Below are 72,089 nucleotides of genomic sequence, written 5' to 3' on the forward strand. Positions count from 1 at the left end.
CTCTCTCCAGCTCACCCAGCAGCCCCTAGCAGAGAAACCCAAGCTCTGGATCTGAGGACACTCTACCCTACCTGGTACTCTCTTGGGATCAGCAAACATAGATTCTAGCGCCAGGCTGCTTCTGGCAGAGAGATCTGGGCCTGGGATCTGGGATTGAGAACACTCAACCTAACTCTTTCCCGCGCCACCCAGGGACCAGTCAACATAACTCCTCCTGGCAGAGGGAAAGGACAAAGAGGCAGCACACAGGAAAAGTGGACAACGAGTCCTGTGGCCACAGAGTCACAGAGCTGTTAGCCTACCCGAGTACTGCCGCAGTAGGACCAAAACAGAGAGTAGTGAGCAAGGGGAACCCCTGTGCAATCCAACTGGTCCTGCAAGAGAGTGAGTGAGCCTTCTAGGGAGAGTTTGCCCCAGACCCAGGGCCTCTCCACAGAAGCAACCAGACGAGATCCCTGCCACCCACACCCCTAGTGTGAGCATCATAGGGATTCTTGGGATAGCGACCCCAACATTGAAGCCTCTGCCTTACGGATCCACCAGTGTAATCCAGGCAAACAATACCTGGATCTCAGTCAGAACTGTGTAATAGTGGCTTGCAGGCCACTGCAATAGACAGAGAATCCGCACATGCAAACTGCACCCACTAAAAGCACATGCGAATAACACCAGCATCACATTCCTTACTTAGGCAAAACTGAAACCACAGTGCACACTCCCAAACCAGTGAACCTCTCTCATCTTCCTGAAAAAACAGTCCAGAAAACAAAAAGAGAAGATCATAGCCTGAACTACAATCTCAAGGAACAAACAGGGAGGATTATGAATAACCAGATGGCTAGAGGCAGATGTAAGAACACTCCCAACAAAAATCAGGACATAATGTCCTCACCAGCAACCCCACAAAACAATGGACACTTCAATTCACTAGATATACAAGAAAACGACCTCAAAACTATGTTTCTCCAGCTATTAGAGGCCCATAAAGATGAAATGAACAAAGCCCTCAGAAAAATAGCCAAAGAAATCGAGACTAACCAAGAGGAAACAAATCATGCTCTCAGAGAAATGACCACAAAAATTGAGGCAAACGAAGAAGAAATGCACAAAGCTCTCAAAGAAATGTCCACACAAATGAAGGCAAATAAAAAAGAAATAAGCAAAGCTCTCATAGAAATACAGGCAATTATAGCCAAAGAAGTAGAGGCACAATTAGTGATACATAGAGAGGAAACAGACAAAAAAAAATAGAAGCTATCATTGAAAAGCAGGAGTCCACATTCAAACAGATGAAGGAAATGGTGCAAGACATAAAAACAGAATTAGAATCAATAAAGAAAACACAAATAGAGAAAAACCAGGAGCTGGAGAACATAGAGAAAAGATCAGGAACTACAAAGGTAAGCATTACCAACAAAATACAAGAGATGGAAGAAAGAATCTCAGAAGCCGAAGATACACTTGCAGAAATTGACACGTCTCTCAAAGAAAAAATAAAATCAGAAAAGTTCCAAACACAAAACATCCAAGAAATCAAGGACAACATGAAAAGACAAAACCTAAAAATAATAGGAGTAGAAGAAAAAGAAGACATCAGGCTCAAAGGTCTGGAAAATATTTTCAAGAAAATTATAGAAGAAAACTTTCCCAACTTAAAGAAGGAGATGGCCATAAACATACAAGAGGCCTACAGAACACCAAGTAGACTAGACCAGAAAAGAAATTCTTCATGTCACATCATAGTCAAAACACTGAACCTACAGAACAAAGAAAAAATTCTAAAAGCAGCAAGGGAAAAAGGCCAAGTAACATATGAAGGTAAACCTATCAGAATCACACCAGATTTTTCAACAGAAACTATGAAAGCCAGAAGGGCCTGGACAGAAATCATACAGCCATTAAGGGACCACAGATTTCAACCCAGACTACTATACCCAGCAAAACTTTCAATCAACATAGACGGAGAATTCAAAATATTCCAAGACAAAACTAAATTTAAACAATATCTACATAGTAACCCAGCTCTACAGAGGTTACTAGAAGGGAAACTCCAAACCAAAGAAAACAACTACATCAAAGGAAAAGGAGGAAATACATACCTACACACACACACAAAAAAAAAATCTCAGTGATACCACTAACCCCACATCTAAAGTAAGTAACAATTGTTGGTCACTAGTTTCTATCAACATCAATGGACTCAACTCCCCAATACAAAGACACACACTAACAGATTGGTTGTGGAAACAGGATCCATCATTCTGTTGCATCCAAGAAACACACCTATGTAACAAAGATAAACACTACCTCAGAGTAAAGGGCTGGAAAAATGTTTTTCAAGCAAATGGTTTCAGAAAACAAATGGGAGTAGCCATCCTACTATCTAATAAAATAGACTTTCAACCCAAGTTAATCAAAAAAGATAAGGACGGCCACTATATTCTTATCAAAGGAAAAATCCACCAAGAGGACATCAAAATTTCGAATATTTATGCCCCAAATACAAGAGCACCTACATTTGTAAATGAAACAATATTAAAGCTTAAATCACACATTGATCCTAATACCTTAATAGTGGGAGACTTCAACACTCCACTCTCACCAAGGGACAGATCAACTAGTCAGAAAACAAATAGGGAAATAAAAACACTTACAGAGACCCTAAATCAAATGGACCTAATAGATGTCTACGGATCTTTTCATCCAAACTCAAAAGAGTATACCTTATTTCAGCACAGCATGGAACCTTCTCCAAAATAGACCATATAGTTGGTCATAAAGCAAGACTCAACAGATACAAAAAGATTGAAATAATCCCTTGTATTCTATCTAACCACCATGGACTAAAGCTGGACCTCAACAACAACAGAAATAACAAACAGCCTACACGCACATGGAAACTGAACAACTTGTTACTCAATGACAGCTGGGTTAAGGAAGAAATAAAGAAAGAAATTAAAGACTTCCTAAAATTCAATGAAAATGAAGGCACAACATACCCAAATTTATGAGACACATTGAAAGCAGTGCTCAGGGGAAAATTTATAGCACTAAGTGCCTGCAAGAAGAAATTTGTAACATCACATACAAACAACTTAATGGCCCAACTGAAAACCCTAGAAAAAAAAAGAAGCAGATACACCCAAGAGGAGCAGAAGGCTGGAAATAATCAAACTCAGGGATGAAATCAATCAATTAGAAACAAATAAAACTATTCAAAGAATCAATGAAACAAAAAGCTGGTTCTTTGAGAAATTCAACAAGATAGACAAACCCTTAGCCAAACTAACTAAAAGCAGAGAGAATTTATCCAAATCAACAAAATCAGAGATGAAAAGGGTGACATAACTACAGACACTGAGGAAATTCAAACAATCATTAGGTCATACTACAAAAGCCTATATGACACAAAATTTGAAAACCTAAATGAAATGGACAATTTTCTTGATAGATTCCATCTTCCAACATTAAGTCAAGATCACGTAGAAAGACTGAACAGCCCTGTATCCCTCAAGAAAATTGAAGCAGTCATTCACTGTCTCCCCTCCAAAAAAAGCCCTGGGCCAGATGGTGTCAGTGCCTAATTCTACCAGACCTTCAAAGAAGTGCTCACACCAATTCTCCTCAAACTATTCCACAAAATAGAAACAGAAGGTACATTACCAAACTCATTCTATGAAGCAACAGTCACCCTGATACCTAAACCACACAAAGACCCAACAAAAAAAGAGAACTTCAGACCTCTCTTATGAACGTTGATGCAAAAATACTCAATAAAATACTTGCAAACCGAATACAAGAACACATCAAAGATATCATCCACCACGACCAAGTAAGCTGCATCCTAGGCATGCAAGGGTGGTTCAACATACAGAAATCCATCAATGTAATCCACCACATAAACAATCAGAAGGAGAAACACCACATGATCATCTCCTTAGATGCTGAAAAGCATTTGACAAAGTCCAACACCCATTCATGTTTAAAGTCTTGGAGAGATCAGGGATACAAGGCACATATCTAAACATAGTAAAGGCAATATACAGCAAGCCTATAGCCAACATCAAACTCAATGGAGAGAAACTTAAATCAATCCCACTGAAATCAGGGACAAGACAAGGCTGCCCACTCCCGCCATACCTCTTCAACATAGTACTTGAAGTCCTAGCCAGAGCAATAAGACAACTAAAGGAGATCAAGGGGATATAAATCGGAAAGGAAGAGGTCAAAGTGTCACTATTCACAGATGATATGATAGTATATATGAGCGACCCAAAAAGTCAACCAGAGAACTCTTCCAGCTGCTGAACACCTTCAGCAAAGTGGCAGAATACAAAATCAACTCAAAAAAATCAGAAGCCCTCCTGTATACCAAAGACAAAAGGCCGGAGAAAGAAATTAAGGAAACAACACCTTTCACAATATCCACTAATAACATAAAGTACCTTGGGTTGACATTAACCAAGCAAGTGAAAGACCTGTTTGAGAAAAACTTCAAGTCTCTGAAGAAAGAAATTGAAGAAGATCTCAGAAGATGGAAAGATCTCCCGTGCTCATGGATTGGTAGGATTAACATTGTGAAAATGGCCATCCTGCCAAAAGCAATCTACAGATTCAATGCAATTCCCATCAAAATACCAACTCAATTCTTTACAGACCTTGAAAAAAAGATTCTCAGCTTCATATGGAGAAACAAAAAACCCAGAATCTCCAAAACAATCCTGTACAACAACATATCATCTGGAGGTATTTCCATCCCAGATCTCAAGTTGTACTACAGAGCAATAGTAATAAAAACTGCATGGTATTGGCATAAAAACAGAAAGGAGGATCAATGGAACCGCATAGAAGACCCAGAAATAAACCCACACACCTATGAATACTCGATTTTTGACAAAGAATCTAAAACCATTCAATGGAAAAAAAGACAGCATCTTCAACAAATGGTGCTGGTCCAACTGGATGTCCACATGCAGAAAAATGAAAATTGATCTATATTTATCACCCTGCACAAAACTAAAGTCAAAGTGGATCAAAGACCTCAGCATAAAACCAGATACTCTAAATCTGTTAGAAGAAAAAGTGGGGAACAGCCTAGAACTCATTGGCACAGGAGACAACTTCCTGAACAGAACACCAACAGCACAGGCTCTAAGAGCAACAATCAATAAATGGGACCTCATGAAACTGAAAAGCTTCTGTAAAGCAAAGGACACTGTCATCAAAACAAAACGACTGCCTACAGTTTCGGAAAGAATCTTCACCAACCCTTTATCAGACAGAGGACTAATATCGAGTATATACAAAGAACTAAAGAAACTGAAAAGCAGCAAATCAAGTAATCCAATTAAAAAATGGAGAACAGAGCTAAATAGAGAATTCTTGACAGAGGAATATCGAATGGCATCGAAACACTTAAAGAAATGCTCATCCTCATTAGCCATCAGGGAAATGCAAATCAAAACGACCCTGAGATATCACCTTACACCCATCAGAATGGCCAAGATGAAAAACTCAAGGGACAACACATGCTGGAGAGGTTGTGGAGAAAGGGGAACCCTCCTCCACTGCTGGTGGGAATGTAAACTGGTACAACCACTCTGGAAATCTATCTGGTGCTTTCTAAGACAATTAGGAATAGTGCTTCCTCAAGACCCAGCCAGACCACTGCTAGGCATATACCCAGAGTTTGCTCAAGTACACAAAAGGGATATTTGCTCAACCATGTTTATAGCAGCTTTATTTGTAATAGCCAGAACCTGGAAACAACCCAGATGTCCATCAACAGAGGAATGGGTACAGAAATTGTGGTATTTTTACACAATGGAATACTACTCAGCAATCAAAAAGGAGGAAATCATGAAATTTGCAGGCAAATGGTGGGATCTAGAAAAGATCATCTTGAGTGAAATATCCCAGAAGGAGAAAGACAAACATGGTATATACTCATTTATATAGACCTATAAGATATGATAAACATAATGAAATCTGTAAACCTAAAAAGATAATAAAGAGAGCAGACATGGGGTAAGATTATCAATCCTCGTTTAGAAAGACAGATGGGATGTGCATTGAATGTATGACAGGAGTCTACTGAGCACATTTGAAAGACTCTCACTAGCAGTGTTTTCAAAGCAAAGACTCATTACCAAACCTTTGGCAGAGTACAGAGAATCTTAAGAAAGAAGGGGAGTTAGTCTGATGAGGAAAGGATAGGAGCTCCACAAGGACCAAATATATCTGGGCGCAGGGTCTTTTCTGAGACTGACATTCAACGAAGGACCATGTATGGATATAACCTAGAACCTCTGCTCAGATGTAGCCTGTGGTAGCTCAGTAACCAATTGGTTTCCCATAGTGAGGGGAACAAGGATTATTTCTAACAGGAACTCAATGACTGGCTCTTTGGCCTCCCCACCCCCCCAAGGGAGGAACAGTCCTGTTAGGCCACAGAGGAGAGCTTTGCAGCCAGTCCTGAAGATACCTGATAAAACAGGATCTGATGATTCGGAGGAGGTTCCCCCTATCAGTGGACTTGGAAAGTGGCACGGTGGAGATGAGGGAGGGAGGGAGGGAATGAGGGATCGGGACACGGCTTGGATACAGAGTTAATAAAATGTAACTGATAAGAAAAAAATAAAATTCAGAAAATAAAAAATAAAAAATAAAATAAAATACAAAAAAGAAAAAATAAAAAACAAACAAACAACAACAACAAAACATCAAAATAACTAAAACCATCCTGTACAACAAAAGAACTTCTGGAGATATCTCCATCCCTGATACTAACTTGTGCTATACAGCAACAGCAATAAAATATGGGGTGTTCCTGGCATAGAAACAGACAGGAGGATCAATTGAATTGAATTGAAGTTGCAGAAATGAACCCACACATCCAAGAACACCTGATTTTTTTTACAAAGAATCCAAAACCATACAATGGAAAAAAGACAGCATGTTCAACAAAACATGCTGGTCTAACTAGATGTCTACATGTAGAAAAATGTGAATGGACCAATCCTTATCTTCCTGCAAAAAACTCAAGTCCAAGTGGATCAAAAACCTCAACATAAAACCAGACTCTAAGATCAAACATCAATTAAGGGACCTCATGAAACTGAAAAGCTTCTGTAAAACAAAAGTCCTGGTTATGTAAAACAAGGAAATGGCAGCCTACAGACTGACTGGGAAATGATCTTCACCAACCCTTCATCTAAAAGAGGGCTAATATCCATAATATATAAAGAACTCAAGAAACTAAACACCAACAAACCAAGTAATTTAATTAAAAATAGGATCAGAGTTAAACAGAGAAGTCTCATCAAAGAATTTCAAATTGAAGAGAAACACTTAAAGAAATATTCAATGTCTTTAGCCATGATTGACATACAAATCAAAATGACAGATTCTTTCTCCCACCCAGCAGAATGCAGAAGAGCAAAAACTCAAGTGACAACACATGTTGGAGAGAATTGCAGAAATGGGAACCTTCTTCCATTGCTGTTGGAAATGTAAGCTTGTACAACCACTTTGGAAATCAGTCTAGCACTTACTCAGAAAACTTGGTAGTGCTATCTCAAGACTCAGCTATACCACTCCTGAGCATATCTGAAAGATACTCCATCATAAAACAAGGACATTTGCTCAAGTATGTTCATAGCAGCTTTATTCATGATAGCTAAAATATGGAAACAACTATGATGCTCCTCAGTGGAAGAACCAATTTAGAAATTGTGGTATTTATACAACAGAATACTCAGCAATTAAAAACAAAGAAATCATGAAATTTTTAGGCAAATGGGTGGAACTAGAAAAGATCATCATGAGTGAGATAACCCAGAAGCAGAAAGACAACCATGGTATCTATTTATAAGTGGATATTAGTTGTAAAATATAGGACATGCATACTAAAATTGACAGACCTAAAGAAGCTAAACAAGGAAGGCCTGAGGGATGATGCTTAATTCTCATTCAGAAGGTGCAACAAGATAGCCCCCAGAAGTGGTAGGAGAGAGGGAACATGATGGTAGCCTACCACAAATGTCCTCTAAATAACTCCACCCAGCATGGATTGAGTCAGAGGCAGAGACTCATATCTAAATTTTTGACAGAACATAGGGAGTATTATGGCAAAAGAGGGATACAGAAAGATCCGGAGCAGAGAGGAACCCCACAAGGAGACCAACAAAGCCAATATATATATATCTGGGCCTAGGGGAGATTGCAGAGACAGATGTAGCAACCGAAGACCATGCACAGAGAAGACCTAGATTTCCTGCACAGATGCAACCCACAGACAGCTCAGTCTCCATGTGAGTGCCCTAGTAAGGGGAGAAGACACAGTCTCAGACATGAACTTGGTTTCCTGCTTCTTGATCACTTCTCCCAGTTGGGGTAACCTAGCCAGCCCACAGAGAAGAGAATCCAGGCAATCCTGGTGGGACCTGGTAGGCTAGGGTCAGACAGTAGGGAATGAGGACTTCCCCTATCAGTGCACTAGGGAAGAGGAATTGGGGAGGAAGAGGGATGGAGTGTGGGACCTGGGGGAGATGAAGGTGGAGGCTATAACTATGATAGAAAGTGCATAAATTGTAAATAGCAATAATAATACACAGCAAAAAAGCTTTGAAACTGTCACATGAATTTGAAGGAACACAAAACTTCCTATAACCGGGACTTAGTTAATAGATTGTGAGAAAATCTTTAGGTTTGTCCATTATTTCCTAAAAACCTATGATGAGCTATATGGCAGTGACAATAGAAGAAAACACAAAAATCAGTTATTATGTCGTAACTGTAGAGTAAGATTATTTATGTGTTTGTGTCTGTGTATGTGCGTGTGTGTGTGTCAGTGTGTGTTGGACCCTGACTTCTTGTATGACTCTCAGTAACACTTGCCTCTGAGTGTTTGCACACATAAATTGCACTTTGAGTTTAGTCTGGACCTAGCTGTCCTGCCTGTAATTGACAGAATATGACAAGAATGATTTGATGCCACTTCCGACATTTGAGTAAAACACATTTGGCTTTTATTCTTGGATCTGTTCTCACTGATTCTGCTGAAGCCAGCTGCTCTGCTCTGAAACATCCTGTGCAGGGGCCCAAATGGCAAGGAACTGAAAGCAACATCCATCAACAGCCACCGAAGAATTAAAGCCTTTATTCTACCATTGAGACATTAATCTGATCAACTACCCCAGAGAGTTTGGAAGTGAATTTTTGTCCCCATCTTCTGGATATCACAGTGAAAGATCAAATCTTGATTAGAGCCTTGTGGGGAATCTTTAACTAGAAGGATTGACCTGCAACAGGTCTCCTGATTACAAACTCTGTGAAATAACGCACTGCTAAATTCTGGAGGTTTCTATAATGTAGTTTGTGATTGATAAGATAATAATATGGATGATGTTTTATTTTTGGAAAATATTATACATTCTGTGATATTACAATATTATCTGTTTTGCTGTTCCATGGCCTATGTAATTGAATAAACAAGAGCAAAAACACTTTATTTTTTAATTTTAATTTTAACTTTTTTTACAATTTATTCATTATATGTCCAGATTGAAGACTCCTCCCTCAACTCGTCCCAGTTTCACCTTCCCTCTCTCTTTCTCCCTATCCCTTGCTCCTATTCCACTGAAAGTGGGAATTCTCCTCTGCCATCTGCCCATAGCTTGTCAAGTCACATCAGGATGGCCCGGATTCTCTTCCACTCTCCCTTTTTGATGCAGCCTTACCAGACCACAGAGGAAGAGGATCCAGGCAAAACAAACAAACAACAAACAAAACTTTAAAAAAATCGTAACACATATAATCTGAAAGAAGATATACTCAGTCATCATAGGGTGAGCAATCAAGCCTTGTATTCCAGTTTAATTCATTGCCAATTTCTGCATTTGAACCATGTGGACTGGGGTGTAGGTCAGTGACAGAATGTCTGTCTAACGTGAATAAGGCCATAGCTTTATACTCAGCACCAGAAAATCAAATGGAGTAAAAGGGTGTAGTTAAGACTGAAATTGTTAAATGCCCAGTGGAAAATTAAGAGTCTCTTAGATTTTCCCCACAGATATTTATTTTGGATTTACCTATTTTTAAGTTTTGCTTAAGAGCGATTTCCAGTCTTTCTGAAGGAGAATGTTTAGAATGTCAGAATAAAAATAAAAGTGTGAAATGCACATCCAGAGTCTCGCATTTTCAACTTTAAAACACATGCTTTAAACAGTGATGCAAACACAAGCCAACAAAAGGGGTGCGAGCTAGTGGGATGATGAGCAAATAGACGGACCTTTTCCCTTCTATGTTTCAAGATTACTGGTATGAGAAACACTGACTCTCCCAACTGTGACGGCTTCTCAAACATGTGTTCACCAGTCTTCCTCTATAGAGTACTCATAAAAAAGTAGCTTTGTTAGGCTATTGCATTAGAACTGATTTTAAATTCTATGCTGCTGCTCTTCTGAACGGAAAATATACCTGTAAAAGATCACTTTTTTTGCAAGCCTTTGTAAATGATCTAGTACATAATGAGTTCTTATGATTTTTTGTTTTATGTTATAATTTAATTAAATTACTTCCCTCTTCTGCTTTTCCTTTCAACACCCCTCATGGGTTTCCTGATTTTTTTTTCAAATTTATATCTTCTTTTTTTCAACATTGTTAAATACATACACACATATTTATATACATATGTGTGTTATATATGTATGTATGTATATCCACCCACCAGACAAAGACCATTACAGGAAAACATAACCAACCAAAGCATAGAATTGTGGAGTGGAGTCCCAATAGATGCATGTACAAAATACTTCTGCACATGCCCTGCCAGGGGGAAATTTTTCCAAAATCACTCAATAGAGTACATGTTAGAAACAGCCCCCACCCCTCCATTCTCCAGACAATTCATATTAAGACCAAGGAGCCCATTGTCTACATATGTGCAGGGGGCCCAGATCCACATCATGCGTGCTCCTTAGATGATGTCTTAATCTCTTAAAGGCCCCATGGGAATGGGTTAGTTGTCTCTGTTGGTCTTCTTGTGAGCTTCTTGCTCCCTCCAGGCCCTTTCATCTTTCCCCCAACACCTCCACAGGACCCCGGGAGCTCTACCCTATGCTTGGGTGCAAGTGCCAGCATCTCCATGGATCTCATGCTGGCTGGAGCCTCCCAAACTACGTTAAGTTAGTCTGTCAGAAAGTATAGCAGAGCTACCCCAGTCCGAATGGCTAAGATCAAAAACTCAAGCCACAACACATGCTGGTAAGGATATAGAGAAAGGGAAACACTCCTCCATTGCTGGTGGGAACACAAACTTATTCAACCTCCGTGGAAAACAATGTGTTTCTTTCTCAGAAAAGTGGGAATAGCTCTACCTCAAGACCCAGCTATACACTCTTGCACATATACTCAAAAGATGTTCTTCCATACAACAAGGACATTTACTCAACTATGTTTGTAGTTGCTTTATTCATAATAGCCAGAAACTGGAAGCAACTGAGATGTCCCTCATTAGAAAAATAGATACAGAAATTATGGTACATTTACACAGTGGAATAGTACTTAGCTATTAAAAACAAAGAAATCATAAAACCTGCAGGCAAATCGATGGAACTAGAAAAGATCATCCTGAGTGAGGCAACTCAGACCCAAAATTACACACATGGTATGTACTTATTTATAAGCAGATATCAGACCTGTAGTACAGGATAACCATTCTACAGTCCACAGACCCAAAGAATTATTGTAGTACATTCTTCCAGTGGAGGCAAAAACAGCCAAAAAAAAAAAAAAAAGCAGCTACCTTAAGATAAGATTATAAGGAAGAACAAATGAGTGTGTATGTGTATGTGTACATGTGGGTTACATCCTTTTTCATGTCTCTAGTTAAACACAATATCTCATCTTCCTTTTTGTTTCTCTCCAAATATAGAATATGAATCTCACATAGCAAGAATAATATTTATATTAAAGAGCTGAAGGAATTACATTGGATAAGAGCAATTACTACAGTGGTAAAGGCCACCATTCAGTTCCCAGCATGCTCATCTCATGTCTTCCAAGTGCCTGTAAGTCCAGTTTGAAGAATCTATTACCCTGTTCTGGCCTCAGAAGGCACTTGCATAGACAAGGGCATACTTGCCACTATACAGATAAATAAATCTTCCCAGAGACTTATACTCAAACCAAGGACTATCCGTGGAGATAATGTAGAACCCTGACAATGCAGCCACTTCTGATGAGAACTGATAGACTAAGATCAGAAAGAAGGAGAGCAGGACCTTCCCTATCAGTAGACTTGGGGAGGGGCATGCATGCAGAAAGTGGGGGAGGGTGGGACCGGGAGGGGAGGGGGGAGGGGCTTATGGGGGGATACAAAATGAATAAACTGTAATTAATAAAAGTTAAATTAAAAATGTTTTAAGATGTACATTCATTAAATAATAGAACATTTAAACAGTACCTGTGGACATCTTCAAGATGATGGGTGATGGCTTAGTTCCTTTACATCATTATACTCTAATTCTTAGTCATTAATTATTCTGAGTTCCATAATTTTACTACTTAAATTCAAATTACTCACTCAATGCTATTCTCACTATACAAATAATATTACATTTGTAATATGAATACTTACAAGATCCTGATAAAGTCACTTACGATAGTTCAACATAATATTTCATAATATTACAGGAATAAGTTGGTTTTAAAATTAAAGTTTTGGCATATTTTTAAAATTTTATAAAACATGATGACACTAGTTTTCCAAAATGTGCTGATCAAATGTACATATTTTAAGTCAAATCATTCCTTTCTATCTCCAAGTATATGTTCTTCAGTTAGATATTTGGCAAAAAGATTTTTTAGAAGATTTACATTGAAATCATAATAAAATGGATTTCACAGTGGAAAAAAAATCCTCAGTATGGCTTGTTAAGAATACTATATCTCTTCCATCTTGGATGTTGACACATCCTGGGTGTATCACACCTTGGATGTTGATACCTTCTATGTACTCCTGAAAATCAGCATGATTCCTCAAAAGGAATCTTAATGACATAGTGCTCTTTCAGGTATTACATCTGAGGTGCTTTCAAATGAAAAGGCACATACCATTTTGGTAGGAAGTAACTCAAATATGCTTAAGTATTTATCTTATGCTTTTTAGGAACATTGTAGATAAAAAGCTTTGAACTAACTTAGAAAAACTTCATGGCAGTCATAAAAGAATTGAAAATAGAGAAGTTTTGCACCAGCTCTACTTTCTCTGTTACCAAACTTTCTTCACCTATCTGCTAAATATTCTACTTTCTTTAATTTAGAGGTGGATTATTAATTTTGAGGACCTAAAGCTAAGTTATGGCATAGTCAGTATTAATAATATTCCCTTCCTTTGAAAAGAAGCAAGAATTTTTCCATAAATTTCCAAAGCTGGAAGGTGAAATGTCACTGTGTTTCAGAAATATTTAATATTCATCCAATTTCCTTTTCTTGTTACAGATTTTACAAGCTACTTGATTTCTCTTCTAACTATTGTACATATGTTAATTGCATCACTCTGGCTTCAGGTTTATATACATATTTCTTAAATGCATTTTTCACATTAGCATTGTATGAATGCTTTATATATTAAATAAGTTTTAGACTTAAACTTTTTGAATGAAACATTAGTTTGTCAAAAAATAAAAAATCCTGATCCATCAGAAATTGTTATTAAAATCATCAAGATGAGCTGAGTAAGAAAGACTACAAATAGCTTCAAAATGCAAGCGAATTGTAAAACAATAAAGCAAATTCATTGAAGGAGGAAATAAGGCTAAAGAATAAAAGAGAATACCATATGGGATGGTATTACAAGTATAAAATACAAATGATGTCAAGAATATCTTAGCTACAAAAATAAAGGAGAAATGACCAAGATTAATGACAGGCTTTGATAGGTGTTTTGTGAAGCACATAAATAATAACTCGTCAACTATAATAAGAAAAATGAAAACATATAATGACCATTATAAAACAGAATATAGACATTTTATAGGTAATATTCAACACTCAGACAAATCTTAAACATGTCTTTCAGTGAGAAGGAAACTGAATTCTTAAGGATAAATCTGAGATAGAATGAAGAAAACCATGAATACAATTGGTAAATAATCAGCTGAACAGACATAATACTAATGGAAAAACAACAAATATACATAAACTTAAATGCAAAAACAAAATAGATTTGAAATTATATGCAGCAATTAAATGTAGAAATAAACAGAAGGGCTGGAAAGATGGCTCCGAGGTTAAGAGCATTGACTGCTCCTCCAAAGGTCCTGAGTTCAATTCCCAGTAACCACATGGTGGGTCACAACCACCTATAATGAGATCTGGTGCCTTCTTCTGGCATGCAGGCATGATAGTGTATAAATTATAAATAAATAAATCTTAAAAAAAAGAAATAAACAGAAAACACCCTGTATAGATATTTCTTTGTAGGCTTTACTGATCAACTGAGTATCTTTTACTTTTTAGTAATATCCCTAAGTCTAAGATTAAATGTAATGTTTCTGTGATTCTGAGGTAAAGAGAAGAGAAAATGAAGTGAATAACTTTATTCAAATAAAGATAAACATGTGTGACCTGGACAATTTTATCTTATTTTGAACCAAGTATAAACATTGTAGTCTGACAACTTCTAATTTTCTTTTTCACTGTAAATGTAAAATCTATCCCACAAGGTAAACTTAAACAAACAGAAAAATGTTATTTTTTGAACACCTAATTGTCAAAGTAGTTAAAAACAGATAATATCCAAATTAAAAGTTGTGTGGAAAATAGGAGATAAACATCAGATAAAATATTTTTGCGTTACAAAAAAAGCTGCTATGGACATGGTTGAGCAAATGTCCTTAATGTGTACTTGAGCCTCTTTTGGATATATGCCTAGGAGTTGTATAGCTAGATCTTGAGGAAGCGCTATTCCTAGTTGTCTGAGAAATCGCCAGATTGATTTCCAGAGTGGTTTTACCAGTTTACATTCCCACCAGCAGTGGAGGAGGGATCCCCTTTCTTCACAACCTCTCTAGCATATGTTGTCACTTGAGGTTTTGATCTTGGCCATTCTGATGTGTGTAAGGTGAAATCTCACAGTCATTTTGATTTGCATTTCCCTGATGGCTAATGACATTGAGCATTTCTTTAAGTGTTTCTCTACCATTAATAGCCAGAAGCTGGAAACAACCCAGATGCCCCTCAACTGAAGAATGGATACAAAAATTGTGGTATATCTACACAATAGAATATTACTCAGCAATGAAAAACAAGGAAATGATGAAATTTGCAGGTAAATGGTGGGACCGGGAAAGTATCATCCTGAGTGAGCTGTCCCAGAAGCAGAAAGACACACACAGTATATACTCACTCATACAGACATATAATATAGGATAAACCTACTAAAATCTGTACACCTAAAGAAACTAATCAAGGGGAAGACTCTGGCTAAAATGCTCAATCCCCACTCTGAAAGGCAAAGAGGATGGACACCAGAAGAAGGAGAAAACAGGAAACAAGTCAGGAGCCTCCCACAGAGGGTCTCTGAAAGGCTCTGCCCTGCAGACTATCAAAGCAGATGTTGAGACTTGTGGCCAAACTTTGGGCAGAATGCAGGGAGCCTTTTTTTAATATTATTATTATTATTATTATTATTATTATTATTAATTACACTTTATTCATTTTTTACCCCCCTATAAGCCCCTCCATCCTCCCCTCCCAATACTGCCCTTCCTCCCCTTTCTGTATACATGCCCCTCCCCAAGTCCACTGATAGGGGAGGTCTTCCTCTCCTTCTTTCTGATCTTAGACTATCAGTTCTCATCAGAAGTGGCTGCATTGTCATCTTCTGTGGCCTGGTAAGGCTGCTCCCTCCTCAGGGGGAGGTGATCAAAGAGCAGGGCAATCAGCAGGGAATCTTTTGAAAGAAGTCGGAAATAGTAAGATCTGGAGAGGACAGGAGCTCCACAAGGAGAGCAACAGAACCAAAAAATTTGAGCACAGGGTTCTTTCCTGAGACTCATATTCCAACCAAATACCATGAATGGAGATAACCTAGAACCCCCGCACAGATGTAGCCCATGTCAGTTCAGTGTCCAAGTGCTTTCCATAGTAATAGGAACAGGGACTGCTTCTGACATGAACTGATTGGCCTGCTCTTTGATCACCTCCCCCTGAGGGGGGAGCGGCCTTACCATGCCATAGAGGAAGACAATGCATCCACTCCTGATGATACCTAGCAGACTAGGTTCAGAAGGAAGAAAAAGAAACCCTCCCCTACCAATGGACTTGGGGAGGGGCTTGCATGGAGAAGGGGGAGGAAGGTAGGAATTGGGAGGGGAGGAAGGAGGGAACTAGAGGGGGGATACAAAGTAAATAAAGTATAATTAAAAAATATTTAACAAAAAGACCAAAAAAAAAAAAAAACAAGGTAAAAAATATTTGTGTTTTCTTTTTTAATTTAAATCTTATTTTTTATATTAACTACAGTTTATTCACTTTGTATCTCAGCTGTAGCCCCTTCCCTCATTCTCTCCCAATTCCACTCCCCCTTCCTCATCTCCTCCTATGCCCCTCTCCAAGTCTACTGATAGAGAAGGTCCTCCTCCTCTTCCCTCTGGCCATACTCTATGAGGTCTCATCAGGATTGTCAGCGTTGTCTTTCTCTGTGGCCTGGTGATGCTGCTCATCAGAGGGAGGTGATCAAAGAGGCAGCCATTGAGTTCATGTCAGAGACAGTCCCTGTTCCCCTTACTAAGCTACCCACTTGGAGACTGAGCTGCTATGGACTACATCTATGCAGGGGTTCTAGGTTATCTCCATGAATGGTCCCTGGTTGGAGTATCAGTTTCAGAAAAGTCCCCTGTGCCTAGATTTTTTGCTTTTGTTGCTCTCCTTATGGAGCTCCAGTCCCCTTTAGGTATTTCTATCTCCCCCTTCTTTCACAAGATTTTCCTAACTCTGCCGAAAGTTTGGCTATGAGTCTCAGCATCTGCTTTGATACCCTTGGGTAGAGTCTTTCAGAAGCCCTCTGTGGTAGGCTCCTTTCCTGTCCCTGTTTTCTCCCTCTTCCAGTATCCATCCCATTTGCCTTTCTGAGTAAGGATTGTTCATCTTACCCAGGGTTCTTCTTGCTTAGCTTCTTTAGGTGTACAGATTTTAGTATGTTTATCCTTTGTTATATGTCTAATATCCACTTATAAGTGAATATATACCATGTGCAGTCTTTACAACTTCTGTTATTAATAGCAATGGGGTGATAAGTTATCAGTAATATGTAAAGAAGAAGAAAGCACTGCTGTTGTACAATGGTCTCAGGCGAACTGCAATTGGCTTGCTTGGTGAGATCACTTGTTTTCATTCTGGCTCAAGGTTTTCATTTCATTTTGCTTTGGTAACAAAATGTTTTAAAAAGTTGAAAAAGATATGGTAGGAAGGAAAGAGAGAAAAGGAGAATGAGGAAGAGAGAGAAAGATAAATCAATATAAGAAAATGAACAAACATAATAACAGGATTTTGAATGATAGAGAACTGTGATTTCTGAGTGAAAAATTCTTAATATCACTAGTAATAAGAGGACAGCAAATTACAGTCAGAAATAATTTTCCACCCAGAAACTGGCAGTATTTAAGTCTGACAGAAAATTGTTTTGACAAAGATATGGAGCAAATACATTTTTTATAACCCACTAGAGGGAATTTAAATGGATATATCCAATTTGAAGGGTAATTTGACAATGTCTAGAAATTTGACAATGTATGTACTCTAAGACCCAACAATTTCTCCCTAGAGGAGTAATCACATAGATGTACACAAGAGGCTATACGACAAAAATTGCTTGTTGTAGAAAAAAGAAAAGCTAGCAACAATATATATTTCTATAATGTGGAAAGAATGTGTGTTTGTGTACATATACTTACATGGAATAACCAAATTCCCAAACCTCTTACTCCTTGCTCTATTTACCAATATGAGAACAGCTGAATAAACTGAGAGTTTGGGAAGGTTCTTTGGATAACAACTTTCTAGTAATTTGAACTGGATTCCTCTCCCAGCTAGGGGAGTACAGCAATTGAGGTTGCCAGTCACCAAAGAATAAAATCTATGGCCGACTCTATTGACACCTTTAGGAAGATATCTGAGATAAGCAATGCAAGATGACTCTTTAATTTCAACCTCAGCTTTCTCTACTTCAACATTAAAAGCACTGATCCAATTTAAACTCAAGTATTTATGGCGAAACTATACATTTTAACATTTTAAAATTAAAATATGACTGCATCATTTCCCCCCTTCTTGTTTATCCTTCTCATGGGCAACTTGATCTCTTTTAAGTTCATGCCTCTTTTCCTTTAATTGTTGAGATGATAGATGGGTAGATGAGAGATAGATAGCTGATAGATACATGATAGATAAATAGATATGTAGATAAAAGATATAAATATAGGTGCATATGTGCGTGTGTGAATGTGTGTGTACTTGTACATGCATGCTTATGTGTTTGTGATTTCAGTGTTCACAACTTCGCGTGATAGTAGACCACTGGTCTCCTCCCTGTGGAAGACTATTTCTCCTGCTCTCAACATTCTTTAGTTTCCTATAATGTTTTATGTAAGGCTATGGCCCTGTGAGATTTCCCCTTTCTGTGCTGGCACGTCTAAAGAGATTGTCCTTGTTTATGTCTTGTTTCGGCACTCATTTTGTTGAGACTTCATAGTTAAAACTTCTCTGAGACCTAGACAACTACCCAGGGTTAATGAAGCCATAGACCTTGGAGTAGAACCTACAAAGGCTACTGTACTGTCAGTGTAATTCCTAACTGCTGTGGCTTTCAAAACTAATTTAATTGTTGAATTTTTGAGATTACTCTATAATTACCACTTCACTTTCGTACTTCCAAACCCTATTTCAAATACTGCTCCTTGCTTTTTTTCCTTTTTTCCAAATTTGTGCTAGCATGTGTACCCTGCAGGTAATCAACACCTCAAACATACCAAGTTCTAAAGAGATAATTTGTATCACCAATGTGTGTATCAGTAAATAATAAAGTGCAGATGTATGTGTTTACTGATTTTCTAAGAAAGTATAATGATACAAAATGGCCATAAGTTATAGTAATAATTAAAATATGAAAAAAGGGAAGTACAACCAACGAATAGAAAATAGACTCTAATAGAACAATGTAGAAAAATCCTGGGACATTATGACTTTTCAAGGGGGTTTTCTCACTGTGCTTGTACTTAAGGTTTTGGAATATTTCATGGTAGTTAGCCAAAACTTTAGGGATAAAGTAAAATGCTTATTCTAAATCTTTATTACTGTATGTGGTACAAACCCCAGATATTAATCAGTGATATCTTATGAATAAATTATCAATTGAAATAATAGGCAAATAAAACATCTTTAAAATTAGACCATAGGTAACCAACAATAAAGATTGTATTATTATATTACTACTTTAAAGCTTAAATGGGAAGCTCAGAAAAGGTGAATAAATTTTATTACAAATTTAATATTTATAACTGTACAAGAATTTTAAGCCAGCAACATGGCTGCTCTGGCAAGGGATTACATCTGAAGACCTTCTAGGTCAGTGTGATCCAGCTGGAATGCAGACAACATTCTGAATTAGAGTATGATATGACTGGAATTCAGACACACCTTTAGTACACACCTTTAATCCCTAACAATGAAGGCAGGGTTATTTTATAGAAAGAATGAGGCATATTTCAAAGAAAGTTTGGACAGAGTTAGAGATAGGATAGACCCAGCTCTCAGGAGAACAAGGCAGGAAAGTGAAGCTATGTAAGAGCAGTGTAGTGAGAAAAAGGATAGTAGTGGTAGTGGTAGGGTGTGGCCATTTTACTGGCACAGTTTTATCAAAGATATTTTACAGACAGAACAACCTAAAGAATGAGAGTAAGCCAGAAGATTAAAACATATTGCCAGAGTCAGTTTGAGGCCAAGAACAACAATCCAGTCAGAAGCTGAGAGAGGAGCCAGATTGAATCAATGATCCTGGAGAGGAGTTGTTGAAACAACCAGTGAGAGTTCAGCAAGAGGTAAAAAGGGTAAACTTAATCAGCAGTAAGTCCTGGAGGCTGAAACATTCTAGGTTTAAGTTAACAGACAAAGGCCGGGAGTTGAAGCTTTTAAGGTTTGGATTTACAATTATTAGATTGGAGAAAGGCCCAATACTTCCAGGCCTAAGGCTAAGATAGTTAGAACAAAGATAGAAATTATCTGGACTCAGCTCAACCACTGTATTTACACATACAAAATCAGTGGGTATGGCCCTCATCTCATCCCTTCATATGAGGCAATAAAAACACATATAACATGTTTTGAAACATAATGTCATCATATTATATAATATAAACTGATTCCATTAATATAGTGATTTCTGTTTAGAAATGGAGCTTAGTAACAGAAAAAATATTAAGAATTCTGTCACTATTTTCTTCTAACAATGAAGTTTTATAGATGGCATTCTAAACAACTTATAACTGAGCTTATGCACCATATGGATGCTGCCGTGTTAAATAAGGTTATTTTGATAACAACTAGAGCACAACACATGGCTTCCTCTAATTCAGACCACAGAAGAAAAAGAAAATATTATTGCATGTGCTCTAAGTGAGAGACCAAAAGATTAAAAATTAGCAGCTATTATTAATTAAGGCCTGAACAAGGTAGATAAAGAAGTACAGTAATGCCCTGAGGGGAAGGGCCTCCTCACTGCATTCTTTCCCCACCCACTAGAGAGACAGTTGCTAGGAAACTGGCCCATCCCTCTAGGGAAGGAAACCAGATCATTAATGGTCTGGGAACCTTCCTATAGTCAATCAATTCAAAATGTAGCATTTTGACCAATAGATGCTTGCCAGGCAGGAATCGCCCCTGCCTTTGGCATGCTGGGATGGACCAGAATCTTTAAATCACCCAACTAACCTTGGCAAGGCGCTCAGCTCCCAGGGCTTTGGTGGTGGGGGGTGTGGGCCCAAGCTGCAGCTTGTAATTTACAATAAAAAGAACTTCATGTATTTACAGAGGAGTCTGTTTATTCCTGGTCTTTTGGGGTTTGTGAACTGGGCAGAACATAAGAAAGCTGCAGACATGGATAGTAGCAGGAGACATACCTCCATATTACAATACATATATCCCCAACACATACATAAAGGTGCTGCTGAATGGTTAATTTTTGACTTTGAGCAAGAGCTAGATTTACAAGAGTAATGGCTCAGTGGCTTACAGGGTCCTGATTGCTTTTGATTGACAGACATCAGTTATTTTATTCAACTACTTAAAATTTTACCAAAAGAAAGTTGTTTTCTTTTAAGGTGTTATTTGTGAAGCTTCAATAATGTTTACATTGTGAAAATTCCCTGACAGGAACTTCCTCATTCCCAGTCTATTAAAACATGGCTGTTCATTAAAACATAGGCTGTTCTCGTGTCTCCATAACTGAACAGCGAGTATTATCTTCAGAAGAATTAGAGGTCTGGAATTCAGAATTTTCTGTTAGTTAAACATGGGTGACACGCAGATGCTTCTGCAATATATCCTCTGTTATTCAGAGAGCCATAATTAATTGTGATTTAATTAGAAGTTTTTCTCTGACTGGTCTAGGAGCCTTGATGAAACTGCTGATGGTTCAAATTGGAAGCCCTGTTAAAGCATACTGTAAATTTGGAGTTTCTGAGTCCTAGAAAAAGGAAAGTGGCCAGATAGGATGAAAAATCAGTATATATATATCTCCTATGTACATATATGGGAGCAACCATGATGACCAAGATTAGATAATGATTTTACCATCACAACACTCAAAACTCTTTTTATTGTTTGTTTTTGTTCTAAGAATGCTTGGCACATCTCATGGTAGTTTGGGATTTTGTTGCACATATCTTGATATGTTGATATTAAAACAACATTTTTTTAAAATCACCTTACAGGTTCAGTTTTTTACACTGAACAATACATTACATCCAGCCAGCTCTGAAAAAAAACTACTGTAAGCTGATTCTACTGTTTCTCTCTTGTTAAAAGCTCCTGGGTTGAAATTGTTACGTAAATTGTGCATTATGAGGATAACCTTTGGGAAATAATAGAGGTTCATAAGTTCCCACTAGGCATGTTCAGATAAGTGAGAAAAAAGTCAGGCAGTATTAGGAAGCACTATCAAGTTTTTGTTTTTTTTTTTTTTAAGTTTTAGCCAGAAACATATATAAAGTATATAGTCTATACAAAATGTGATTTGGCAAAAAAAAAGTATGGAAATTATATGTTCCTGTCTAGAGAAGAGGAGAAAGAAGAGAAAGGCAAAAATCCCTATCTTTATACATAACTGAGAATTTTAAAAGGTGATAAAGAAAAGATTAAAGTGCAGTTTCATAAACTGACCAGAAGGAAGGTGAATGTGGCTGTCCCCTGAAAGAGTCAAAACTTCTAATAAATGAAAAGAAGGTAAAAATGCTCTGAGATCAGATGAGCAGATTTTGATGGGCATCTTAGCTTAGATCTCCACAAAATATGTTTCAAGTTGGATCTATTTAATTGTCCAAATAATTCTGATTAAGCATTGAAGATTGCCATATTCCAGAGCATAGAACACATTAAAGGGTCTTATTAGATGAATAGGGAAGCTTCAACCATGGTCAAGCCCGTCTAAATGAAGATTTAAAAAGTTGGCCATAAGACATTAAAGCCTAGCAGCCCAGGATGCTTGGCATAACAAAACTGTGTTGCCCATTGCAAAGAAAACAGGGATGCAAAGCCTGCTGTGTCACTGGAGCATAGAATGGCAACCAAGGAAAGATCTTCTATGTTACCTTATTACTAAGTGTTAATATGTTATATATTGCCAGGAATGGTAGCATAATGCCAACAGTCAAGTCTGTACCCCACAGAGGCATATGCCAAATTTCCTTAAAATAAATATATTGCTATAAATTGCTTAAGAATGTATTTCATAGTAAATAGTTGGGAAACTAAAATTAAGATTATTAGCTTGCATTAATAAGTAATAATTTAAGTTTACAGATTACATGGCCATTATTGTAAGACAGAAATTTTTGGAAGTAAGAGATTCTGGGAAAGGAAGAAGGGCCCTTCTGGGCAATCTGGTTGCCTCTAGTCTTTAATCAGATCCTGCACTGAAGGCCAGTGAGGTTATGTTGTGGTATGGATATAACCTCCAGGTATAACATGACCATTGACCTCAGTAAGCAGAGATTCCCTTGGTGATCTTTCTAATACTTGGCCATCTTTTATAAACACAAAATAAATAAAACAATACACTGATATTTAAGCTTGTGGTAGTAAGAAAAGAACATATAGTGTGGAATAAGGTTATGAGACCCTTACCCAAGATTTCAGGTGACTCCTGTCTTAGGGTTTTATTGCTGTAAAGAGGCAGTATGAATATGACAATTCTTATAAAGAAAAACATTTAATAGGGATTGGGTTATATTATCTGAGACTTAGTCCATTATCATCATGGTGGGAAGCACAGCAATGTGCCGTACTTTTCTGAGAAGAAAGGGGAAGGAAGCATAGTGATGGACAAAAGAAGCAAGGCCAAAAATGAGCTGGGCAAACTCCAACCTCAGCATCTCTATATCTGATGTCAAAATGTTCTTCAGATCTCCAATTCCTTTCAGCTTTGCTGACTGCAACACACTTCTCTCTCTTGGGCTCGTTACACTAACTGTTTACAGCTTTTCTTGGCAGGTATCTCAGGACTCTGACATTTCTAGCCTCTTGGGGTCTCCATGGTAATGTTAACTCTAAAGCCAGTAGCATGTGGCTGAAGCTACCATGTTTTGCTGCTTGCTGGGACTGGAATGTGTTCCCCCCATTCAACCATATCTTCACCAGCTTTTTGTTTTTGATGGGTTTTTTCAATGCCTATGCTTGGCTGTCCTGAAACTTGCTCTGTAGACCAAGCTGGCCTTGAATTCAGATATTCTGTTGCGTTCTGCCTTCGGAGTGCTGGGATTCAAGGTGTGTACCACTATGTCTACACCTAAACTGTTCTTTAATTCCCTTTTATAAGCTGGAAACTTAGATGGTTGGGCTCTTGCCCTTGGGTCATCACTCCCTTTGTTCCATTTAACATCTGTTTTTCTGTTAATCTGTATACCTGCTTAAGCAAAAGATTCAGCACCATCCTTCCTAGTACTTCTTTTTATTATAGATCTTTATAAGTATGTTCATTAATGACCACAGGACAGAGTCCACACTAGGCTATTTTGAAATCTCTTCTGCAAATGTGATTAATCAAAAACTTCAGTTTAGCCTCAGGCAGATTTTTTTTAGACAAGGGAAAAAAGCCACATTCTTCATGCAGTTATTCTAAGTAGTAACACTAGGCAACATACTAAGCTTAGTCTCCTCTGAAACCACATTAGCCAGGCCCCTACAGTTCAATCATGCTCAGCACCACTATCTTCCATGCTTCAACTAGTATGGCCCATTAAGCAGTGCTTAAAGTATTGTATTCTACAGCTTTCCTAACTCAAATTCCCCAAATCCACATTCTTCCAAACAGAAGCAAGGTCAGGCCTATCATGTCACTATCCCAGTCCCTGGTACCAACTTCGTTCTACTTAGGGTTTTATTGTTTTGAAGAGATAACAATACCATGCCAATTCTTATAAAGAAAAACATTTAATTGGGTCTGGCTTACATTTCAGAGGTTTAGGACATTGTCATCATGGCTGGAAGCATGGTGACATATAGGGAGATGTGGTGCTGGAGAAGCTGAGTGTTCTATGTCTTGATCCACAGGCAACACAAAGAGACTCTGTTCTACACCGGTTGTAGCTTGAGCACAGAAGACTTCAGAGCCCACCTCTAAAATGACACATTTCCTCCAACAAGGCCACACCTCCAAATAGCACCACTCCTTATGGGACAAGCTTTTAAAAACATTAGTCTAAGGGAAATATACCTAGTCATACCACCACACCCCCTTTCCTGACCACACATCTCCATGTCCTCTTAGGATAATGCTAAACTGTGCAAAGGGGGGAAGGTTTGAGAGAACAAATTCATCTCTTCTGAATTGTCATTCATGTAGTCTTTTGACTCATCCTTTGTAATATTTGATCTTGATTGCCAAATTTTGGGATGAAGAATTGTTTTGGAAATGAAGCTCTGTGATGGGGTTGTATATATTAGCTTATTTGAGGTAGGAAAAACTCCTTACTTGCTAGCAGCACTGCTTCGTGGGCATGAGTCCCATGCTAAATAAAAAGGGGTACCAAAGCTGTCCAGCAGCTTCACTCCAGTCTACCTCTGCTTCTTGACTGCAGATACAATGAGACCAGGTGCCATGATGGTTAAGGGGAAAAGCACTTTCACACTGTGAGCAAAAACACACCATCTCTTCTTTATTGTTCCTACGAGTATATTGTCACAGCAATGAAAAGAGTATTTATTATATACCTATGCTCTCACATTAACCTCTCATCCCATCTATGCTATTGCTGAAAGAAATCCTAGTGGATTTACTGGGAAACCAAGAAAGGCTCAGAGGGATTTTTTTTCCTTTGGTCTCTCAATGCTTTATCTGGGCTATATAGATTTTCTTTATTTTTCCCAAAGATTGTCATCAAATAAGGTTGTGACAAATATCAGTTTTACCTACTTAAATTTCTAAGAATCATCTAAAAAATACATTGATGAGGATTTAGTCCATAATCACTAGCAGTATAAAATATGCTACATGGTATTCAATAAAGTTTCAATTAAGTTTTAAGGCCACATGGTCTCCTACAGCTCATGTGTCACATTACTGTGCATGATGATATCCTCAAGTCAAAATGCCTTATCAAGACTTTGTTTCATCACTGTTTTCAGCATCATTATCAGTATCACCACTTTGATAAGGCAATGAATTAATTTATTTGCCTCTTGTTTAGGAATATTGTTTGCACAGGTGCATTTTTGAGCATACTCTTGAAGAAGACACTCAGTTTGAGATCAATTTATTCTTGCTACAATAGGAATAACTTGCAGGAATTGCTTTCTGCCAGCGAACAGTGGTTTTTGTTTTGCTTTGTTTTGTTTTATTAAAGTTTAGCAGTATCATGGGGTGATTTGAAGAGAGTAGGTTACAGAGTTTCAGATTACAGATGAATTTCTGAATTGACTCATACAAAGTTTGATTCATACAAAGTTGACAGATAATGGAAAAGGAGATAGATATGAGAATTATGTACATGTACAACGATATTAAGAACTGTGGCCAGCCACTGAGTTCATGTCAAAGATAGTCCCTGTTCTCCTTACTAGGGTACCCACTTGGACACTGAGCTGCCCTGGGCTATATCTGAGCAGAGGTTCTAGGTTATCTTCATGCATGGTCCTTGGTTGGAATACCTGTCTCAGAAAAGACCTCTGGGCCCAGATTTCTTGGTTCTGTTGCTCTCCTTGTGGAGCTCTTGTCCCCTCAAGGTCTTTCTATCTCCCCCTTCTTTCCTATGATTCCCTGTGCTCTGCCCAAAGTTTGGCTATGAGCCTCTGTATATATTTGATACCTTGCTGGGTAGAGTCCCTTTGTGGTAGGCTCCTGTCTTGTTTTCTGTTTTCTCCCACTTCTAATTTCAGTCCTGTTTGCCTTTCTGAGTGAGGATTGTTCAAATTACCTAGGGTCCTCCTTGTTGCTCAGCTTCTCTTAAAATAGAACATCTAAAGAGATACTGGAAAAATATAAGTAACAGAAATCTGTAGGCTGTCCAAAGTCAAGAGGACTGTTACAGCAAAAATGTGATCTTCAATAATAATCAATCATCAGTAATGGACACTGATATGTGTAATATATCCAATTAAGGCACCATCACCTCATCCTAGAGAAGTAAGGGTTCAAGGAGGTAGTAACAGGCAACAGGCAAGTGCATGTACAGCTGTTTATCATCCATAGGCTCAAGTTCTCTGAAATACTCATTATTCTTAGAAAGTTTTGCATGTTGTATTGAAGGTATGCACAATTACATCTCACTTCATTTCCTACATAACTCTACCTAACCCTTTTCATGATTGTGCCTATCCTGAGTTTCTTTCTCAAAATTTTAAACACTGTGATGGTATACACAATTTTTATTTCAGTTTTCCAATAAAATATGTATCATGAATTTTAACTGATATTTATGAAATATTCCTCTATATATGTGCTTCAGTGATAATATTTGTTAAAGTCACTTTTATTTGCCTGATTTAATTGTTGTCTTGGAGGCTTATTGCCTCTATCTGCTAACCTAGGCCTAGTCCTAGAAGCTTCTAGCCTCCTTATAATCTAATCTAGGCCTAGAATGTTTTCAGCATCTGAGACTTACTGCTGAATACGTTCACCCTTTTTAAGTTGTTCTAAACTCTGGCTGGTTGGTTCAACTCAACTATTATTATAGAGCAAACTCCTCTCCTAGTTGACTGATTTGAATTGGCTTTTCTCAGCTTCTGACTGAGTTGCTCTGCTTGGCCTCACATTAACTTTAACAATATGTTCTAATCTTGCTCTTTCTCATTCTCTGGCTCATTCTGTCTTCACCTGTGTCTGACTTGTTCTCTCTTCAATCTGTCTCTGTAAAACTCTCCCAGTAAGACTGCCCTTGAGTTCCATGAACTGAACTGCCACAAATTCAACTTCATTGTACTGCCTCTCATCTCACTGAGTCAACCAAACTGACTGAGCAGCACTGACTAGAACTTAGAGATCTGCAGGCCATCTCCTGAGTGCTAAGATTAATGGCCTGTACCACCATACTTGGACATAAACTTTTCTTTTTATGTCTAGAACATGCTCTATACCAGGCTGGTCTTTAACTCAATGATCTACTTGCATCTATCTCCTGGTATTAAAGGTGTGTCTCTCATTCAGCCAGATCACATAGATCTTTGGATGTGATCTCTTGCCAAAGCAGGAATGTTCTGAATTAAAATTCCTCTACAAATATTTGAAGGCTTAATTCTTTCTCAGGAAATTTGTTATTAAAGAAAGAATATAGACAAACAATTAGTAATTCTAATCTGTTCACACATTTAGATATATTTATTCACTTAATTTAATTCAAACTATTTAATGTAAAGTCTCATTTATTGTAGGTTGTATTAATTGTTTTGGATTGTGTGACCAAATTGCTTAGACTGAGGAGACTCACAAGAACCAGAAATACATATCTTTCAACTGTCAACTGAGAAATTCAAGTTTAAGGCTGCAGTGGTACCAGTGAAATGTGCTTCTTTTTCAAACAGTCCCATCATGGGGGTCCTCTAAGACCTCAGAAAACATATTTCTGTTATAATTCATAACAGTGGCAAAATTAATTATGAAATAATAATGAAAATAATTTTATGTTTGGGAACACCAAAACACGAGTAACTGTGTTAAAAGGTAGCAGCATTAGGAAGGTTGGCAACCACTCAAGGCTGTGCTGCCACTGAATTTTACAGGGTGGGGTAAGCTGGCCAATTGTTCAAGCATTCTTTTTTAAACAACCTAACCCATTTCTGATGTCAGACACCTTACCACTTGTCAAAGACGCTCCTAGTACCATCATATTGGTGACTAGATTTTATTTTACAGACTTCATGAGGATATATTGAGATCACAGAATACATAAAAAGAAAGAAAATATTATGTTCATTTCAATTATTTTCCTCTATTTACACTGTATATACACTATGTATACAGTGTGCCCATTTCTTCTAAATATATACTTTTTATTATATTTAGTGATCTAGCTCTTAAATTTCACATCATATTATTGTAAATACTTTGTCAAACTCACACCATTATACACATACACACACACACACACGGTTATTTTTTTAAAATTAACTTTTATTTTATGCATGTGGATTTTCCTTCGTGTTTATCCATACAATATACAACATGTACAGACCTGATGCCAAGAGAACAGAAGAGGTTCTCAGTCAGATCACCTGAGGCTGGACTCAGAGACAAGGGAGCAGCCATGTATGCACTGGAATTGAACTTATGTCCTCTGGAAGAGCAACCAGTGCTCTTGATCACTGATTCATTCCTGCAGCTCAGTAACTAGCATTGTAATGTGGACTTGATAAGAGAAAAAGCACATAGAATCACTTATTTCCTTGCCATTTCTATGTATCCTGTCACGTAAGGATATTTTTTGTTGTCCATAATTCCAGAACTTCCATTCAAATGACAAAATCAAATACTATTCCCTCACAGATTATAACTGGACAAAATTCTTCACAAACTATGAATCACGTTTCATGGGGTTTTCCCTCTGAGTGTCTCAGTGTTTATTAGAGGTAGAGTATTTGACATGGAGAAAATAATGCAAAGTTACACATTCTCAATGTTTGATCTCTCTCTCTCTCTCGTTAGGCAGAGCCATATTCTCCTATTACACTCTCATAGCATTCACAGAGTATATATATATCCCTGAATTTACTTTATTAAAATATTTTTTAATTTTTAATTATACTTTATTTACTTCATATCCCCCCTCTAGTTCCCTAACTCCTCCAATCCCAATCCCTCCCTTCCTCCTGCTTCTCTACGCATGCCCCTCCACAAGTCCATTGGTAGGGGAGGGTTTCTTTTTCTACCTTCTGATCCTAGTGTGTTAGGTCTCATCAGGAGTGGCTGCATTGTCTTCCTCTGTGGCCTGCTAAGGCTGCTCCCCCCTCAGGGGGAGGTGATCAAAGAGCAGGCCAATCAGTTCATGTAGGAAGCAGTCCCTGTTCCCATTACTATGGAACACACTTGGACACTGAACTGCCATGGGTTACATCTGTGCAGGGGTTCTAGATTATCTCCATGCATGGTACTTGGTTGGAATATGAGTCTCAAGAAAGACCCCTGTGTTCAAATGTTTTGGTTCTATTGCTCTTCTTGTGGACTTCCTGTCCTCTCCAGATCTTACTATTTCCCACTTCTTTCATGAGACTCCCTGCATTCTGCCCAAAGTTTGGCCAAATGTCTCAACATCTACTTTGAAAGTCTGCAGGGCAGAGCCTTTCAGAGACACTCTGTGGGAGGCTCCTAACTTGTTCCCTGTTTTCTTCTTATAATGCCAATCCTCTTTGCCTTACGGGATGGGGATTGAGCATTTTAGCCATAGTCTTCCCTCTAGATTAGTTTATTTAGGTGTACAGATTTTAGTAGGTTTATCCTATATTATATGTCTATATGAGTAAGTTTATACCGTGTGTGTCTTTTTGCTTCTTGTATAGCTCATTCAGGATGATTCTTTCCAGGTCCCATCATTTACCTGCAAATTTCATGATTTCCTTGTTTTTCATTGCTGAGTAATATTCCACTGTGTAGATGTACCACAATTTCTGTATCCATTCTTCAGTTGAGGGGCATCTGGGCTGTTTCCAGCTTCTTGCTATAACAAATAAAGCTGCTACAAACATGGTTGAGCAAATGTCCATATTGTGTACTTGAGTCTCTTTGGATAAATGCCTATAAGTGGTATGGCTGCATCTTGACGAAGTGCTATTCCTAGTTGTCTGAGAAAGCACCAGATTGATTTCCAGAGTGGTTGTACAAGTTTATATTCCCACCAGCAGTGGAGAAGGGTTCCCCTTTCTCCACATCCTCTCCAACATGTGTTGTCACTTGAGTTATTCATCTTAGCCATTCTGATGGATGTAAGGTGAAATCTCAGGGTAGTTTTGATTTGCATTTCCCTGATAACTAATGACACTAAGCATTTCTTTCAGTGTTTCTCTGCCATTTGATATTCCTCTGCAGAGAATTCTCTGTTTAGCTCTGTTCCCCATTTTTTAATTGGATTACTTGATTTGCTGCTTTTAAACTTCTTTAGTTCTTTATATATACTGGATATTACCCCTCTGTCAGATAAAGGGTGGGTGAAGATTCTTTCCCAATCTGTAGGCAGTCGTTTTGTTTTGATGATGGTGTCCTTTGCTTTACAGAAGCTTTTCAGTTTCATGAAGTACCATTTATTGATTGTTGCTCTTAGAGCCTGTGCTGTTTGTGTTCTGTTCAGGAGGTTGTCTCCTATACCAATGAGTTCTAGGTTTTTCCCCACTTTGTCTTCTAACCGATTTAATGTGTCTGGTTTTATGTTAAGGTCTTTGATCCACTTGGACTTTAATTTTGTGCAAGGTGATAAGTATGGATCTATTTGCATTTTTTACATGTAGACATCCAGTTAGATCTGCATCATTTGTTGAAGATGCTATCTTTTTTCCATTATGTAGTTTTGGCATCTTTGTCAAAGATCAGGTGTCCATAAGTGTGTGGGTTAATTTCTGGGTCTTCTATTCAGTTCCATTGATCCATCATTCTGTTTCTGTGCCAGTACCATGCAGTTTTTATTACTGTTTCTCTATAGTACAGCTTAAGATCAGGGATGGAGATACATCTAGAAGATCTTTTATTGTAAAGGATTGTTTTAGCAATTCTGGGTTTCTTGTTATTCCATATGAAATTGAGAATTTTTCTTTCCAGGTCTGTAAAGAATTTTGTTGGTAATTTGATGGGAATTGCATTGAATCTGTAGATTGCTTTTGGTAAGATAGCCATTTTTACTATGTTAATCCTGCCATGTCATGAGCATGGGAGATCTTCTGATATCTTCTTCTAATTCTTTCTTCAGAGACTAGAAATTATTTTCATACAAGACTTTGACTTGCTTGGTTAGTTTCACACCAAATTACTTTATGTCATTTGTGGCTGTTGTGAAAGGTGTTGCTTCCCTCATTTTTTCTCAGCCCTTTTGTCTTTTGTATACAGGAAGGCTATTGATTTTTTTGAGTTAATTTTGTATCTGGCCACTTTGCTGAAGGTGTTTATCAGCTGTAGAAGTTCCCTGGTAGAACTTTTGGGGTCATTCAGGTATACTATCTTCTCATCTGCAAAAAGTGATACTTTGACTTCTTCTTTTCCAATTTGTATCCCCTTGATCTCCTTCAATTGTCTTATTGCTCCAGCAAGGACTTCCAGATCTATGTTGAAGAGATATGGAGAGAGTGGGCAACCTTGCCTTGTCCTTGATTTCAGTGGGATTGTTTTAAGTTTCTCTCCATTGAGTTTGATTTTGGCTATAGGGTTGCTGTATATTACCTTTACTATGTTTAGACATGTGCCTTGTATTCCTGATCTCTCCATGAGTTCAAACATGAATGGATGTTGTGTTTTGTCAAATGCTTTTTCAGCATCTAAGGAGATTATCATGTGGTTTTTTTTTTCAGCTTGTTAATATGTTGGATCACAATGTTGGATTTCGGTATATTGAACCACGCCTGCATACCTGGGATGAAGCCTACTTGGTCATAGTGGATGATATCTTTGATGTGTTCTTGTATTCGTTTTGCAAGTATTTTGTTGAGTATTTTTGCATCAGTGTTCATAAGGGAGATTGGCCTGAAATTTTCTTTCTTGTTTGGTCTTTGTGAGGTTTAGGTACCAAGGTGACTGTGGCTTCATAGAATGAGTTTGGGTGTGTTCCTTCTGTTTCTATTTTGAGGAATAGTTTGAAGAGAATTGGAGTTAGCTCTTCTTTGATGGTTTGGTAGAATTCTGCACTGAAACCTTCTGGTCCTGGGCTTTATTCGGATGGGAGACTTTCGATAACTGCTTTTATTTCCTTTGGGGATATAGGACTATTTAATTTATTTACCTGGTCTTGATTCAGCTTTGGTAAGTGGAATCGATCCAGAAAATTGTCCATTTCATTTAGATTTTCAAATGTTGTGGCAAATAGACTTTTGAAATAAGTCCTAATGGTTGTTTGGATTTCCTCAGTGTCTGTAGTTATGTCCCCCTTTTCATTTCTGATTTTGTTGATTTGGATAGTGTCTTTTTGCTGTTTAGTTAGTTTGGCTATGGGTTTGTCTATCTTGTTGATTTTCTCAAAGAACCACCTTTTGATTTCATTGATTCTTTGAATAGTTTTATTTGTTTCTAATTTATTGATTTAGGCCCTGAGTTTGATTATTTCTAGCAATTTACTCCTCTTTGGTGTGTCTGCTTCTTTTTTTTTCCCTAGGGCTTTTATGTGAGCCATTAACTTGCTTGCATGAGATATTTCGATTTTCTTCTTGTAGGCACTTAATGCTATGAACTTTCCTCTTACCACTGCTTTCATTGTGTCCCACAAGTTTGGGTATGTTGTGTCTTCATTTTCATTGAATTCTAGGAATACTTTCATTTATTTCTTTATTTCTTCCCTGACCCAACTCTCATTGAGTAGCAAGTTGTTCAGTTTCCATGTGTGTATAGGCTTTTTGTTATTTCTGTTGTCATTGAGATCCTGGTTTAGTCCATAGTGGTCAGATAGGATACATGGGATTATTTCAATATTTTTGTATCTGTTGAGACTTGTTTTGTGACCAACTGTAGGGTCTAATTTGGAGAAGGTTCCATGAGGTGCTTAGAAGAAGGTAAATTCTTCTGTGTTTGGGTGTAAGGTTCTGTAAATGTCTGTTAGGTCCATTTGATTCATGACCTCTGTTAGAGTCATTGTTTCTTTATTTAATTTCTGATTTTTTGACCTGTCCTTTTGTTGAGAGTGGGGTGTTGAAGTCTCCCACTACTAACATGTGTAGATCTATGTGTGGTTTAAGTTTTATTAATGTTTCTTTTACAAATGTGGGTGCTCTTGTGTTTGGAGCATAGATGTTCAGAATTCTGGTCTCTTCTTGGTGGAGTTTTCCCTTGATGAGTATGAAATGATCTTCCACATCTCTTTTGATTAATTTTGGTTGAAAGTATATTTTATTAGATATTATATTATAATCCTGCTTGCTTCTTGGGTCCATTTGCTTGGAAAACCATCTCCCTGCCCTTTACTCTCAGGTAATATCCATCTTTGTGACTTAGGTGTGTTTCTTGCAAGCAACAGATTGTTGGGTCTTGTTTTTGTATCCATTCTGTTAGACTGTGTCTTTTTATTTAAGAGTTGAGTCCATTGATGTTAAGGAAGATTAATGACCAGTGTCTGTTAGATGCTTTGATTTTGCTGTTGGCTATGGTAGTATGTTTGTGTGCTTGGCTACTTTTGGCTTTGTTGTCGTGAGGTTAATTTTTTTCTCCTGTTTTCTCCTGAATGTAGTTAGTTTCCCTGGGTTTTATTTTTCCTTCTACTATCTTCTGTAATGTTGGATTTGTGGTTAGGTATTGTTTGAATTTGTTTTTGTCATTGAATATCTTGTTTTCTCCATCTATGATGACTTGGAGTTTTCTTGGATATATTAGCCTGGGCTGACATTTCTGTTCTCTCAGAGTCTACATTATATCAGTCCAAGCCCTTCTTGTTTTCATAGTCTCTGTTGAGAAGTCTGGCGTGATTCTGATGGGTTTGCCATTACATTTTACTTGGCATTTTTCCTTGCAGCGTTCAGTGTTTTTCTTTTTCTTTTCTTTCTTTCTTTTTTTTTTTTTTTTGTATATTTACTGTTTTGATTATTATGTGGTGGGAGGATTTTCTTTTCTGATCTAATTTATTAGGTGTTCTGTAGGCCTCTTGTATTCTTTTAGGCCTCTCTTGTAAATTGGGGAATTTTTCTTCTATGATTTTGTTGAAGATATTTTCTGGGCCTTGGAGCAGGGAATCTTCTTTTTTTCTCTCTTCCTATTATTTTTAAGTTTTGTGTTTTCATGCTGTCTTGGATTTCTTGGATGATCTGTGTCAGGAATTTTTTGGATTTAACATTTTCTTTGATGAATACATCGATTTCTTCCACTGAATCTTCTACACTTGAGATTCTTTCTTTCATCTCTTATAGTCTGTTGATTATGCTTACCTCTTTAGTTCCTGTTTTCTTTCCTAAATTCTTCCCCTCCATGATTTCCTCCATTTGTGTTTTCTTTAATTTTTCCAATTCTATCTTCAGATCTTGAGCTGTTTTTTTGTTCATTTCCTTCACCTGTCTGATTGTATTTTCCTCTTTTTCTTTTAGTTCCTTCAACTGTTTGTTTGAACATCCCTCTGTCTCTTTTATTTCTTTCAGTGATTTAATTATTTCTTCTCTGAAAGCCACAAACTGTTTGGCTGCATCATCCCATATTTCTTGACAGGTGGCCATAATCTGCTTTGTTTTAACTTCCTCCATTTCTTTATGGATAGCTGTGATCTGTTTACTTTTATGTTCCTTGAATTCTTCATATATTTTATTTGTTTCCTCTATTATCCTCTTCATCAGCATAGATGTAAGGTCATCTTCTTGAATTTCAGTTATGCTGGGGTGTCCAGGGCTGTTTGCCCCTGGATGGCTGGGTTCTGGAGATGCCATATTGCTCTGTCTTTTGTTGGTTGAGCTTTTATGCTGACCTCTACCCATTGGGATTTTTTAGGTGTTGGCTGTTAGTTTCTGGTCCTTCCTGGAATCCTGGGGTAGGGAGAATCCCCTTGGCAGGAAGATGATTTTTCCTGAAGGAGTCCTCCATACCGCTTTTTTAGGTATGGCCAGTGTTTTTCAAGAATTGCCACTGCTCACCTCAGGTGTATAGACCTGAGTAGTAGCTGTGGTATTTGTTAGTCAGGGGGGCTCTCCTCTCACCAGTAGAAGTCCTCGAGACAGCTGCCCTGCTGCTGGATTTCTCATTCTGAATTTAGTGAGCTGCTGTTGTTGTTACACTGTTTTCCAAGTATAGCCCTCTTGAAGAACCTGTTGATTCCCTAGCTGTGGGGTTGTCTCCCAACAGGGAACCTCAGTCTGGTACCCTGGGGCACAAAGTTCTGTGTGGGAAGGTGAAAGGAGAGTCCAGCAAGTCTCTGGGCCAGAGGCTGAGTGCTCTGCTCTGGGCCAGGAGACTGTGCGCCCAAGTTTGAGATGGCAGCTGGGGGCGCTGCTCTTGTCCTGAGGCTGTGCATTCCTCTCTAGGCTAGCAACTGAGGTCCGCTCTGGTCTGGAGGCTGGGCGCCTCACCCTGGTCCTAAAGCTGTGTGTCTCTGTCTGGGATGGCAGCTGTGGGTGCCACTCTGGTCTGGAGGCTCTGTGCTCCAATCTGGGCTGGCAGTGTGTGTCCCCTTCTGGGCCAGATGCTGTCACGCCTATCTGGGCTGGCAACTAAGGGCTCTGCTCTGGTTGGAGGCTTGGAGCCTCACTCTGAGATAAAGGCTGTGCCCCCCGGTCTGAGATGGTGGCTGGGGTCACCAATCTGGGTCTGAGGCTGTGCGCCCAGCTTTGGGCCAGAGGCTGTGCACTCCCCTCTGGGTCGGCAATTGAGGTCTCTGCTCTGGCCTGGAGGCTGAGTGCCTCACTCTGGGTCAGAGGCTGTGTGTCCCAGTCCTAGATGGCGGCTGGGGGTGCTGCAGGAGGCTGTGTGTCCCAATCTGGGACTACGGACCTTTTCCAGTTATTGACTAGGTGACCTGAGGCCGGTCCCAATTGATTTCCACACCGTAGGCTTTCCTCTCACCTGGCAATCACAAATGTTAGTGTTTTAGGTCCTGGAGTTCAGTCTCCTGGTCGCCGTGCCAACAATGCTGTCCTGCTCCTCAGACACAGTGTCCTCCCGGTGCCGCCATCTTGTCGACCCACTTATTAAAATATTTTATAAAACTTATATAGTAGAATTGACATGGTCCTACTAACAATTTTAAACTATCACTTATTATGAATCTTCTTCATAAAAATGAGATGTTGATTTTTTTGCATGTATTATTTCATTGAGTCCTCTAACTATTCTGTTAAAGCAAGTACCAACAACCTTAACTGGCACTGAATAAGATGTTTAATAATTTAAGATGCCATGCTAATAACAGGAGCCTATCCTATAAATCAAGATTAGTATTTTTGGAGGTCTAAGATGTTGATTAGTAAAATGTACACAGCCTGCTAGATACACTAGCACAATGGTGGCAGACACCAAGTCGGAGTAATAAACCAATGACTGCCCAGACTTAAAGCACACTGCACTAGATGGAAGCCATATCTGACATGGCATGGGTGAACAAGAACCTAGACTGGATATCCCAGGGACTTAGGGCCAAATCAATTGATACTGGGGGAAAAAAGAAAAGAAACAGCAATAAAATAACTGTTACTGACATTCTACTATCTTGTTTAGCTATCATCAGGAAATTTATTCCTGCAGCAGACAGGGACAACTACACAGACCCACAGCCAGACACTGCATAAAGTGTGAGAGAGTTTGGAACACTCAGCACTAAATGGGATATCTCCAACAAATCCCTTCCCTCAGAGCTCAGTGAGTCCAGCAGAAGAGGAAAGAGACAGAAAGAATGCAACAGTCAGAGAGTATGGAGGACACCAAGATACGAAGGGCCTCTATATCAACATGAGTGAAGTTCATATAAACTCACAGAGAATGAAGCAGCATGCTCGGATCTGCAAGGTCTGTACCAGGTCCTCTGCACTTGAATTATACCATCCAGTTTAGTGGGAGTTTAGGGTGGATGGGCATATTATTTTACATTTTTTGCTTTCAATACACCCTGACAGCAGTTTTCTGCTTCCACTCTTCCAAGACTTCCTCATCTCCCCATCTCCCCCAACATCCACTCATCTCCCTTTTCTCTTCAGAAAGCACAGGCCTCCAGAGATATAATCAAACCTTGGCACAACAACGTACAAAAAGATTAAGCACAAACTGTCTTATCATTATCAAATCTAGACAACAGTACCCAGTAGGAGAAAAAGTGTCCTAAAGACAGATTAAAATGTCACCCCCACTCCCACTGTTAGCAGTCCTACAAAAAACCAAGCTAACAACCACAACATATATTCAGAGGATCTAGTGTTGACCCACGTAGGTTGTTTTTACCTCTTCAGTCTCTGTGAGCCCCTCAGAGCCATACACAGGTGTCTGTGGACAGTGTTTTCCTAGTGTCCTTGACTTCTCTAGATCCTACAACTCCTCCATGCTTTCTTGCTTTAGAGAGATTCCTCTCTCTCTCTCTCTCTCTCTCTCTCTCTGTGTATGTGTGTTTGTGTCTCTCTCTCTCTCTGTGTGCGTGTGTGTGTCTCTCTTTTTCTGTCTCTCCCTCTCCCTCTCTCCCTCCCTCCTTCTCCCTCTGCTTATTTTGGACTTTGGGTCTTTGCATCTGCTTCTATTAGCTGCCAGAGAAAGACTCCCTGATGATGACTGGGCTAGGAATAGATCTATGCTTATAGCAGAATATCATTAGGAATTGTTTTATTGATTTTTTTTCTATTACAGGACTTTAGGCTATACAGCCCTAAGAAAGATGCTTAATTCTCATTCAGAAGGGTAAATAGAATAGACACTGGGAGCAGTTGAAGAGAGGGAAGAGGATGGGTGCCTACCACAGATGTCCTCTGAAAAACTCTATCCAGCAGGAGATAGAAGCAGATGCTGAGATTCACAGCCAAACTTTGGGCAGAGCACAGGGAGTCCTACAGAAGAAGGGGGGATCGAATGACCCATATGGGACAGGAACTCCACAAGGAGACCAAAAAAGCCAACAAAACTGGGTCCAGGGTGACCTGCAGCTAATTATGCACCAACCAAGGACCATGCATGAAGAGGACCTATACCCTCTGCTCATTTGCAGCCTATAAGCAGCTCAGTCTCCATGAGGGTTTCCTAGTCAGGGCAGCAAGAATTATCTCTGGCATGAACTCTGTTGCCTGCTCTATGTTCACTTCACCATGGCAGGGCAGACTTGCCAGGCCACAAAAGAACAGGATCCAGGTAGTCCCGATGAGACTTGATGGGCTAGGATCAGATGGTGAGGAAAGAGACAACCCCTTTCAGTGGACTAGGAAAAGGGAAATAGGGGAGGAGGAAGGGAGGACTAGAAAGAGATGAGGGAAGGGGCTATAATCAGAATATAAAGTGGACAAGTTATTTTTAAAAATAATACAGTTATATAAAAGAAGAGCTGAGAACAGCAAAAGGAAAATAATTGTACCAATTTTCAGGCAAAAACTTATTTCTATGTAGCATAAGTACATATTTACAAGAAAAGAACATGCTTCTGAGTACTTATGTTAAAACAATCACTACTAACACATTTCCAACAAAGGGAATTTTCTCACATGAATGTTCATTTCTCCTATCAGTATGTGGTGGCTCTGTTGGTGGGTGCAGTGGTGGTTATGTTGTTGTAATGCTGTTGTTGATGTTCTTGTTTGTGATGATGGCAGTGGCTGTGGTGGTGTTGGTGTTGGTATTGGGTGTGGGAATGGTGGTCTTGCTAATGGGAGTAGTGCTCATGATGTTTGTGGTTTATATGGTGGTACCACTGGTGAGTTTTGTGGCATAGTGCTGGCAGCAGTAGTAGTATGTGTGTTTGTACATTTCGTCAAAACAACTCTATGTATACTTTAATATATAGTCTAATGTGTATACGTAACAGAAAATAAGAAGGAAATCAAATGATATATAAGAATCTACTGACTTTAAAAATGAATCTAAAAGTTGACACAATGATACTGTAGTGTATAACTACACCAAAAGAATTATAAGGAATAAGTTAGAATTTATAGATATTGAGTGTGAAAATCTATGATTACAGCACTCCAGATGCCTCTAATATTAATAGGACATGTGCTTTTAAGTGTAGTAAAGAAGAATGTGTAGTTTCAGACATTAAGCTTTCTTAAAATTTTAACTTTTTGCAAATTAAAAACAAAAATCTAATTCTCAAATAATCACAGTTGACTTATAAAAAGTGGTGCTTTAGCACAACAAAAGTAACCCCAACAAAATCTCTCACACTTTCTTCTACGAGAAGGTATGGTGAAAAAATGGAATGAAAAGCAGTGATAAGCTAACTTCATCTTTGACTTCCCAGATCCTAGAAATACAACAAATAAGTATTTGTTGTGTAAGCCACCCATTCTGTTGCTTTTGTCAGAGTATTTTATCGTGAAAACTGGAAAAGGAGCTAACATAGGAAACTCAACCATTTGCAGTGGCTGAGAATAATGTCAGATACTTCAAAGAAGTTCTTTCTGTTGTTTTACAATTCTCAACGAAGCAGAGAACATGACATTAGAAAATAGGAATCATACATATATATGTGTTAAAGAACAAATTTAAAAAATGTTGCTTTGCCATTATTTTTAGTCTATTTTAATAGTGAGTTTTACTTTTTTAACCTCATAGACTGAGTAGTTCCTAAATCTCAGATTTGAATATTTGAAACAACACAGATGGACAACGTTCATTTTCATAAACACAACAACTACAGTTAATGTGTTGCCTGATTATTAATATTTAACATAAATATAATTATCAATGTAATAGTATTAATATAATTATTATGTTGGCAGTTATTCCTTAACCCACTATTTTATAAATTAAAAAAACACAGAAACTTGTTAGATTTTTAATAAGCCTTATTGCACTGGGGCTGGGCAGATATTAACCCTCTAAGCTATCTTGTCTATTCTCCAGCCAAAATTCCCGTAAGTACCCTCACAGATTTCCATCTGGGCTGCTTAGCTCCATCATGCCACTCCTTAGAGAAAACTCCTCCCTGCCATGTGTTTCCCGTTCGTGCTAACTCATGGCAACATGCTCCTTTCTTCTTCCATCCTCTCTCCTCCTCCTCTTAGTCTCTCTCCCACCCCCAGCCCGCGAACCTTGGATCCTCCTATCTCTCTCCTGCCCATCCCAAGTGTAGGCAACTTTATTTTTCAATCAGGACAATTTGAGAGACAAGATTTACCCCAAGCCATTTTGGTTAAGTGAGAATTTGCTCAAAAAGATCTTGGGGGGACAGAATTAACATTTGGAGACACAATAGCTCCAAATCAACCGCAAAATTAGTGAAACAGTTCTTTTAATGCACTGGTTAGTACCCAGCTGGCTTTTTTTACATATCAAATTGTAGCCAAGCCTGCTTTACAAAAAATTCAGTTTCAATCAGTACTTCAAGATACCTTTTTAATGATCTTGTGGAATCTTTTTCTAATCTACTGAGGTAACCAGTTAGCTGATATAAAAGGGGTTCTTCCTATGCCAATCCTACTATTGTGATAGAATATTTCAGTCTCATTAATCAACAGTTATTATTTTCCTTTTATCATCATACCTGGAACAAACGGTTCTACTTGAGGCCAATATCCAAATGGCAGGGTCGCCCACCCACTCCTATTCTGCTAGATTTTCAGCATTTTATTATGGGTAATTGAAGGTTTGACCATGTTTTTATTAGAAGAAATGCAAAGAAAATCTATCATAGCCGATGCTGAGAGATTGCTGCCATAAATCAAGTGTCATTTAACATTGCACATCACAGAAAGATCAATTATAACAATATTTATTTTAAACTGGTCTAGCTGCATCCACAAAAGTAAGGCATCAGTCTTCATCAGCAGCATACCTTTAATACATAATGCTGTTAAGTAGATGTTGCGTGCTACAGTCAGCCACTCTTGGAATTCTCTCAAAGCAACAATTTTTATTTAATTTAGACATTTCTCAATTTATCTTAATCATGCCTTTTAAATTCAATAAGTTCTTGTTTCATGAATGCAGTCTGCAAGCCTTCATGGAATCTTTTAAATAACTGCACCATTTTAACCAGAGGTGGATGTGCTACCTCATTATTTAAAATCAAGGTAGGAAATTGGATCAAATGATCTTTACTCAGTTAATAGCACAGTGGGATTTTTGACACCTACACAGATGCCTTCTATAGAAAAACTGATAAAAGAAAAGTAAAACACTTGTAAAAGATAGGTAATTTATTCTTGACCATCTTACCATTTGAATTTTTAAAAGTGTGTTTAAGCCTTCTAGAGTTTTCCTTTCTGTAGATGATTAGAGCAGTGTCGGGGAATTACTATAATTCATGACACTAGACATTATCTCTAACTTAAAAAAAAAACTTTTTGTTGGTTCTTTGTGAATTTTACATCATGCACCCCTATCCCACTCATGTTTTCCTCCCCTTCTACCCATGTCCAACATAGCAATCTATCCTCCAACAGAAAAAAAAAAATTCTTCATGTGCAAACTGTCATGTGTCATAGTATGTCCCACAGTATACCATTTTGTCTTTACTTCTTTGCTTGCAAATGATCACTATAATGACTCATTGGTCTGGTACAAGAACTCTGGCTTCTTCTAGTCTATCAATACTGGAACCTCCCTGGGGTATCCTGTTGTTGCCCTGTGTCATGGAGATCCTGTAGTTTTGGCTCTGTGGAACTGGCCTCTTCATGCATTTTTAGCAGTTGATCAAAGGGTAGATATTGGTGTAAGTCAATTCAGAGCCTTGGAAATGGGTCTGAGTGGTAGCTAAGCTGGTCAGCCTGCAGGCTTTCCTGCTCTCATGACCTTGGGGAAGCTCACCTGCACTCTCCACATTCGGGGTCAGATGTACTGAGGTGCCAGGGCAAGGTGCAGGGACCACTCTTCTGAGTGCTGCAGTAGGTGAGGGTCAGGACCAGTTCTTCTTCTCCCATGACCCCAGGACCTACTCTCTAACCTGCCATAGGTGATAAGGGGCCAGGGTGGGAGAGGAGTTCTCTCCCTCACGCATGCTCCCACTTGACAGGCAGATGAAGTTGCAGGGCCTGCTTTTTCATACTCAAATCATTGGGTCTGGCTCATCTGCAGTCCCCAGGGCCAACTCTAATGTGAGCCCAAGAAAGGTCCAGGGCTGGCTCACTAGAATGGTGCAGAAGAAGGAGACAGGGACAGCTCTCTCTTCCGAAGACTTTGAGGCTAACTCTCCTGCCTGCCATAGGTGGGAAGGAGTGAGAAGAGGGGGCATCTCTCCCTTGTCCATGTCACCATGCAGCAGACAGTGGTAGGGACAGCCCTCCCATGCTCATATCTTCTGGACCAGCTCACTATGCCCTTGACACCAAGATCAGCTCTCCTGTGGTGCTTAGATGAGACAGAGGGCCTGCTCTCCCAAATGCTGCAGCTGGTAACAGTCAGAGTCAACTCTCCCGTTCTTGTGACCCCAGGGCCAGGTCTCCCACCATCTACAGGTGGTGAGGTGGAAGAGAGAGGGGGGAAGATATCTCTCCCTTGTCCAAGCCACTGCATAGGGAAGGAGTGGTAGGGCAAGCTTTACTAGCTAGCACCCCCCATGCCAACTTACCCACAACTCTCGGAAAGTGTGGGTCAGGCTCCTCAGTACTGCAGCTAGCTAGAAGTAATGTCAGCACTCCTTCTCTCATGCCCCCAGGGCCAGCTCTCCTATCACAACTGAGGGTTGTGGTCTCATCAACATGACCCCTGGTGGCAGCCCAGATTAGGGACATCTGTCTGGTCTTTGATGGTAATAGACCCCTGCTGCTGCAGGAATGCCTGCTGATGGCAGCACAGGCCAGGACCTCACAGTGGTCCCAGGTGACATTTTCAGCTGCTCACCTCAGGCTGTTCCCCACTACCTGTGAGTCTCCAGTTCTGCCTTTCTTAATGTGCCCACATCCTTCTGTTTCTTTCTCTTCTATTTCTCCACTACTTACCTGTTCCTCTCAGTGGCACCTAGAATCTGAGTGTGTGATCATCTCAGGACTGGTCTTGGGAGTATTATGCCCTGCTGGTGCATTATGGTGCCAGGTGGGCTCACGTCAGGCACGGGCTGCTCCTCCACCACCTCCTGCCTCACCCCACTCCTATGTAGCCCTGTGAGGCACTGGATCCGTTGTCATCTCAGTCTACCTCACTGTCCGGGCCCCATGGTGATGCTCTGGTGGTCTGGACTGCTCCTTATCTGGCCAACCCTAGTGATCCCTTGCAGGATTTTCTGTCTCAGGCTGAGTCCAGCCTGGGGCCCTTGGTACCAGGTTGGGTTCTTTGAGTCTCCAGTTTGTTCCCCTGTCCTAGGATCCCTTTCAGGCCTGCCTGGCAGCATACTGGTGGTCATCTCAGTGTAGCTCACTGTCCAGGCTCCCTAGGCTCAGAATGGTGGTCATCTCAGGCTTCCTTTTTTTTTGGGGGGGGGGAGAAGATGTTGGGGAACTAGTCATTCAGATGTATACAGGTCAGAACACTGAGAGTAGACATAGCCTCTCCCCTCTCAGCCACCTACTAATTCTCATGTGACAGAGCAGCTACATCCGTGATGGCTCTAGAGGCAGGCATCTCTTTGATTCTTGTGGGAGTGATAGCTATGTATAGCACAAATGCTTAGAAGGTAAATGGGCAAGACTGTTAGCACCCCTACTGTGTAAACCAATATCCTACCATGGTAGGGAATGAAATAAGTTCCTTTAAGTCACTTTAGATCAGTGGCTTTCAACCTTCTTAATGCTACGACCCTTTAACCTACTTTGTCATGTTTTCGTGACCCATATCCATAAAAATTATTTAATTGTTGCTTCATAGCTGTACTGCTATGAATCAGAATGTAAATATGTGATATGCAGGACATTTGATATGCAACCCGAATGTGACTCACAGGTTAAGATCCATTGCTCTAGGTGATGTGGCTAGATTCATAGCTAGCCATACCAGGATTATACACAATCCATAATTTTAAAGATAAATAGTTAATCAACACAGAAGGGAAAAAAAGAAGTACTAAGCTTTTTAAAAGCAAGGCCAGTCCTTCGCCCACAATGTGAAAAGTTCAGTGCTGTCCTAGAACTATTATACTAGTGGTATTTTAAAATTTCCAGCTACAAAATGCAGTAAGCAACATATGATATTGCTTAAATAAGTTATTTTTTCAAAAACTGTTTGTTTTCCTTCCAAACTTTCTTTTAAAATACATTAGAAGATCACAATGCATAATGTAGATTAAGCTCCAATCTATTTTTAAAGATGTCCTATTAAATAATGTCGAATATTTTGTTTGGAATTAATAAAGCTCTCCTTATTCAAAAAAACCTTCTAGCTATTATCTTCAAATAGATGAATTCATTGTGCCATTGTAATTATGAGTGGAAGGTTTTTGAGCTACTATTGCTACATGGCAGCCTCCCAATAACTTTGTTCTATATCAATTTGAATCATACCAGGGCCCATCTCAATAGAGAGTAATCATTGTTCTAATGAGTTTTTATGCTTTTATTGACCGAACAGTTGGCTTTGTGACTGAACGTTGTTCCTAACATCAGAGTCTCTACTCTAAAAGCTCTGCCTCCTTTGCCTTATAGCTATAGAAATATATCCTTTTTGCCTTGCATCTTTACTTTTAAGGTTAAAATGTGCAAAGGGCACAAGGTCCACAGAGAAAGCAGCATTGTTAAACATGAAGGCTTTTTTTTTCAATGGGAGGGATTTACAAGCCTGTTCTGTCCAGAAGGATAGAGTGGATGGTATTTAATTACCTGGTGAACTTTTACTATCTGTAGGGCTACACCTGAATAACGCAGTCTTATGAAAGGAACTCTATGTGCCTGGCAATAGTGTTTGCTATTATATTTATCACAAACACTCTTTCCGTAGCACATTGTTTCTCAGTGGAGAGAACACATCTGTGTAGAAGAGGTCACAAGTGCTCTGCAAAAAAGGTGATCTTTGCAAGAGAGTATTGACATAGCCAGGTCTTAGGCTTTGTTGATATCACTTTCAGGAGAAAAAGTTTTGCAAAGTTTTATTGGGTCTCTCTCTCTCATATATATAACTAAGTCAAGTGGAATGGAGTTTCCTTCTCTCCCCACTACAGATCATTTCACTGCTGACCATAGAGTTCTCAGGGACAATATAGTGGGAATCATGAATTAGTTTACTGATTAGTGAGAAGCAATGCACGTTAAATGCTTACAAAAGTACATGGTCTACACAAAAGTAAGCAATAATAAAATGCACCACCCTTGATGATTTACATAAAATAGGTTCTATCTCCTAGACACAGTTCTATTTACTTACTTACTTACTTACTTCTTACTTGTTTCACCAGCAACTCTATGAAGACAGTGCTAGCTCCACACAGGAGCACTGATTCTATAATCCTTATTGGAGTCAGTGTGTGGCTTGTCTTCATTGTATTATGAGACACTTGTGATTTCATTTTTATGCCTATCCAACATGGAAATAAATTATTAATGTTAATTGATATATAATTATCCTGAGTTATGTATATTCAGAGTGGGTTTGTCTACAGTTTTATAAATATCTTAATGTGTTAGTGAGTGTTATCACAGATCTTTATTATCACCTGTCAAGACCAATAATGGTTAGGTAACTCTTCAAATGTGAAGGTTAGAAACTGATCATCATGAATATTAAATAACATCCCAGAAAAAAAAATGAGCCAGTTGCTTATATAACCACTCACAGAGTTCAGGAACATTTGAGTCTTCTAATAATGTCTTCTATTAATAAATATTTAGGACTTTTGTAATGTTATCAAATAACTAAGAAACTCAAGGAAATTGTTAGGATTTTCAATTCATAAATTATGCACATTTGTTTGGTTCCCATAATACAATTCAACTAAACTTGAAGTTGAGGAATATAAAAATATGAACATGGTGGTTAGAGACTAGGACAGAAAATGCAGAGGGAAAATATAACTATGGATTCCTGCTAAATGAAACCATGTCTAAAGTAATCAATTATTCAAAACTAATGTGAAGGACATAACTATCCTGATACACCCTTAGCATCTCTTTTATTTAATAGAGATAAATTTATAGTGGAGAGGATAATGCCATGTAAGTGAACTAATCCACCAGCACCAACCATCCCCATTGCTACACAGACAAATAGATATGAAACATATGTGTATATATATATATATATATATATATATATATATATATATATACATTTCATATATGGTAATATTGTGTGGTATAACAGTATGTGTATGCACACACATGCATATTTACGTTCACAGTTGTGTACATGCTGTCATGTACATGCACAGGTGTTCTAAGGTCAGAGAACAGCTTCAGTCATTCCTTAGTCAACATTCATTCATCTTAGTTTTTGAGAAAGATTTCCTCAATGATCTGGAGATCACCAAGTAAAATTAAGCGTGCTTATGGCCCAACCACAGGTATCAATCTGTATCTATCTTCCCAGCACTGGAATTTACAAAAAAAATAAAAATAAAATAGCTCACATTACTTTTTTTGCAGGTTCTGGGAAATTTTGTCCCTGTTATTGTAAGAAAAACTTTTTTTACTAACCGAACTATCTCTCCATTCTGATGTATAATCTTTTATATTGCCCATGATACATCTGTTTCTGCTTATGTGAAGAACATCACACACTATAGCCACCACTTAGGCAGGAACTCCAAAACCAAGAGTTCTTTTCTTTGGTGTGTGAGCTGCCTATTTAATCTGCCAATTGAAATTTCCTATGGGAAGCATCATTTCCCACCTGCACATAAAAGCAAAACTTACTTTACATGATCTTAATCAGGAGTGTCTTCCCAAAAGCAGGCTTGCCAAGTTATTATTTATTCACTCAATCTTAACTGTGAATTAATAAGATTGGACTTGGGTGGGTGATATTTATGAGATTTCTCTAAGTAAAAGGGACAAAGATAAATGCATAAAATTACTTCAGAAGAAAGGGAGGTGAGAATACTTAATATTTTAAAAGCAAGACTCAATGTCAAGGAAATATTTAAGAGCTGGGATTATTGGAAATACAAATGTAGGTATTTTATGAAAACATGTCAAATTCAATAAATAAAAATATAGGCAATGAGTATGTGTGTTTCAGTGCTATAAGGTGGAAAGGTTTTTAAGGAAAATGGTGGCACAGAACTTATGGGATATGCCAACCGATATCTGGTTAAATTGATGCCAGTGCCAGGAGAAGGAGTCTATGCTCTACTCTGCCAGGATGGCCTAGAACTGGAGACTGAATAGCCCAGATACCCAGGGTAAAATCAAGCACCATGGGGGGTGGGGAAACAACAATGAAATGATTCTTAATGATATTCTGCTATAATCATAGACCAAGGCTTTGTCCAGTTGTCATCAGAAGGGCTTCCTCCACCAACAGATAGGAACAGGTGCAGAGACTCACAGCCAGACATTATGTGAGGGGGAGGGAGAGAAAGAAGGAGAGAGAGAGAGAGAGAGAGAGAGAGAGAGAGAGAGAGAGAGAGAGAGAATTGGAGTTTGGGGAATCCCCCAAAGAGAGACAGGTGTGGCGGCAGGAGTCACATGGTATAGATGATTCCAGAAGAATATAGCCTATCAGATCAACTGACCAGGACTCATATGGGCTCAGAGAGACAGAAGGTGCAAGCACAGGGCATGGGACTTCACCAGGTCCTCTGCATATATGTTGTTACTGTTATGAAGTGGAAGTTTGTGGCTTCTTTGAAGACTCAGTTTTGTGATGTGATGTTTTTGCTGTAAGCTCTCTCATGTAAGGGGTGTGAATTTGGCCAGCTGAGAAAATCCATGGGTAGACTTTGAGAAGAGAAGACATATAGAAGCCCAAGGACAATGAGACATCTTCATGCTTTGAGACTTGACTTCGCAGAGAGACACACTCCAGAAGACTTATTGGGGTTGATTTGTCCCAATCTTCTAAATAGTGATGATTTGTGTTGCTGCTTGGTGTTGGCCTTTGGACTGGACTGCTGGTATCCTGACAACTGAGTTTGGTAATCCCATAAGGGTCCATCAAACTTAGTTATCCTGAAGTAGATAAAAGAGGCCTACAGCCCTTTTACCTACTAATCTCCTCCCTAAGGTCGAGGGTGGGAAAGGATGTAAAGGTGTTTAATAACACCAAACAAAGTGAGTTTGGTGAAAAATCTTAACCTACACTGTTAGACTGATATTTTTGTGGCTCTCCTAACTGTGAGACTGAGTGTGTTTAAAATTCTTTTATTTGCTCTTTAGGCATTTTTCCTTTTGTTGGTTTGCCTTGTCCATCAGAATATGAGGGCTTTTGGCTTGTCATATTTTCTCTTGGTTTTACTTGTGTTTGGCTGTTTCTTGATGGCCAGCTCCTTTAAAAAGATAAATGGAGGGGGACTCTACCTTCAGTGAGAGAGGATGTGGGGGAGAACTTAGAGGGATGAAAGGAGGGAGAAATTAGTTGACATGTACTGTATGCGGAAAGAATCTATTTCCAACTAAAAGAAACAATGTTGTAGACAAATCTATAAACATTTTAAGTAAAATGATTTATGGTCTTATGTAAAGAAGCAGAAACAAAAATAAATATAAAGGTGTGATCAACAATAAAAACAAAAAGCAATCAAAAAGCCTAAATAGTAGTTGATGATTTTTTCAAAATCCTAGAACAAGTGAATCACAGGATGAATCAAATATGTAAATATGTGTAGAAAGCTTTTTTTTTTCCCAAAGTAAGACATAATTCTAGAATAAAAAACCTCACTCAGACTATTGTGTAGACAGAATACACACCTCGTTACAATAATTTGAGTTTGCGAAGATAGAGTATACATTGGAAAAAACAGACATGGAGACCCACACACAAGATGCTGATCAGAGGACCACAACTCACAATTGTTGCTTTGAATGGCAGTGAACAGTACGTTTCTCTCTTTACTCTCAAATGAAATTACTTTTACTTTAGAATTCACCTCACACCCACACTGTCAAATATATATGAAGATAAAACTCCACTGTTTACAAACATGTAAGTTATCAAAAATTAATCCTAGTACATTTTTTTGTGAGGAGTTTGTGGAAACCACGGAGCTCTTTTGGCCTGGCAAAATACACAGTTAACTAACTAACTAACTTTCTAACTTGGCAAACAACCAAATAGCTAACTACCATTGAATGAAAATACTGTCAGTTAACATGGATGGATATACAAAGTCATTACATGCAATTAAACCTCACAATAACTTGAATTCAATATGAAAAATTGTCTTTGCAGTGTTGGGTATATTTAAAGACACAAGAGTAATCCAAAAGAAAAACTGGTATTAGCAAATACTCATGCAGATGAAACATGAAAATGTTAAGAACACCAATGTGATCGACATTGAAAACTGGGCTCTGAGTGAATATGTTATATGATGGAAGTAAATTTAAAACTATTTGTGTTCATGCCACCTTTTTAGAAATTAGAAATACAAATAAGAACAAGAAAATTGTAAAATCAAACTGGACATCACAAGATTTCGACATCCTACAAAAAATGATGAACACATTTTGAAAAGAAAAATTAAAGAAAATGTATTTTATAACAAAATGTAGTTAGAGTTAATAAAATGCAATAATGTGTCTCTTCTCCAAGATTGTCAGGTGATGTACAGGGACATCAGCTGGAATTTCAGGAGAATAAGGACTGTGCAAAAGGGTTAGCCTTCATCTGAAGATTCAGCATGGATAGATTTCCAACCAACTATTTCCAACAAAATATTTAAAGAAAGTATATAATAATTTCTATTCTGATCCAAGCACACATGGATGTTATAAGCAGGTGAATGTGCATCCAAAAACCAATTTCCAGTCATAGCTACATAGCACCTTATGGCACATTTGAGACATACACTTCTCTAATTAATAAAATTTTGAAAATAACATACCCATATCCATTACACTATGATTACATTCATGTCCCATATATGTTGCTGTTCTTTTCTTTCTAATAGGAAACTAGACAAATGGAACTTCATGTGTGTTTATTATAATGATCAACATCTCTGTCACTTTCTCTTATTTCAAATCATGGAAACAAATAATGTGTATAATTTCTTATAGATAGTGGTCTTCTGTATGTTGTTTTATTTAGTGGACAAAGTAAAGATGAAAACTGGCATAAAGTAGTTTTTAAAAAGAGCAAATAAAGCTGTGCGTGGTGTCACAAGATTTTAAACCCAGCACTTAGAAAGGAAGAAGCAGGTGGATTGCTGTGAGTTTAAAGCCAGTGTGGTTTATGAAGCAAGTCCAGGAAAGCCAAGGATACACAGGAAAACCCCTTCTCAAAGAAAACAAACATAAAACAAAAGAGCACATAAATAATACTATTCAAAGATTAAAATTTCAAAAAAATGAAAATATGTGATTTGATGTTAAGATATTTTTTAATTAAATTTTTATTTCTTACATTAATTACAGTTTATTCACTTTGTATCCCAGTCGGAGGCCCCTCCTTCATGTCCTCCCAATCCCACACACCCTCATTTCCTCTCATTCCCCTTTCCAAGTCCACTGATAGGGGAGGTCCTCCTCCCCTTCCATCTGACCCTACCTTATCAGGTTTCATCAAGACTGGCTGCATTTTCATCCTCTTGGCCTGGCAAGGCTGCTCTCCACTCAGGGGTGGGTGGTCACAGAGCCTGTCACTGAGTTCATGTCAGAGACAGCCCCTGTCCCCCTTACTAGGACACCCACTTGGATACTATGCTGCCATGGGCTACACAAGGAGAGCAACAGAACCAAAATATCTGGGCACAGGGGTCTTTTCTGATGCTAAGATATTTATAATTAAATTGAAGGTTGTGTTTGGTGCTTATGAAGAAAAGGATGGATATGAGTTGTTCTATCTACATGATACTGTTGGCTGAGCTACTTCTGACAGCCAACTTAATACTGTAACACTTTAGGAGCAGAATGATTAAGAGTGACACATTCAGACAAGCATATGTTTACAGATTAAATTAAGTCTTTTCTCTTGATATTTCAGGAAGATATTGGTCATTCCAGGTGAGAAAAAATATAAGCATTCCTGTATTATAATAATTATAATTATATACCTGGTTTCTAATTAATATTCTCCCAAAGAAATCGTTCATCTCTCAATCTGTTGTCTAACAACACTTTCCAATTTCCTTAGCATCCTAGTCAATTGCTTCAGACAAAGCAACTCTTCTTTACCAACTCTTTGCCTGACTCCCATATTTAAAAGTGTGTAACAATGACTTATTTCCGTATTTCTGAGTGTGTTCTGTGTAATATTAACCTTACATAATAGTCTATGGATATGTTTTGCACACTTTCTGTAGCTATCATGATGGATTGAACAAAGCAGAATGTTTCTCCTGAATCTTCAGAAGGGATAGTTGTCTGGGGCAAAGTTTACAGATGAGGGGTTTTTTTTTTTTTTCTGCTCAATTCTTTTTTAAAATTTATTTATATTTTTATAAATTGCAGTTTATTCACTTTGTATCTCAGCCGTAGCCCTCCCCCTCATATCCTCCCGATCCTACCCTCTCTCCCTCATCTCCCCCATGCCCCTCCCCAGTCCACTGATAGAGAAGGTCCTCCTCCTTTTCCATCTGACCCTAGCCAATCAGGTCTCATCAGCACTGGCTTCAAGATCTTCCTCTGTGGCCTGGTAAAGCTGCTGTCCCATCAGGGGGAGGTAATCAAAGAATCAGCCACCCTCTTTGGGTTTATATCAAAGACAGTCCCTGTTTCCATTACAAGCAAACAGACATAGAGACTGAGCTGCCATGGGTTACATCTGTGCAGGGGTTCTATGTTATCTTCTGCATGTTCCTTGCTTGGAGTATCAGTCTCAGAAAAGACCCCTATGCCCAGATTTTTTGGTTCTGTTGCTCTCCTTGTGGAGCTCCTGTCTACTCCAGGTCTTTCTATCTCCCCCTTCTTTCATAAGATTCCCTGCACCCTGCCCAAAGTTTGGCTATGAGTTTCAGCATCTGCTTCTATACCCTGCTGAGTAGAGTCTTTCAAATGCCCTCTGTGGTAAGCTCCTGTCCTGTTCCCAGTTTTCTCCCTCTTCCGATGTCCGTGCTGTTTGCTTTTCTTAGTGAAGATTGATCATCTTATCCACAGACCTCCTTCAGATGAGCTTCCTGTTCTCTACTCAGTACTGCTGTGTTCAGGGCGATTGCTTACATCTCACTATCAAGCACATCCTATTGCAACTTAATATTTTCAAATAACTTTGCTGGCTAAGACTCTCAGGGTATTAACCAGGGTTTTAGGTTTCTTTCCTTTGCACTCTTCTTATTATATTGCCCCATTTGATATTAATAAGAGCCAAAACAAAACAATAGAACAAACCTGCTTATTATGAATTAAAGTATAAACAAATGAAGATTTGGATATCAATAAGTACAGGATGGTGTTGCTAAAATTAGTAGAAACACCAATTGAATTCAGACCTTTTTTATTTTTCATATTATTTTACTGTTGCCATTAGAATAAAATTCAGTCATGAAATTTTTTAGAACATTTAGAAAAAATCATTTGAAGGAATGTTCAGTGGTTTTGATAGTAAAAATTATAGTGAAAAGTGTTTAGGATAATATTTGTTACGAGACTATCAGAATCTACTTATTCAAATCAATTTCGGGGAATTACAATAACAGAGCATATGTAGCACTATGTATTTGAGCTCTAAAAATAACCACAGACAGAAATTCATTTGGATTTGTATTGAAAAATTAAATTGAAATTTAGTTTAAAAAATCCAGTATGCTCTTTTTTTAATATTAGCAAAGATATATTTTTAATTTCAGTTTTGAAGTAGGGAAAATGATTCATTTCGCTATATAAGCATTTATTTAAAACAACATTTGTACGACTTAAATTTTTTCTATGAACGTTTTAAAGTGTTTATTTTTCTTGCCATGGACCAGAATGTTTGTTCCTAGCAACTAGGTCAGGTGCCTCACAATCACCAGTAATATAAGTTTCGGGGAATCCCACAACCTCATCGGGATCCACCTGTAGACATGTATCCTGTTCTCATACAGACATGTGAAAAAATTAATAATATTAATATTAATAAAAATACAAAAATAAGTCAATCTTGGTCATTTATGTGGGTATTAACTTTTGCTTAGCCTTCATATAACTTTCTCAGACCTTCCAAGATCATTCATTCAAAGATTTTTTTTCAACCAGTCATGAATATTCCTTTCAGAGCTTCTTGTTGAAGGGTATTGTATGTTCTGACTTGTGATCAAGCTGCCTGGCAGAGAGAATGGAAGTCAGAGAAGTAGAGAAAGGCAGAGAGGGAAAGTGACACACAGAAAGGATAGAGAATAAAAAGGTTGTTTCTGGATTCTGGCTATTGTGAGTAAAGCTGCTATGAACATAGTTGAGCAAGTGTCCTTGTTGTATGGTGGAGCATTCCAACCCCTGACACTATGAATGATACTCTGCCAAGCTTGCAGACAGGAGTGTGAGAGAGTTGTCCTTTGAGAGGCTCTATCTAGTAGGTCCTCAAAACAGATGCTGAAACTCACAGCCAAACATTGGGCAAAGCATAGGGAGTCTTCTTGGAAAATGGGAGGAAAGAGAAAATGACCTGAAAGTGATTGGAGCTCCACAAGAAGACCAACAGAGCCAACTAACCAGGGACCAGAGGGGTTAGCTGACATTGAAGCATCAACCAACAACCATGCATGAGCTAGACCTAGCCACCGCCCCCCCCCCAAAAAAAAAAAAGATGCAGCAGATATACAGATAAGGCTTCCTCTGGTAGGGGAAGTGGGGTCTGCATCTGATGAGAACTCTCTTGACAGGGCCCACTTGATGACTTCCCCATGATATAACTGCCTTGCCAGTACTCAGGGGAAGAGGAGAAACTCAGTCCTGATGCAATTTGATGAGCTGAGATGGATGGGGAAAGTGAGTTCCCTTTTTCTGAGGAAAAGGGAAGGGGGAAAGGGAAGAGGGGTAACTGGGAGTGGAGAATGGATGGGGTTACAAAAAGAATGTTAAGTGAATTTAAAGCCGAAGAATCAGAAGAAGCAGAAGCAGAAGAAGCAGAAGAAGCAGAAGCAGAAGAAGGAGGAGGAGGAGGAGGAGGAGGAGGAGGAGGAGGAGGAGGAGGAGGAGAAGAAGAAGAAGAAGAAGAAGAAGAAGAAGAAGAAGAAGAAGAAGAAGAAGAAGAAGAAGAAGAAGAAGAACCCAAGACCAAAGCAACAGTTACAATGAGCTTGGTCACTCCACATCAGACACTAAGACAATGCTCCACAGACTTGCCTCAGGTCTTTCGTGGGTATTTTCTCAGTGGAGGCTCCCTCCTTTCTGATGACTCTAGCCTGAATCAAGTTTACATAAAAACTAACACACACACACACACACATACACACACACACACACACACACACTTTTTATTTTAAACTAGGTTTGGTATTTTCACTTTTTTGTCAGCTAATATATTTATTACATATATCATTTTTTTCAAATTTGACATAATAGTGGCAAAATTTGAACATATGACAATATTGAATAGCTAAAGTAATTTGCATTATTAAAATATCAGAATCACTCATTTCACCAGCTTTTAAAGGATGATGTTTCTCTTTTTTATCTTATTTATTTATTTATTTATTTATTTATTTATTTATTTATTTACTATTACAATTTATTCACTTTGTATCCTGGCTCTAGTCCCCACCCTCATCTCATCCCAGATCTACCCTCCATCCCTTTTCTCCCCCAATGCCTCTCCCCTAGTTCATCAATAAGGAAGGACCTCTTCCCCTTCTATCTGACCCCAGCCTATCAGGTCTCATCAGGACTGGCTGCATTGTTTTCCACTGTGGCCTTGCAAGGCTGTAACCTCCAGGGGGAAGTGATCAAAGAGTTGGCCACTGTGTCCATGTCAGAGACAGTCCCTGCTCCCCTTCCTAGGGCACCCGCTTGAAAACTGAGCAGCCTATGGGCTTCTTCTTAGCAAGGAGTCTAAGTCCTCTCCATGCATGGTCCTTCATTAGAGGTATTTTAACTTTTTGGTCTTCTTTTCTTTAATTATGGAATAATGTATGATATCAGCATTGTTGAGAACCTTTCCCCTCTTATCTTTGTAATTACTGTATGTTCTCTGTATGATACCCACTCTTTCATCCACAATGTTTTTAAACTGAGTCTCCTATCATCATAAGTCATTTACGATTTTAATTCCATGAATCTGTTTAGGAAATCAAATTTAGGTTTTCTTGATTTTCTTGTTCTGATTCCACCTTCAATTTCTTCTGTATTTATTGTTGTCTTTCTTCCCACTCAAGTTTTACTTTCCTCTTCTTTCTCTATTTACATATAGTAGATTATTCAGTTGTTTACTCTAAATTGTTTTATAATGTGAATATTAAATTTTGTAAATATTAACACATCAGTTTATTTTCTCCTTGGTGTAAGTTTTATATGCTATGTTTATTTTTATTCAATTAACAATATTTTAAAATTGCCCATAACTTTATATCTTTGGATGATGGGTATTCAGAAGTGTGGTGATTATTAATTTTTCTTTTGAGAAAAGGTCTTATAATAACCTTGAGCTTGAAGTAATCCTTTTGCAAGGATGATAGGCATGAACCACCATTCTTTGTTCTAATGGTTATCTCTATCATTGACTTGTAGTTTAATGACCTTGTGTTCTAAATGTATACATGTTTAGTTTCTTTTTTTAATTTATTAAGATCCAGCATATAGGAATTGAGATGCGACCTGTGTGGCTCTGTTTTTCAGAAGTGCTTTAAGGAGGTGGTGGCCTTGGATTAAGTGGTTTCTATGTAAAAAATACTACCATAGGCTTTTCTTTCAAAGGTGTTTGTCATAGCAAATCTCATGGGCACCAACTCACTTTGGAGTTTTAGAGAAGTATTTATTTCTTTACAATGCACTTTCTAACCCACTTTTAGCCATGTTAGCATTATCTATAAGAAAAAAAAATGTTTTTATATTTAAATATTATGTGATGTGAGTGTCTTTTCCAAAAATAGCTTATTTCTTGGAAGAAAAGAAAATGAGGAGCTACCTTGACCTTTTCGGGACTAGCACGTTGTGTAAATATTCTTCACTGCCCAAACTTTGAACAGAATGCAGGGAATCTTATGAAAGAAGTGGGCAATGGTAAGATTTGGAAAGGACAGGAGGTCCACAAGAAGAGCAACAGAACCAAAAATTTGAACACAGGGGTCTTTCCTGAGACTCATACTCTAACCAAGTACCATGCATGGAGATAACCTAGAACCCCTGCACAGATGTAGCCCATGGTAGTTCAGTGTTCAAGTGGTTTCCATAGTAATGGGAACAGGGACTGCCACTGACATGAACTGATTGGCCTGCTCTTTGATCACCTCCCCCTGAGGAGGGAGCAGCCTTACCAGTCCACGGAGGAAGACAATGCAGCCACTCCTGATGAGACCTAATTGACTAGGATCAGAAGGAAGAAAAAGAAACCTTCCCCTACCAGTGTACTTGGGGAGGGGCATGAGTGGAGAAGGGGGGAGAAGGGAAGGATTGGGAGGGGAGGAGGAAGGGAACTAGAGGGGGGATACAAAGTAAATAAAGTGTAATTAAAAATAAAAAATTAAAAAATATAAAAAAAATTCTTCACCGCATCAGCTCTAGGGGTGAGGCTTCTCTGCTTCAGGTCAGTGCAGACCTACCTCATTGGAGCTGAGTGAAGTGCTGTGTGCTCCCAAACAGCACTCAACCAGGAATCCTTCCAATCCGCGTGTAGCCTTGGAACGAAGGACTGAGCGCTTTTAACTGGTAGAAACATTTCTTTTCTGGAGGGTAGCTACAGTGTAGAAGTACAGGCCAGAACCTGAGAAACAATCTTCAAACATTCTACTTCATTCCACATTCAAAACAAAATGCTGAATAACTTTATCCTAACATGTGTGATTTGAACAGGAAGGGTTTCCATCAAGTTCACTTTGCAAAGTCTCGAGAGGCCGTTTTTGTTTGTATGTCTTGTCACCGATCCGCTATTTTGAGTTTGTGACAGTTTTGAAGGAAAAAGAAAACTTATGTGAAGTATTTGGTAGGTAAACGGATTCTGAATATTTGTACTGTTTTACAAGCTGATATCATTTGAGCACTAAATGTCATTAACCTGCTGCCTTAAGGTATTTATACACAAAAAGAGTGATTCTACAGCAGAAAATATTTATTTTAATACTGCGTTTCAGTTAAGTGATAAAACAGTGTTAAGAGGTCTTGGGAAGGTGGAAGGCTTTTGTTGTTATCTTTGTAATTAAAACTGATCTGGTGCTTCCCAGTCTGGAAAATTGGGGCTGTAATGGTGCTGATTTTATTTAATTTAATTTACTTTTATTTTATTTTATATTTTTGATGCAGCACTGCATAGATATACATATGTATGTATATATGGTAATACTGTTTTGTTTTACTAACAAGCTCTGGAAGCAGTCATTTCTACTGCCATGAGAGCCTTTTGTATATTAATTAATTTAAAATTTTAAACCAAAAATATTAAGGTTCAGTGTCTGGCAAATAGAAGCTGAAGCAAATGTAACATAGAATTAATATGCAGGTATATAAAAAGACACAAATGGCCATGCTATGGGTCCACCTTGAAACAGCACAGTGGAGGGTCAGTGTGTCTGTTCTGTGGTACTTTGCGATGTTCTCTTGTTGATTTTGTCTGCTGCCACCTGTCCTCTAGGCCACCAATGCAATTGATGCAGCTCTCATCCTATTGGCTGCGGTGCAGACAGAACTCAAATGCAGAACTGTTTTTCCAGCTTCTGTGTGTTCTATGAGTGTGAGTTATTTCCAAAGCTGTTCCTACCCCATCATGAGGCTTTATGGATTGTTATGTGTTATAAATGTTCTATATGAGACAAGACTACTGTGTTCCTTCTCATTTATTAAAAGTTAATCAACTCTTTGATCTCTGCCCCCTCCCCTCAAGGGAGGAGCAGCCTTGCTAAGCCACAGAGAAGGACATTGCAGCCAGTCCTGAAGATACCTGATAAGCTAGGGTCAGATGGAAGGAGAGGAGGTCCTCCCCTATCAGTGTACTTGGAAAAGGACAGGGAGGAGATGAGGGAGGGAGGGTGGGATTGAGAGGAAATGAAGGAGGGGGGCTATGGCTAGGATACAAAGTAAATAACCTGTGATTTAAACCAGGACCTCCCCTTCCATCTGACCCTAGCCTATCAGGTCTCATCAGGACTGGCTGCATTGTTTTCCTCTGTGGCCTGGTAAGGCTGCTCCCCCATCCAGATGGAGGTAATTAAAGAGCAGGTCAAACAGTTTATGTCAGAGACAGTCCCTGTTCCCCTTACTAGGGTACCCATTTGGAGACTGAGCTGCCATGGGCTACATATGAGCAAGGGTTCTAGGTTATATCCATGAATGGTCCTTGGTTGGAGTATCAGTCTCAGAAAAGACCCCTGTGCCCAGACATTTTGGTTCTGTTGCTATGCTTATGCTTTCTTCTCCAGGTCTTACTATTTCCCACTTCTTTCCTAAGATTCCCTGCATGCTGATAACTTTCACAACAAAAATTAAAAGAAAACAAGCAATGAATTGCAGTAACACCACCAACTCCACAATAAAAGGAATTAACATTCATTGGTCACTATTATCTATCAACATCAATGGACTCAATTCTCCAATAAAAAGACACAGACTAACAGAATGGTTGCAGAAACAGGATCCAACATTCTGTTGCATCCAAGAAATGTACCTTTGCAACAAAGATAAACACTACCTCAGAGTAAAGGGCTGGAAAAATGTTTTTCCAACAAATGGACCCAGAAAACAAGCTGGGGTAGCTATCTTACTAAAAGCCTTTTTCCACCTGAAAAAAAGAAAAGAGAATGAAGGAAGAAAGAAAGGAAAGATGGAAGGAAAGAAAGAAAAAAGAAGTATAAATGTAATTGCTTTCAAAACCGAAATTAAGTTCTTATGGTTTCATAATTATTTTTTTTCAGTTTAACAAATATTATTTTAAATATATCATTGGATAGACTGAATAAATAATTTGGATTTTAAATTAAACCAATCTGCTTAAATATTGACTATTTTCTAATAGCCACAGGTTCAGGAGTCTGAAGATATAAAAACTGAATAGTAACTACATTTCAAAAAAAAATTTGAAAAACAGGTTTTTAATTATGTTTTATTCTTTCTTTATTTATTTATGTTTGATTTTATTTTGTGTTTTGAGAGAAACCTCACCCTGTAGTCCAGACTGGTCTTGAGCTCAATATGTAGATAAGGATGACTTCAAACTGAGAGCAATTCTTATGCCTAGGACTCCAAATGTTGGGATTATGGTTATGAGCCACCATAATAGAAATTATTTAACCAGATTGTAAATATAGTTCTCTAAGGATCTGACATGAATTTGGAATCAGGAAATTACTACTCAGAAAGAGAGTTCAAAATAGAATACTAAAATACAGAAATATATCTATAGATAGCATGTATTAATTATATAAACATGTGGTGACCTAGTTTTTGTTGTCAACTTAATTGCAGTAAAAATGTTTTAAGTAATATGAGACATGATTTGAATGTATGTGTGAGTATGTTTGCAGAGACTATTAACTGGTTCAAACATGCCTTGGAATGGGCCCCAACCCACAGATTAATGTATCAGCTTGAATAAAAATAAGAAGGTAGTCTGATTACTGGCATTCATTAGTCTCTGAATCTTGATTTGCATGTACAGGGATCAGCTACCTCATTCTTTCACTGTCTGCTACCTGCCATAATGGACCTGTGTCTTCTCAAACAAGAATCAAAATAAAAATCTGACTTCTTAATTTTTTTTTTTTCTTTTTGGCCAGGCATTTGGGCATAGCACAGAGAAAATAATGGATGGAGAATAGTTTACATTTCTTAATTAAGAATTCAAATAAGGGAAATGCACACTCCTCAAGTCAGAGTCTAAAGTAAACAAACCTTCTTTTAGACAATTTCCTACATCACAAATAATGTGGAAATGCCAATGTTTTGATGTAAACATTCTCAGTGATGACATTTTGTGGCAATGCCCACATGTCATTTAAAAATATATATACCTCATTGGACATATTTAGGAAAAAAATTCTATAATTTGCAGTGTGAGAGATTTATCTTTACCATACATTCTCCAGATAATAGTAAGACTGAAATATTTGTCATGCATGTCTTTATATCCAGGTCACATTTCTTAGTCTCCATAACTCTGTGCTTACCAAACCTTCTAGCTATAACTCTGCTGTCAAAAATACTTACTCCACTGGGGATTGAAGCCCTTTACACAGTCTGTCAAAATTATTCATAAATCACCCAAAATACAGCTGTCTTTATGTTCAGTCAGGCATGACAAAATGGGTGTAGACTAGGTAGGTAGGTATAGATGCTAGATAGATTAATACAAAGATAAAACCTAAAATATAATTGCATAATACTTCTCTTCTTCCTATATATCTTATGTCCCAGCTTATGATGCATCCTAAATGCAGTGTTTCCTCTCTTTTTTATAACCATTATTCTTTCATATACATTTAAATGAGTAAAGATATTACATACCACTTCCTGTGTCCACTCAGTGTTGTGTATACTGGTATTGGATAACAAGTCAGGAGGCCAATCACTGAGAAAGTCTAATCCTCCTTCTATCAGCAGCTGTTAATTGCTTGTAACTCTTCATCTGAGTTAATGGAAAACTGGGTTAATCAAAGCAGGACAATGATATTTGTTTTCTCTGTCACCAAATCCATAGTCTTCCTCATGCATACTGTCTTGATATTTACATTTGCCTCATTCAAGTCTTGAATTGTCTCCATTCTTCATCATAAGCACCTCTCACACCTGGTATAGACATGTAATTAGTAACTCTTTTACCAGAGTAGAAGAATTTCAAGTTAAGACTGTTTCTCTTCAAGTCATGTAGACATTTATGGATTTTTGCATATTCCCTGCATATCCTAGTAATGTATATTTTAATTCATTTAGTTCTGTGTATAGTAATAGTATAGGGATTTCAAATGAATCAAAAAAGGATAAAGTTTAGAACTACCAAGTTTTGTTTTATTACTAAATTATGGCAAACGATAAAGTGTTCCATGATATGTATCAGGACCTTTCAAGTTTTGAATCCTGTCATCTTAGAATTTAGCAAGTACTATGTCAAACATGAGACTTCACTAAGAATGTAGCAATGATTAAGACCATGACTATATTGTTAATTGTTTCTCTAATGCAGAAGAAAAAGGTATCCTATAAAAGTAAATGAGTCTATAAGATTAGATGAAATTTAAATGTGGACTATTTTGGCATCACTGATCTGTCTCCTACTGTTCATATTCATACAATAAATTGTATTCAAGAAAGACAATAAGAAAAGTCTTAAAAAAGAACTTTCTACGGTAGTAATGATGAAGAAGTACACAATGTACACAAGTACCCATATAGCCGATAGAGGGGACACACACCTGCTATCCCAGCACTTGGTTAAGCAGAGGCAGGTAGATCTCTGTAAATCTGAGGACAATCTGATCTATAAAGTGAATCCAGAAGAGTCAAGGCAACACAGGGAAACCCTGTCTCAAAATAACCAAACAACAACAAACCAATCAAACAAAAGGTCCATATATTCTAGTCATTCAAAAAAAAGGGAAGTAGTATCCTTTCTAAAGTTCTGTGCCCATAGTTATTTCATTAGCATTTAAGTGAAAGAAGTCAAATATTTTCAAGAAATAATGACCATATCAGTGTGGTTCAAGAATGGTAAGTCCTGGAGAGCATAGCATCATAATTTGTTTGGGTCAACTTGACAAAACAGTCTATTGGACATCTGGGGGAAACTTCCTTGATTGCTAATTGATACAGGAGAGCCAAGCCCACTACTGGATATGTCAACTCTGAATAGGTGAGTCTGAGTAGTATAAGAATAGTGACCAAGACAAAGCCAGAAAAAGCAAGCAAATAATCTGACTATACCCTGAAAGTCAAATAAACTTTCCCCTGTGGCAGCTTTGGTCACTGTTTAATCATGGCATCAGTAATTCAAGCTAAGGTAGAAATAACAATACCAATTCAGGAAGGAAAACAAGGACAATGACTCCATGTTGGCTTAATGTTCCTATGCACTGTGTACAGTTTAGCCTTGTTCACTCAAATGATGATTTCTCTTCCCCACTCTCTTGCTTCAATCTGAAACTGACTTTGTGATGTGTAAGTATCTCTTGTCTCGAATTTGTGTAAACATGCCAAACACTTGTTCTCTGTCTTGCCAATAAAAAGCCAACCAGCCAATGCTGAGCAATGCAGAGAATAGGTTTGGACATCTTTATCCAGAAAAAGGGAGAAAAAAAAGAAGTGGAAGTAGGAGATGGAGACATGAGGAGATAACTGGGAAACATCAGGAGAAATTGACTGGACCAATGATATGATTAAAAAGCAAGTATAATGTGAGAAATGTGAATGGAGACAGCTATACTAGCTTGATCTAGGATGGAATAATTATTGCTCTGTATTGTGCTCCATGATGATTAAATAAATTATAGTTTCTTAGTGTGATTATTGGGGTAAATAGATGGTCAGAGAGTAACTACTGCCTTTCTAATAATATAAATAAATATTAAATATTAATAATCATTGTACAGTCTGGAGAGATGGCTCAGCAGTTAAGATCATTGTCTGTTCTTCCAGAGGTCCTTAATTCGATTTCCAACAACCACATGGTGGCTGTCAACCATCTGTTCTTGCATCTGATGTCCTCTTCTGGCATGCAAGAATACATGCAGATAAAGCTCTCATATATGTAAAATAAATATATCATTAAAAAATAATTATTATACAACTTTGTGTGGTGATTGGGGTTAAAATAAGAAGCTTGAATATTATTGTCTTTGTAGGATGACATGTTACTACAAAATTAGCAAAGTTAGCATAATTTAGTATGAATTTAAAATATTCATCAGATTTTTATGGTAAATACAGGTAAGGGAGTTGGAAACATTAAAATCAATTTGAATATTAAAAAAAATAGTCTAGTGTTACTGTGCTCACCTAGTATTCATGAGGCCCAGGCTCAATATACAGATGAAATATGCTGAGGTGTAATATTTATTAAATTAAGATGAAAAATGAGCCCAATAACTTTGACCTCAATCATGTCTTTGCCTGAAAATTTTTTGACTCTGACAAAATTTGAGAATATGATTAAATTATTTCAGTTTATGCACGTGTACTCAGGCAGCTTCTCAGTCCTGACCTACCAAACAAATGATATTTTGTAAAACTGAAAACTTACCCTGAATTTATTTTCTTGTGGTGTAATTTTTAACGTCTTCATTTCAAGAGTTGGTGATGATTTTTCACCATGTTTTCTTCATGAACTTCTTTTTTTAATTTTATTTACTCTTTTATTAATTACAGTTTATTCACTTTGTATCCCAGCTGTATTTCCCTCCCATGACCCCTCACAATCCATTCTCCCTCCCACATCTCCTCCCTTACCCCTCCCCAGGTCCACTGATAAGTGAGGTCCACCTCCCTTTCCATTTGACCCTAGCCTATCAGGTTTCATCAGGACTGGCTGCACTGTCTTCCTCTGTGACCTGGTAAGGCCACTCTCCCATCAGGGGAGGTGATCAAAGAACCAGCCACTGAGATTATGTCAGAGACCTTCCCTGTTCCCATTACTAGGGAACTCACTTGGAGACTGAGATGCCATGAGCTACATCTGTGCAAGTGTTCTAGATTATTTCCATGCATGGTCCTTGGTTGGAGTAGTAGACTCAGAAAAAAAACTCTGTGCCCAGATATTTTGGTCCATTGTTCTTGTAGAACTCCTGTACCTTCCGAGATTTTCTATATCTCCCTTTCCTCTGATTCCCTGGACTCTTCCCAAAGTTTGGCTATGAGTCTCAGCATCTGCTTTGACACCTTGCTTGGTAGAGTCTTTCAGAGACACTCTTTAATAGACTCCTGTCCTGTTCCCTGTTTTCACTTTCTGCCAATGTTTGTTCCATTTGCCTTTCTGAGTGAGGGTTGTTCATTATACCCAGGGTCCTCCTGCTTAGCTTCTTTAGGTGTGCAGATTTTAGAATGTTTATCCTATATTATATGTTTAATACCCACTTATATGAGTATATACCATGTGTGTCATTCTGCTTCTGGGATACCTCACTCAAGATGATCTTTTCTGGATTTCACCGTTTGCCTGCAAATTTCATGATTTCCTTGTTTTTAACTGCTGAGTGGTATTCCATTGTGTAAATGTATCACAATTTCTGGTATCCATTCCTTAACTGGGGAAAATCTCAGTTGTTTCTAGATTCTGCTTATTACAAATAAAGCTGCTATGAACATGGTTTAACAAATGTCTCTGTTGCATACTTGACCATACTTTGGATATATGCCTAGGAGTGCTATAGCTGGATCTTGAGGAAGCACTATTCCTAATTGTCTGAGAAAGTGTCAGATTGTTTTCCAATGTGGTTGTACATTCCCACCAGTAATGGGGGAGGATTTTCCTTTCTCCACATCCTCTCCTGAATGTGTTGTCACTTGAGTTTCTTATCTTGGCCATTCTGATGGGTGTAAGGTAAAATCCAGGGTTGTTTTGATTTGCATCTCCCTGATAATGAATATAGATCAATTTGCATTTTCCTACATGCCTTCATCCAGTTAGACCAGCACCATGTGTTGAAGATGCTGTCTTTTTTCCATTGAATGGTTTTGGCTTTTTTGTCAAAAACAAAGTATCCGTAGGTTTATTTCTGTGTCTTCTATTTGATTCCATTGATCCACCAGTCTGTTTCTATGCCAGTACCATGCAGTTTTTATTACTATTGCTCTGTAGTACCGCTTGAAATCAGGGATGGAGATACCTCCAGAAGATCTGTTATTGTACAGTTTGTTTTAGCAATTCTGGGTTTTTTGTTTTTTCATATGAAATTGAGAATTGTTCTTTCAACGTCTGTAAGTAATTGTGTAGGTATTTTGATGGGAATTGCATTGAATCTGTAGATTGCTTTTGGTATGATAGCCATTTTCACTATGTTAATCTTTCTGATGACTAAGGATGTTGAGCATTTCTTTAAGTGTTTCTTTGCTATTTGATATTCCTGTACTGAGAAATCTGTTTAGCTCTGTACCCCATTTTTTAATTGGATTACTTGGTTTGTTGGTATTTAACTTTTTAAGTTCTTTACATATTTTGTATATTAGCCCTCTCTCAAATATAGGGTTGGTGAACATCCTTTCCCAATCTGTAGGCTGTTGTTTTATTCTGATGACAGTGTCCTTTGCTTTACAGATTTTCAGTTTAATGAGTTCCCATTCATTGTTGATCATAGAGCCTGTGCTGTTGGTGTTCTGTTCAGGAAGCTGTCTTTTGTGCCAATGAGTCCAAGGTTCTTTCCTACTTATTTTTCTCACAGATTTAATGTGTCTGGTTTTATGTTGAGGTGTTTGATTCACTTGAACTTTAGTTTTGCACAGGGTGATAAGTATGGATCTATTTTCATTTTTCTACATGTAAACATCCATTAAACCAGCATCATTTGTTGAAGATGCTATCTTTTTTTCCATTGTATGGTTTTGGCTTATTTGTCAAAATCAAGTATCCGTAGGTGTTTGGGATTATTTTTGGGTCTTCTATTTGATTCCATTGAGCCAACATTCTTTTGCTATGCCAGTACAATGCAGTTTTTATTACTATCACTCTGTAGTCCAGCTTGAGATCAGTTAAGGAGATACCTCCAAATGATCTGTTGTTTTAGTAATTCTGGTTTTTTGTTTGTTTTTTCATATGAAATTGAGAATGTTTCTTTCAAGTCCTGTAAATGGGTGATTCAAGATATGGAAATTTATCAATGTAACCCACCATCTAAACAAACTGAAGGAGAAAAAACACATGATCATCTTCTTAGAGGTCGAAAAACATTTGGCAAAATCCAATACCCATTCATGTTTAATGTTTTAGATATTGGAGATACAACACACATAACTAAACAAGGTAAAGACAATACAGCAAGCCTATAGCTAACATCAAACTTAATGGACAGAAACTTAAGTCAATCCCACTGAAATCAGGGACAAGGCAAGGCTGCCCTCACTCTCCTTCTCTCTTCAATATAGTTCTTGAAGTCCTAGCTAGAGCAATCAAACAACTAAAGGAGATCAAGGGGATACAAATTGGAAAGGAAGAAGTCAAACTATCACTATTTGCAGATGATATGATAGTATGCATGAGCGACCACAAAAATTCAACCACAGAACTCTTACAGCTGATAAACACCTTCAGCAATGTGACTGGTTTCAAAATTAACTAAAAAAAAAAAAAATCAGTAGCCCTCCTGTATAAGAAAGACAAAAGGGATGAGAAAGAAATTAGGGGAATAGTAAGAGCTGGAGAGGACAGGAACTCCACAAGGAGAGCAACAGAACAAGAAAATTTGAACACAGGGAACTTCCCAGAGACTCATACTCCAACCAAGGACTATTAATGGAGATAACCTAGAACCCCTGCACAGATGTAGTCCATGGCAGTTGAGTGTCCAAGTGGGTTACCTAGTAATGGGAAGAGGGACTGCCTCTGACATAATCTGATTGGCCTGCTCTTTGATCACCTCCCCTTGAGGGGGGAGCAGCCTTACCAGGCCACAGAAGAGGACAATGCAGCCACTTTTGATGAGAACTGATAGACTAAGATCAGAAAGGAGAAGAGAACCTCCACTATCAATGGACTTGGGGAGTGGCATGCATGCAGAAAGGGAAAGGAAGGTGGGATCTGGAGGGGAGGAGAGAGGGGCTTATGGGGGGATACAAAATGAATAAAGTGTAATGAATAAAAATTAAAAAAGGGAGGGGGTCAGCAACTCTAACGCTTAGGACACCCAGCACCAAAACACTTCCTGGACTCATGCAGACTCTAGTGCAGGCAGGAGCCCTGTGCTCTGCCACCATTATTGAGTTCCCCTAGGGCACTGGGACACACAGCTGCATCCTCAGACCTACAAAAGCCAGAGAGCCATTACAGCAGCCCTCAGATACTGTGCCAAGGATCAACCAGTTATTCCTAGCTAGACTGTCAAAACTGTGGGAATCCCTGGTCCTTCAGGGGGGCTGCGCCCACAGCATCTGGACCAGAGCGGTGCCTGCAGCTGCCATCCCAGACAGAGACACACAGCTTCTGGTCCAGAGTGAGGCACCCAGCCTCCAGACCAGAGCAGTGTCCCCAGGCGCCAACTCAACCTAGGTGCACATTCTCCAGGTCCAGAGCAGAGCAATCAGCCTCTGGCCCAGAGACTTGCTGAGTGCACCTCCCACTTTCCTGGACAGAACTGTGTGCCCCATGATAACAGACTGAGCTTCCCTGTTGGGAGTAAACCCCACAGCTAGGGAACCAGCAGTTTCTTCAAGAGGACTATACATGGAAATTTAGTGAGCAGCAGCACACTAAATTTATAACAAGAAACCCAGCAGTTGGGCAGCTGTCTTGAGAAATTCTATGGGTAAGAGGAGATCCCCCCTGCCTAACATAGACCACAGCTACTACTCAGGGCTATAAACCTGAGGTGAGCAGTGGCAACTCCTGAGAAACACTGGCCATACAGTGACCATAACCAAAAAGCAGAGAAGGACTCCTTCAGAAAAAACCATCTTCCGGCCAAGGGGATACTCCCTACCTCAGGACTCCAGGAAGCACAGAAACTAACAGCCAACACCTAAATCAGCCCAATGGGTAGAGGTCAGCGTAAAGGCTCAACCAACAAAAGACAGAGCAATATGGCATCTCCAGAACCCAACCGTCCAGGGGTGAACAGCCCTGAACAATGCAGCATAATAGAAAATCAAGAAGATGACCTTACATCTATGTTGATGAAGAGAATAATAGAGGAAACAGATAAAATACGTAAAGAATTAGAGGAAGTTAAAACCAAACAGATCATGGCTATCCATAAAGAAATGGAGGAAGATAAAGACAAGCAGATTAGGGCCATCCGTGAAGAAATACGGGAAGATGCAGCCAAACAGCTTATGGCCTTCAGAGAAGAAATAATTAAGTCACTGAAAGAAATAAAAGAGACAGAGTTGAAGGAACTAAAAGAAAAAGAGGAAAATACAAGCAGACAGGTGATGGAAGTAAACAAAACAACGCAAGACCTAAAGATAGAACTAGAAAAATTAAAGAAAACACAAATGGAGGAAATAATGGAGAGGAAGAATTTAGGGAAGAAAACAGGAACTACAGAGGTAAGCATAACCAACAGAATACAAGAAATGGAAGAAAGAATCTCAGGTGTAGAAGATACAATGGAAGAAATCGATGTATCTGTCAAAGAAAATGTTAAATCCAAAAAATTCCTGACACAGACCGTCCAAGAAATCCAAGACAATATGAAAAGACAAAACCTAAGAATAATAGGAATAGAGGAAAAAGAAGACTCCCTTCTCCAAGGCCCAGAAAATATTTTCAGTAAAATCATTGAAGAAAATTTCCCCAAGTTAAAGGAGAAGCCAATAAGGATACATGAGGCCTACAGAACACCCAACAAATTTGACCAGAAAAGAAAATCCTCCCGCCACATAATAATCAAAACAGGAAGTATACAGAACAAAGAAAAAATACTAAAAGCTGCAAGGGAAAAAGGCCAAGTAACATATAATGGCAAACCCATTAGAATCACACCTGACTTTTCAACAGAAACTATGAAAGGCAGAAGGGCCTGGACAGATATCATGCAGACCCTAAGAGAACACAGATGTCAACCCAGGCTACTATACCCTGAAAAACTCTCAGTCCTCATAGATGGAGAAAACAAGACATTCAATGACAAAAACAAATTTCAACAATACCTACACACAAATCCAGCATTACAGAAGATACTGGAAGGGAAAATACAACCCAAGAAAATTAGCTTCTGTCAAGAAAACACAGGAAATAATTAACCTTACTACAACAAAACAAAAAGCAACCAAGCACACAACCTTATGAACACAGCCAACATCAAAATCAAAGGATCTAACAGCCACTGGTCATTAATCTCTCTCAACATCAATGGACTCAACTCTCCAGTAAAAAGACACAGATTAACAGAATGGATACATAAACAAAACCCAGCAATCTGTTGCATACAAGAAACACACCTAAGACACAAAGATAGACATTACCTGAAGGTAAAAGGTTGGAAGATGATTTTCCAAGCAAATGGACCCAAGAAACAAGCAGGAGTAGCCATTCTAATATCTGATAAAATAGACTTTCAACCAAAATTAATAAAAAGAGATGAGGAAGGACACTTCATACTCATCAAGGAAAAATTCCACCAGGAAGACATCACAATCCTGAACATCTATGCCCCAAATACAAGAGCACCCACATTTGTAAAAGAAACATTGATAAAATTTAAACCACATATAGATCCCCACACATTAATAGTGGGAGACTTCAACACCCCACTCTCAACAAAGGACAGGTCAACAAAACAGAAATTAAACAAAGAAACAAGATCTCTGACAGAGGTCATGAATCAAATGGACCTCACAGACATTTACAGAACTTTACACCCAAACACAAAAGAATTTACCTTCTCAGCACCTCATGGAACCTTCTGCAAAATAGACCATATAGTTGGTCACAAAGCAAGCCTCAACAGATAAAAGAAGACTGAAATAATCCCTTGTATCCTGTCTGATCACCATGGAATAAAGCTGAACTTCAAAAACAACAGAAATAGCAAAAAGCCTACACACACATGGAAACTGAACAACTTGTTACTAAATGACAGCTGGGTCAGGGAAGAAATAAAGAAAGAAATTAAAGCCTTTCTAGAACTCAATGAAAATGAAGACACAACATACCCAAACTTGTGGGACACAATGAAAGCAGTGCTAAGAGGAAAGTTCATAGCACTAAGTGCCTTCAAGAAGAAATTCGAGACAGCTCATTCAAGCAACTTAATGGCCCACTTAAAAACCCTAGAAAAAGAAGAAGCAGACACACCAAAAAGGAGTAGATGGCTGGAAATAATCAAACTCAGGGCTGAAATCAATCAATTAGAAACAAATAAAACAATTCAAAGAATCAATGAAACCAAGAGCTGGTTCTTTGAGAAAATCAACAAGATCGACAAACCCTTAGCCAAACTAACTAAAAGGCAGAGAGACACCACCCAAATCAACAAAATCAGAAATGAAAAGGGGGACATAACTACAGACACGGAGGAAATCCAAACAATCATTAGGACTTACTTCAAAAGTCTATACTCAACAAAATTTGAAAATCTAAATGAAATGGACAATTTTCTTGATCGATTTGACTCACCAAAGCTGAATCAGGACCAGGCAAATCAATTAAATAGTCCTATATCCCCCAAAGAAATAGAAGCAGTCATCAAAAGTCTCCCATCCAAAAGAAGCCCAGGACCAGATGGCTTCAGCGCAGAATTCTACCAGACCTTCAAAGAAGAGCTAACTCCAATTCTCTTCAAACTATTCCACAAAATAGAAACAGAAGGAACATTACCAAACTCATTCTATGAAGCCACAATCACCTTGGTACCTAAACCTCACAAAGACTCAACAAAGAAAGAGAATTTCAGGCCAATCTCCCTTATGAACATTGATGCAAAAATACTTAACAAAATACTTGCAAACCGGATCCAAGAACACATCAAAGATATTATCCACTATGACCAAGTAGGCTTCATCCCAGGTATGCAGGGATGGTTCAATATACAGAAATCCATCAATGTTATCCACCATATTAACAAACTGAAAGAAAAAAACCACATGATAATCTCCCTAGATGCTGAAAAAGCATTTGACAAAATCCAACATCCATTCATGTTTAAAGTACTGGAGAGATCAGGGATACAAGGCACATATCTAAACATAGTAAAGGCGATATACAGCAAGCCTATAGCCAATATCAAACTGAATGGAGAGAAACTTAAAGCAATCCCACTGAAATCAGGGACAAGACAAGGCTGCCCACTGTCTCCATATCTCTTCAACATAGTGCTGGAAGTCCTTGCTAGAGCAATAAGACAATCGAAGGAGATCAAGGGGATACAGATGGGAAAGGAAGAAGTCAAATTATCACTATTTGCAGATGATATGATAGTATATATGAGTGACCCCAAAAACTCTACCAGGGAACTCCTACAGCTGATAAACACCTTCAGCAAAGTGGCCGGATACAAAATTAACTCAAAAAAATCAGTAGCACTCCTGTATACAAAAGACAAAAGGGCTGAGAAAGAAATTAGAGAAACAACACCATTCACAATAGCCACAAATGACATAAAGTACCTTGGCGTAACCCTAACCAAGCAAGTCAAAGACTTGTATGAAAAAAATTTCAAGTCTCTGAAGAAAGAATTAGAGGAAGATATGAGAAGATGGAAAGATCTCCCATGCTCATGGCTTGGCAGGATTAACATAGTAAAAATGGCCATCTTACCAAAAGCAATCTACAGATTTAATGCAATTCCCATCAAATTGCCAACACAATTCTTTACAGACCTGGAAAGAAAAATTCTCAACTTCGTATGGAATAACAAGAAACCGAGAATTGCTAAAACAAT

General features: G+C 38.3%; 1 non-coding gene across 1 annotated transcript; it reads right to left on the bottom strand.

Annotated features, from left to right (window-relative positions):
- Positions 1-43,915: 43,915 nt before the first annotated feature.
- Positions 43,916-44,047, bottom strand: LOC129690257 (small nucleolar RNA SNORA17). Its single transcript, XR_008722262.1, has one exon. It is a non-coding gene; the product is annotated as a small nucleolar RNA SNORA17 (small nucleolar RNA).
- Positions 44,048-72,089: the final 28,042 nt, after the last annotated feature.

Source organism: Psammomys obesus, unplaced genomic scaffold (genome assembly GCF_907164565.1).
Source record: "Psammomys obesus unplaced genomic scaffold, mPsaObe1.curated_primary_1811, whole genome shotgun sequence".
NCBI lineage: Eukaryota > Metazoa > Chordata > Mammalia > Rodentia > Muridae > Psammomys > Psammomys obesus.